Raw genomic sequence first — 72,089 nt, 5'->3', positions numbered from 1 at the left:
TTTTCTGAATAAATTTTGGTTGTATGTTATTGTATACCATTTCATTTGCAGTTAGGGTAACATCAGAAAAGGAGTCCTATATTGGTGACCCCAATGTGCTCTCAGCTGCAAATTTCTCTGGAGGTAGTGACATGATGACATGCTGTTTGGTGAGATTTTGATATGATGCTGCAAGGTGTGGCAGCATTATTATTTGGCTTTGAGTGCGACTATCAGTGCAAGGAATTCATTCAACAACTGTGCACAAAGAGCATCACTGGAAATGTCTTACAGCTCACCTGTCACAGATACTGCAACAGAAGAAATGGGTAGCTTCTTGCATGCCACAAATGGGTGTGGTCCTCATTTGTCAAAGTACGAGTATTGTGGATCTGAAATCCGCACCACAGAAGTCTTCGTGCAGACCCTGAAGGGCCTCACATGCTCATCATGAACCGGTAAGGGTGTCATGACAGGTAAAAAGTTATCAACCTTAGTACTGACCATACAGCTTCACTATGTCTGGCATCACTTTGAAAAATTTCAGAAAATTGGCTCCTAAGATAGGGCCACTGATATCAGTGATGATGAGCCTCCAAGGAGGCAGAGAATTAGGACAGAAGTGTAACAAGACCTCCTGTTTGCTGCACAAACTGATGTGTGTATTATTTGCCACCATCAAGGTATGATAAATAGCCAGCGTCGGCTCTGCACACAGATACCATGGAAAAACTCCAATCTCAGAAGCCGAATCAAACAAAAATTGCACATTTTCTACCTTTGTATTCAAACTTTTTCAATGCCTTGAAGACTTTGTTTGGAAAATCTGATTTCTTTTCTGGGCTACAAGGTCTCTCCTCCAGTGGACTGGCACCACTACATGACAAGGTTTTAGCCATTCAAAATGTGCTGCACCCTATGATATAGAATGGCCTCAGGTATTCTATTGGCATGGTGAATTTTTACTGCCAACATTTAATGCACATTCCAGTTATGCAGCATCCCCTTCATCTACTTCTCTCTGGTAGACACACTTCTGGTGACAGAAAAGTTGTGTGATCTGCAGACTCATCTCAAGCATTTGAAGACATGACGAAAGCAATGGAAAATGTAACACTTCTCACACATCCAAAACCCAGCACCCCTATTGGACTTTTTGTTGACACCAGCCTAGTAGCAGACTTACAGCAAAAAATACATGGATTTTGAACACACACTGCAGGATGGTTCGGCTTCACTAGGTGCTAATTTGACTTGTGGATTAGTGTTCCTTATCGTAAGGCAATAATATACTGAGTATAAGAATGCTTAAGATGATATCTTAATCACTTGTATAGACTGAAAGTCATATTTTTACATCAATGTCTACTGAAAAAAGCAGTAAGAGTTAGGCTGCAACTGCTGTCCCTCATTATTGCAACAATATTACTATCTGCTCATTAGTACAATAAAATACACTACTGGCCATTAAAATTGCTACACCATGAAGGTGACATGCTACAGATGTGAAATTTAACCAACAGGAAGAAGATTCTGTGATATGCAAATGATCAGCTTTTCAGAGCATTCACACAAGGTTGGTACCGGTGGCGACACCTACAACGTGCTGACATGAGGAAAGTTTCCAACCGATTTCTCATACACAAACAGCAGTTGACCGGTGTTGCCTCGTGAAACGTTGTTGTGATGCCATGTGTAAGGAGGAGAAATGCGTACCATCACTTTTCCAACTTTGATAAAGGTCGGATTGTAGCCTATCGCAATTGCAGTTTGATTGTATCGTGACATTGCTGTTCATGTTGGTCGAGATCCAGTGACTTAGCAGAATATGGAATCGGTGGGTTGAGGAGGGTAATACGGAACGCTGTGCTGGATCCCAGCGGCCTCGTATCACTGACAGTCGAGATGACAGGAATCTTATCCACATGGCTGTAACAGATCGTGCAACCACGTCTCTATCTCTGACTCAACAGATGGGGACGTTTGCAAGACAACAACCATTGGCACGAACAGTTCGACGATGTTTGCAGCAGCATGGACTATCAGCTCAGAGACCATAGCTGCGGTTACCCTTGACGCTGCATCACAGACAGGAGCCCCTCTGATGGTGTACTCAATGATGAACCTGGGTGCATGACTGGCAAAACGTAATTTTTTCGGACAAATCCAGATTCTGTTTACAGCATCATGATGGTCGCATCCGTGTTTGGCGACATCACGGTGAACACACATTTGAAGCGCGTATTTGTCATCGCCATACTGGCATATCACCCGGCGTGATGGTATGGGGTGCCATTGGTTACATGTCTCAGTCAAGAGCATTGATGGCACTTTCAACAGTGGATGTTACATTTCAGATGTGTTACGACCCGTGGCTTTACCCGTCATTCGATCCCTACGAAACCCTACATTTCAGCAGGATAATGCACGACCACATGTTGCAGGTCCTGTATGGGCCTTTCTGAATACAGAAAATGTCCGACTGCTGCCCTGGCCAGCACATTCTCCAGATCTCTCACCAACTGAAAACATCTGGTCAATGGTGGCCGAGCAACTGGCTCGTCACAAGACGCCAGTCACTACTCTTGATGAACTGTGGCATCGTGTTGAAACTGCATGGGCAGCTGTACCTGTACACACCATCCAAGCTCTGTTTGACTCAATGCCCAGGCATATCATGGCCAGAGGTGGTTCTTATGGGTACTGATTTCTCAGGGATCTATGCACCCAAACTGCATGAAAATGTAATCACATGTCAGTTCTAGTATAATATATCTGTCCAATGAATACCCGTTTATCATCTGCATTTCTTATTGGTGTAGCAATTTTAATAGCCAGTAGTGTAATAATTAGCAACAGTTGGAGGTAAGGAATATGCTTTGCTCATTATTTCATAAATATGCTGTCATTCACATAACGTGTTCATTATACCAATGTGAACATTATGCTTAGTTAGTATTTCTGAGACTGACTTGGATGTCAGCAACTAGACATAAAAAGATAGAGCTTATACATTAGGGAAATGAAACACTACTGACTTCACTAATAACTAGCAGAAAGCTTTCAACAAGTGCATATGTAATAAAAGTTTGCCAAGTGTGAAAAATGGCAGGACCTAGACACTACAAAAGTTTGCTGATGTTATATCGCAACCAAGAATTCTGTAATCTCAAGAAAGAATGGGGGGATAATAAAAGGGAATTGGCCCTGTCCCTTTCAAATAAATCATACCAGTATTCATACCAATCAGTTTAAGGAAACCATGGTAAATGTTAATCTGACAGACAAGACAAGGATCTGAATCCTGTTTTAGAAGATGGCAACATGAAATGAAGAAGACTGATGTGACAAAATATTCCACCTTTATTCCACTGTTGAAATATAAAATATATAAGAAAATATCTGTATATGAAAATGTTCTTGTAAATAAATATATATTTTATATAAATATATTTGGTCCCAGACATAAAAATTTGTCATTTGCTACGAGCTGCATTTTTATGAATATTATAGCTTATGACAGAAGCACATTTTTCACAATGTTCTACATTGTTAGTAATCAATATTTGTCTTTGGTCTTGTCTTGAAATATACATAAAGACAAATCATTAGAAAAGTAGCTGCCAATGTCGGTAAAACAAGTGTAAAAACACGCTTCTTATTCTCAATGAACTCCTTCTTCCTTTCTTTCTTTTGTTTGTTTGTCTCTTTCACTTTCCCTTTCAGCTGACGCATTTTTCTGAAGAACTGGGCCTGCAAGACAGTAATGTCATTTATATTTCATGTAGTAATTTCACAGAAGAGAGGCAATATAAAATGTTTCCAACATACAAAAAAACTAATCATGATGTTAGACAAACATGATGCACATGCAGTCAGTGTCATGAATAAATCAAAATGTATATATTAAAAAAACAGCCTGGAGGACTGACTGCCACTTCAATGAAATTAAAGGATTTTTTTTTTTTTACTTTGGACTAATTGCATATTTTTAAAGCAGGTAAAGAAGCAAGGTGTCAGCAAAGCTGGAATTTATTATCTTAAGAATGTATGGGTGTAATATGGGAAACATAGGTGTCATAAGCATTCATAAATCATAGCTATTCAGACATAATATATACTTTGGTCCTACAGGAACTTACCACCACATAGCAGATACTGATCTGGCACACTCTGCATTTAATTAATTCAGAACGCATCTCCCAATGTTAAACTTCAGTTTGCTTAATGTAACACGGTAAGTTGAGAATGCACAGCATGGACACTTGATCAACATCTGTCAAATGAAAAATCTAAATACAGAGTATAGTGACTGAACACTCATAGGATTTTGTCTGGAACTTTATGTACCTTTCATCTCCAGTAAAACTATGTGAATGGGGAAAATGGTAAGTTGTGCCAGATCCCCAAAAATTGGCTGTGTAAACTGTTTCAGAAAAAGGGCACAGAACTTCCAAAAGGAGCAGTGTCTCAACCCTAAGAATGATGGCTGTATCACTCATTTAAAAATTTACACAATGACAACACGGATGCTAAAACCAGCACGTCTGCTTCACCCCACCTTCCTTAAATAAATACTGCTAATAAGCAGCGATTATTTGAACTTGTGTGCTAAAAAAATCTCCCTCATTTTGGAAATGCCTGCAGGAGCTAATAAGAATCCAACATTAACCAGTTTAATGTCTCAAAAAGTAAACACAAAGGATTTCTGGGCTAAAAAGAAGTAGCAGAACAGCATCAGATCCATTAACCACGGTAATCGGTTTGTATCAGATTCTTATACAGTTTCAGATGTTTGAGTATCAAGTAATATTAGTTCACAATTTTTTCTTTATCTCAGAAAGGATATTAGCAAACATAATTTGTAAGATATGTTTAGAACTTACTTATTTCAATATAAGATTGTAGCTATACTACATTCTCTAAGATTTTATAATAATAGCTCCCCCTCCCCTTCCCCTTTCCCCATCCTCCAACAACATGTATATGAACTAGAATAATGAATTGTTCCTATTCAGAAAGCAGTGATACAACGAAAGGAAGACAGTGACCACAATTACAGCAGTTGTGAATAGACTCACCTGAACTGTCACATGGCTAATCAAAGGCTTATTATATTCTACAACAACTATTTTAAGAAATGTTTCCAAGAAATCAAATTTATTAAAACAACACTTCATGAAGGTGAATATTCTAAAAATTGATTGCATATTTCTTGATTTCCAGAAAGCTTTTAATACCATTCTTCGCAAGCAATGGCTTCTACTACCATTCTTCACAAACAACTTCTAATCAGATTGCATGCCTATGGAGTGATGTCTGTTGTGTGAATGGGTTCATGATCTTCTGTCAGAAAGGTCACAATTCATACTGACACAAAGTCATCAAGTAAAACAGAAGTTATATCTGGCACTCCCCAAGGAAGCGTTATATGTCCTCTGCTATTTCTAATCTGTATAAATGATTTAATAGATAATTTGAGCTGCCTTCTTAGATTGTTTAGGTGATGCTGTCATGTACTATATAGTAAAGTCATCAGTAGATCAAAACCAATTGCAAAATTATTCAGATAAGATATTTATATGGTGGAAAAAGTAGCAACTGATCAACCGATTATGAATAATGGAAAGTGTGAGGTAACCACCACATGAGTTCTGAAAGGATTTAGTTAAATTTCTGTTATATGATAAATCACGCAAACCTAGGCTATCAGTTCAACTAAACACCTAGTCATAACAATTACAGACAGCTTAAATTGGACGATCCCATAGGTAATATTGCGGGAAGGGAAAATCAAAGATTGACTTTTAGAAGATGCAATGAATCCACTAAAGAGACTGCCTACAATATACCTGTCCTCTGCCAGAGTATTGCTGTGTGGTATGGGATACTTACCAGATAGGATTGATGAAGGACATGGAAAAAGTTCAAAGGAGGGCAGTTCGTTTTGTATTATCAAAAAATAGACAAGAATGTGTCATGGATATGATATGTGAGCTGGGGTGACTATCATTAAAACAAATGTGGTTTTCACTGAGGCAGATCTTTTCACAAAATTTCAATCACCAAGTTTCTCCTCTGAATGTGAAAATATTTTACTGTTGCCAACCTACAAAGGGAGAAATGATCTCCATAATAAAATAAGACAAAACAGAGATGATACAGAAAGATCTGAGTGTTCATTTTCCCCATGCACTCTTTAGAGTTGAACAGTAGAGAAATAATCTGAAGGTGGTTCAAAGAACCCTCTGCCAGGCAATTGAGTGTGAATTGTAGAGCAGTCTTGTAAATACAGATGCAGATAAAAAATATATATTTTGTACTGCAAACTGACTGAATCATTTTTTATTTATTTTTTTTCCAAGTTTAAGATTTTTCACTTTATGCATAGTCATTAGACACAACTTTTAAAGACATCTGATACTAGCTGACAAATGTGAACTCTTATTTCTGAAGCATACATAATGAAATTAAATGAAACAACAAGTTCACTGTTACCAGTCACCGTTTTATTTATTTCCACGACGCGTTTCAAAGGTTTAAACCTCCATCATCGGGTGGATTTACATTAGTAAGTTTTACATTTGTGTGTGTGCTGTGTTACGATTTTTTGGAGGAACTTGTGGCACTGCCTTCAGTGATCACAGGTTCCTTTTGCTATCGTAACACATCACATGTATACTGCCACATTTGATGTGGCAGTATACATGTGATGTGTTACGATAGCAAAAGGAACCTGTGATCACTGAAGGCAGTGCCACAAGTTCCTCCAAAAAATCGTAACACAGCACACACACAAATGTAATACTTACTAATGTAAATCCACCCGATGATGGAGGTTTAAACCTTTGAAACGCGTCATGGAAATAAATAAAACGGTGACTGGTAACAGTGAACTTGTTGTTTCATTTAATGTCAGTAACAGTCACGGTAAAGCCTAACCTAAAAATGTTCGCATTTAAAATACATAATGAAAAATAAAAATGATTTGCGACACATTGCAGTACATTCTTTGTGCAATTCTTTACACATATGGCAGTTACTATGTGGCTTGATTGCAGAACTGAAATTTATCTTATACATATGTATTCAGTTCAGGTTCACTGTTAAAATATAGGCTGCTCTTGATTCAGAATGGAGAAGGCTTTCATCAAAAAATTGTATGCTTTCTGAATGATAGCACACTTTAGGGTCAATGACATTTATTATTTTAAAGAGAAAGAGCATTTCTGTATAAGTTGTAGAAGTTTATCTACAGAAAAAGCAAAACAGAAAATGTCAGCAGCAAAACAACAGTGGTCCAGTTGTGTTCCATTGCCACAGTCCTGTTAGCTAATGGGAGACAATCACAATGACATATATATTCATCGGTATACTAAACTAAATTCCGTTCAAACACGCCTGGGAAGGGCAATGATACTGAGTGGCTACCATGTCACCCTCAGCTGATAAGAGTCACAGGATGCGAATATGGAGGGGCACATGGTCAGCACAATGTTTTCCTGGTCGTCATCAACTTCTGTGACCAGAGCCACTACTTCTTGATCAAGTAGCTCCTCAACTAGCCTCACAAGGGCTGAGCACTTGTCGCTTGCCAACACTGCTCAGCAGACCTTGATGGTCATCCATTTAAGTGCTAGTCAAGCGTGACAGAACGTAACTTTGGTGATCTATCGGGAGCTGGTGTTACCAATGTGACAAGGCTGTTGCCCCATCAGTATACTACAAGGGTTGACTGAAAAGTAATGCCTCCACCTTCATAACTCTTCAACAGTTGGCAGCATTGGTATGCGGCAGGTACTGGCTTATTCCGTAGCCTCTTCTCTACAGCTCCAGTTGGCGAGAAGCCTTAGCATTGAACGGTTGTGTTGTTACAGTGTAAAGTATGGAACCCTGCGCAGTCAGTCAGTCAATGTGATTTAAACAACATGCAGTCATTGAATTCTTGACAGCAGAAGGTGTTGTCCCAAAGGAAATTCATCAGAGAATGAAAGCAATTTATGGTGTTTGTGTTGATGTGAGTACCATGCGTCGTTGGGAGAGTAAGTTTAAGGATGTTACGGCAGGAACATATGACCAGCATGACAAACAAAGAGTTGGACGGCCTGTGACAGCAACCACTGAGTTTCACAAGCAAAACATTGACAGACTGATTCAGGACAATCGCCGTATCACTCAGAGAGAGATTGCAAGCACAATCGGCATTTCACGAGAATGTGTGGGTCACATTATTACTTTGCTTGGCTAACGGAAGATCTGTGCACTATGGGTACCCCGGATGCTGACTCCTGAAATGAAAGTACACAGACTTGAAATTTGCCACGAACTCCTCTCACGTTACAGGAATGAAGGTGACGCCTTTCTCCGTTCAATTGTGACAGGAGACGAAATGTGGGAACGCCATTACGACCCAGAGATGAAACGTCAGTCTATGGAATATCAACACAAAGACTTGCCGCAGAAAAAGAAATTCAAGATGCAGTCCTCAGCTGGAAAAATCATGGCCACAGTGTTCTGGGACGCAGATGGTGTTATCAACGTTGATTTCCTTGATCGTGGAACAACAATAAACTCAGAGCATTACATCACAACGCTGCAAACTCTGAGACGACAGCTAACAAGGGTCCGAAAGGTAAAGGGAAATGTTTTACTGCAGCATGACAATTCCAAACCAAACACTTCACGTGCCACCACAGCAGAACTTCAGAGACCGAATCTCACCACTGTACAGCATCCTCCATACAGTTGAGATTTAGCACCGACTGTCTTCCATCTGTTCCGAATAATTAAAGATGATCTGCAGGGACATCATTACACTTCTGATGAAGAGGTTGAGAGAACTATGAAATTGTGGTTGCGGAAACAGAGTGTCGACTTCTTCCGTGACGGCCTCAGAAAACTTGTTAATTGTTGGCAGAAATGTATCCAATTGGCTGGTGATTATGTGGAAAAGTGAATATTAGTAACTAAAGATCACATTCTAAGGATTATTTGGTTCCCATCCAAACCCAATGGGTGGAGGCATTACTTTTCATTCAACCTTCGTAAAATAGACTGAATCAGTGTCATGTTTTCTGAAGAGCTGATACTACAGAATTTGTTGAAAATGAGTGAGAATCATTATGAAAATCTGTGGTACTCTACACTCACTGCTCCATTCCTTAACTTTGTTCATGACTTGGAAATGACCACTGAGCTACACTTCTAAAGCTATATGGTTGTTTTGTTTGATTAAAATCCAGTGCTTTGTCTATGTGGTGGGAACTTGATAAATCTCAGTTTTCATCTCCTGTCTCAGTCTTTTTTCATGAAGCAGAGAACTACAGGAAGAAAGGGAGGATGCAAGTAAAGAAGGACATAAGAAAGATTAGGGCTTGATTTTCCGTCAATGATACGATAATGAGAGATGAAACACAAGCTACGATTGTGGCAAAGCAGGAAAGGAAAACCTAAAGCTGGGTGTTCAGACAAAGTTTTGAATCCTGCTTCCCCTCAATATAAGTCCTGTGTCTTACCACTGACCATCCTTCTGGCTTTACAGCATTTTTGCCCAAATGTTCTTATTTTTATTAGTACTGTAACTATATTTTTCAAGCTATACACACATTTAATGAAATCTATTAATGTTTGTATGATTTTCTCTCTGTTGTTAGTTATTATGCCCCCTGCCATTTTAACTCAAGAATTATGATCTCTCCCCAACCAAAATGTCCATTTGGGTTTTCCCTGTACTCTTATTGTTCTCAATTATTTCTCTTGCACAATTTTCATTGTACCTTCACACTTTCTCTCAGAGATATTTCCAAATAGTTTTGTTTAGTTTGGAATATACTCTCATGTCCCTATTATTATTTACTCGTAACTCTTGTCTTACCTTAAGTAACTGCTTCATTGCATTTGAGATTTTCTTTCACTTTGCTCTCTTCATACCTGCAACATCTTTTGCTGTCTGCATGAGTACCTTTGTTAAATAACTGCTTCTTTTAACTATGTCTGCATAACCTTCATTTGCCAAGGTTCTGTTATTTTTTTCTTATTTTATTCTTTTGTATTTCCTAATTTTTGACTATATAATGTACATCTACATCTACATTTATACTCCGCAAACCACCCAACGGTGTGTGGGGCAGGGCACTTTATGTGCCACTGTCATTACCTCCCTTTCATGTTCCACTCGCGTATGGTTCGCGGGAAGAACGACTGCTGGAAAGCCTCCGTGCATGCTCGAATCTCTCTAATTTTACATTCGTGTCCCCCTTGGGAGGTATAAGTAGGGGGAAGCAATATATTCGATACCTCATCCAGAAACGCTCCCTCTCGAAACCTGGACAGCCAGCTACACCGTGATGCAGAGCGCCTCTCTTGAAGAGTCTGCCACTTGAGTTTGCTAAACATCTCCGTAACGCTATCACGCTTACCAAATAACCCTGTGACGAAACGCGCCGCTCTTCTTTGGATTTTCTCTATCTCCTCTGTCAACCGGACCTGGAACGGATCCCACACTGATGAGCAATACTCAAGTATAGGCCGAACAAGTGTTTTGTAAGCCACTTTCTTTGTTGATGGACTACATTTTCTAAGGACTCTCCCAATGAATCTCAACCTGGCATCTGCCTTACCAACAATTAATTTTATATGATCATGTAACAGGATAGCTAAAAAAATCTATTTACCAAGTGGCACCAGGAGATCACACATATAAAAGGTGTTACAGTATGCTAACTTCCAGAGCCAGTGGCTCCTTCTTCTGTTACAAGGGTTGAAAAGGAAGGGAGAGGGGTGACTTAAAAGGAATGGTGTGGTTTAGGAAAGGGGGCAGAGTTCGGAAAAGTCACCCAGAACTCTGGGTCAAGGGAGACTTATCGGATGGTATCAGAAGGAAAGAGTGATCATTAGGGACTGCACTGGATGAGATTTGAAAACCTGACAGCTTAAAGGTGTAGTCATAAAGTGTAGGCTGAAAAAATATTATCAATATATCGGCATAACAATCCACATTTAATGTGAAGTTGTGGCCACATTCACCCTCAACAAGTTGATTATTCCATGTGGTGATAATGCATAACACAACTTGCTATTCCTGAGTGGAGAGATTTGATATACAGATTGTGAGGATTACAGTCACACATTCTCATTCTTTCTTCTGTGGCGCTACAGTCCAGGATGAATCTTGGCCTTCCCAATGAGCTTCCACCATCCATCATGGTCACATGCTACCCTCCTCCAGTTTCTGCATCCAAGCTTCCATAGGTCTTCTTCCACTCCATCCAGCCCTCTTGCTCAAGGTCGACCTTGCCCTCTTTGTCTTCCTGGATTATCAAAGAGTTTTTTTTTACCAACTCAGACTCCTCCATTCTTGCCACATGACCTGCCCATCTTATCCTTCCTGATCATATGATTTTGTTACAGGAGCATCGGCATGTATAGTGTACAATTCTGCATTGCACCTTTTCCTCCATTGTTCTCTCTCATACACAGGGCCAATTATTCTCCTCAAAACTTTCCTCTCAAATCCATCGAGTAGCCTTGCATTGGTTTCCGTCAAGGGCCATGTTTCCGAAGCATAAGTGAGAACTGGTCTAACAAGGGTTTTATAAATAGTGAATTTTGTTGGGCGACTGAGGAGCCTTGACCAGAATAAATTACTCGAGGCAAAATATGCCTTATTTGCTGATATCAGCCTAATCTTAATTTCAGTTGAGATGTCATTAAAACAAGTGACTGTGGAACCAAGATACTGAAAGCTATCAACTCTTTCAAATGTGTATCCATTCACACTGAAAGTTGACGGCATGTTGGGTTGATATACTTTCCCACAGGCCATGTATTTAGTTTTATCTTCATTTATCATAAGACCCATCTTCTTAGTTGCTGGATTTAAGGCTGTAAAAGTTTCTTTCAGTGCTGGTACTGTCTGTGCTATGATGTCTACGTCATCTGTATATGATAAAATCTGCACCGACTTGTAAAAGATGGTGCCCCTAGACTAGTGGAGGTTGAGCCAAAAAGATGACAAGATTGAAGGATGTGTTGCAAGGATGACTTCCCTCTATATGGAGAAGCTGGTGTTGAGGTGTAAGGATCCAGATTATATGCATTGTGGGGCAGCCACTGGAACTCAACATGTTGTGATCAGCAAACTCTTCTGAAACTCAATGGTTTGCTCTGCTCTCTGCTACAGTTTGGTGATGGTGATTCAGTCTGGTGGACAGCTGGTTGGTGGTCATCCCCACATAAAATGCTGTATAGAAATTGCAGCAGAACTTGTATATGAGATGACAACTTTCACAGGTGGCCTTGCCTCTGATAGGATAGAATAAGACGGTGATGGGACTGGAGTAAGATGTGGTGAGTGGGAGTATTGGACAGGTCTTGCCCCTGGTCTTTGACAGGGGTATGATCCATGTGGTAAGTGGTTACCGAGGGGAGGGGCACACTCATGTCCTACTAAATGAGGACTGCTACTACTACTACTACTACTACTAATAATAATAATAATAATAATAATAATAATAATAATAAATGCCATGTGGCTAGAGCCTCCCGTTGGGTAGACCGTTCGCCTGGTGCAAGTCTTTCAAGTTGACACCACTTCGGCAACTTGCATGTCGATGAGGATGAAATGATGATGATAAGGACAACACAACACCCAGTCCCTGAGCGGAGAAAATCTTCAACCCAGCCGGGAATCGAACCTGGGCCGTTTGGTATGACATGCCGTCGCGCTGACCACTCAGCTACCAGGGGGCAGACATAATAATAATAATAATAATAATAATAATAAAAAGGAAGCTGCTGGAGATGTTGCTAAACACAGGGATGTTACAAATAATTTTGTGTAAAAGAAAAGAATTTTTTATATTGTTTTTGACTATTAATAGTCACCAGTCAGTCATACAGACGGCAGCAATGGACAACTGAAACTGATGATGGTGTGAGACTACCTTGGGATTGTTGTCATTTAATAAACGTTATAATTAATACTACTATTACAATCAAGGATCCTCCATTTTGACAATTCTGTCATACTTTTCATAGTAAAGGCATTAATAAGCAAAATATATATGGAAGACCACTGAGATCCAGAGATAGGGAAAAAAAATTCATGTCTGTATTAGATGGGACAATTCAACAGAATGGTAGGAGTACAATCTGAATGTTATACAGTACGTACTCATAAATCTGTGAAACAGAAGACATATAAATGGATTTCTGAGAAAGAATGATCCTTATCCAATAAAGCAAGAACAAGCAGTTAAATATAAGAACTTATCACACATCGGATCTGACTCCCACTTTCCAGTCGAAGCTGTGACGATGGGTAATGACTCATGTCTCAGTAGCACAGTAGGTAAGAGCATTACTGGCTATAGGCATGGCTTTAGATTCAAGTCCCTACGCAGCAAACAGTTTTAATCTGTCAGACTATTTCACATCATCACTCATTTCACAGCAGAATGAAAGATGCATGCTGGAAACAACCCCTAGACCATGGCTGAGCCATGTTTTTGTTATATCTTTTCTTCCACAAGTCCCTACTATGGTGAGTACATAGATGGTGGCTGCATTATGCTTCTTCCACAGAGTGAGAGAGAGAGAGAGAGAGAGAGAGAATACACTGCAATGTTGCCAGTGTGCTCTCTGTGTGTCCCATGCCTCACGCTCCAGCTGCAGACTATATGGGTAACTGGAAACACTGGGGTAATCAGCATATCAAGCCACTGTTTTTCCCTTGTACAATTTACATGCTTGGGAAACTCTCTCTGTCACTACTTAATATAGTGCATGTCATGTTTACTGTATGTCATCTGTAATGAACACTATGGAGTCTAAGTAACCTCACTGTACCTAAACTAACATGAAAGACAACACTAAATACTCTAGGTCCATCCTGAGCTGCATACTACATGCAGACATGGCGGAGTGATGCTATTGGCTGAATCGTCACATGGCACACTGTTCCTTGCCACTGCACAATGCCCCACCACCTGTCTTATTATATGCACACTATTATAGCCCAGCAAAGTACGCAGGAACTTCTTTGGAGTTACAAAAGTAGAATATGCACTGAGAGAATTGTAGGTGGGAGGGTGGGTCAAAAGTCATGCCTGCATAGCTCACTTGGTAAGATTGTTGCCCACAAAAGGCCAGATTATGAGTCTGAGTCTCATTTCAACACACTGCGTTAATCTGTCATGAAGTGTCAAACATTCTGTATATCTGTTGTTTTCCTATTTGTTGACTATAATAATGCACACAGGGAAAGAAGATACTACAGAATAACAAGTTTTGTTTCCAAATTGGCTAATAGTATAATGAATCAGTTCTTTGGTTATACATTGTGATGAGAGGCATATTTTCTTTTCTTTTAAGTGTAGGAGGCTTTCAAGCCATTTTTTGGACCAAGATAATGGCTTCAATAATTTAAAGTTCATAGTATAGGGAGAAAAGGGAAGTAGTATAGATATAGATGCATAATTACTCATTTTTTAAACAAACAAGGAGGAAATACCTTTGCTCAAGGGAGAAAAAGAAGGTTAGTTTATGGAACTACTTCTATTTATTTATTTATTTTGAAGGGAGAGAATGAAGGAAATTTAAGCTAAATTCTAAACAAGGGTAGTGGTATAAAGATGAAAATAACTGTCCTGAATATCCAATAAATGGGATGGGGAGTTTATTATGTATATGATTTTGCTCGCGAATAATTCAGACCAGAGACGAAATAAATGAACAATATATGGGAGGGCATGTGGACAGGGACTAACAGACTCTCAGCCAGGATTGTGGGACCAAAGAATGTGCTATTAACAACAATTCCCATCTATGCAATCCAGAGACTTAGGTATTGGGGCGTGTGGAGGATCCATGTGGCAGAGGTTGTGAAAAAGTCAATGATGGCGAGCAATGGAAAGTCCAGGATGGAATAACGATAATATGGAAAGCGTAGATTGCTACTCATCACACAGAAGAGGCACTGAGTCACAGACAGGCCCAATGAAAAAGAATACCAAAAATTTTTCAGCTTTCAGACTAGGCTTTCTTCAGAAGAAGAGAACTTGCACACATTCACGCAACAACTCGCAGAGATATGGCCACTGCCTCTGCATAAGACACGACTGTGACTGTCTCTGAAGAGAGCAGCAATCCAGATGGACTGTGTAATGAGGGTAGAGAAGAAGTGTGGGGGCAGGGAGGGCTAGGGATGGAGGAAGGTGCTAGTGCTGCATGTTGAAGCAGTGGGGACGTGATAAGGCTACTAGGTGTAGCACTGGAAGACTGTGCAGCGAGGAGGGGAGGGGAGAAATACAGAAGAGGAGTATCTGCAGGATGAAGGCATGTGTAGTACTGGAGTGGCAGCAGGGAAGGGGATAGGCAGGTAGACAACAGGGGTTAGCAAGCATTGAGGCTGGGGGGGGTTATCGGAACAAATTATATGTGGTGGGAAGAGTTCCCAAGTGCATAACTCAGAAAAGCTGGTGTTGGTGGAAGGAATCCAGATGGCTGTGAAACACTCATGAATGTGAAGCACATCACAGTAGGTGGCATATTCAGTAATGGGGTAGTCTAGCTGTCTCTTGATAGCGGCAACTTATGCAGACAGACACCTTGTCAGTTGTCATGCCTATGTAGCATGCAGCACAAGATCACTTGGCTGCTTTTATAGGTGACCCTAGGCTTTGATGGGGTAGAGGATGTCAGTGACAGGACTGGAGTAGGAGCAGAGACAGATAAAGATGTTGTATATGTTGGGTGGGCAGTGGTGAAATATAACTGAGGGAATGGTGAGGAGGATAGTGGGGGATATTTCTTATTAGGGGCAGGTTGAGAGATATTTACACTTGACAGAGAACGTAATTCAGTTGCTCCTATCTTGGGTGGTATTGAGTCGTGAGAGGAGTGCTCCTTTGTGGCCAGAGAGTGGGTAAGGAATGGTAGGTGCTTAGTGAAACAAAGCAAAGGAGATTTGTTTCTGGACAAAAACTGGAGGGTAATTTTTGTCTGTGAAGGCCTCAATGAAACCCTTGGCATATTTGGAAAGGGCTGCTTGTCAATACAGATGTGTCTACCACATGGCTAGGATATAAAGATGGGACTTCCCAGTATGGAACGGGTAGCAGTTGTTGAAGTGGATGTATTCTTGGTGGTTGGTAGGTTTGACATGGACTGTAGCACAGGTGTAACCATCCTGTAGGTGGTGGTCAACAATGAGAAAGGAGGGTTATTGGGCTGAGGAGGAAGAGGTGAAGCAAATGGGGGAGAAGGTGTTGAGGTTCTTAAAGAATGTGGATATTGTATCTGCAATCTTGGTCCAAATCTTGAAGATGTAATCAATAAATCTGAATCAGGGGAGGATTTGGGGTGGTTAGGAATGATTCCTCTAAATGAATATGTTAGCATAAGATGGTTCCATGCAAGTGCCCATTGCTGTACCACGGATTTATTTTTACACAATGTCTTCAAAGGAGAAATAAATATGGGAGAGGATATAGTTGGTCATGGTGACAAGGAAGGACATTGTAGGTCTGGAGTCAGTGAGGCATTGGGAAAGGTAGAGCATTGAGGCTGGGGGGGGGGGGGGGGGCGGCGGGTTATCGGAACAAATTATATGTGGTGGTAAGAGTTCCCAAGTGCATAACTCAGAGCATGAGCAACGGGGATGTGACAGTAGAGGGACATGGCACTGACAGTGATGAGCATGGGACCAGGAGGTAAATGAAGAGGTACTGTGGAGAGTCAATGGAAGAAATGGTTGGTGTCTTTTATATAGAATGGCAGTAATAGGTTGAAGATGTAAGAGCACAAGGGCATAGATTCTCTCGGGGAGGGGGGATGGGAGGGGGGGGGGGCACAGTAACCAGTCACAGTGGGGGTCCTGGGTGGTTGGATTTATGAACTTTAGGAAGCAGGTAGAAGGTAAGATCACAGGGAATACCGTATTTACTCGAATCTAAGCCGCACTTTTTTTCCGGTTTTTGTAATCCAAAAAACCGCCTGCGGCTTAGAATTGAGTGCAAAGTAAGCGGAAGTTCTGAAAAATGTTGGTAGGTGCCGCCACAACTAACTTCTGCCATCGAATATATGTAGCGCTACAACAGACATGTTTTGCAGGCACAAAGATAAATACTGGTGCCAAAACCTCTTCGTCAGTAAATAAATTAAAAAAAAAGGTGGAAAACGAGCTTTTTTCTCCGCCCCGAGTTTCGACCACTGCACTTTCATACATTATCCAACGAAGTAAATAGAAATTTCGTACTGTTCATTTTCTAGCAGCATTTCAATGTACTACGAAAATCCGAGTGGCAAGACTGGGATGTTTGTCAATATGGGAAACTTTACGTCCTGAATTTTTTCCTACCTGTGAGAAGAGATGGTTGCTACTAGGAACTTTTATGAATTGTGAATCACATGCAGTATTCTCTTCACCATAGGAATAATACGAATATAAACATTTTGCCATGTATTCTTTCGTGTTTGCTGCTGTCTCATTTAAATCCTGTCTTCCTAATAAACTACGAAACTAGGGCGAGAGCACAGCAAACACGGAAGAATACACAAATCATGTCATGTTTATATTCGTATTATTCTTATGCCTAATAGTGATACAGTCAGAAATGAAGCATGGCAATTGACTAGATTTTTAAATCTAAGATGACTAATTTCTGTGCAGAATATAATGTGCTAAAGAGGCGTCTGCAAACATTTTCAAACGGAGAAAAATGTTCGCTAAACTCTCGTTCAGAACATCTTCCATCATATGCAGTCTATTATTTGGTTCTTGTTGATCATTATCAAAGAAAGCAGCAGTGTAAGTAACCGCGCACAAGAGCAAGCCAAGCCGCGAGCGGCTACAGGCCGTAAACACTCATTATCAGAATGCGACAAACAATGCATGACACAGTACAGTAATGCATTTTCAGCTTAGAGTGACGTAAACACATAACGGCACTTATCAGATCAAAGAAAAATAAGCAATCAATTCAAACCAGACGAAGCACGTGAAGAAGGAAGGGTACCCGTATAAATACGGACGGAGCGCCTGACGCATAGCAATGGCTACCTGGTAAAGCTTAACTGCTAAGCTTACGACTCGAACCAAACTACTGTAGCTGTATCGTCATTCATTCGACCTCAATTGTGTCTCGTATCATAATGGACCAACTTAGTTTAGATTTGGAGGTGCGTCCTAAAACTTTTATCTCCCCTTGAATTTAGAGTCTCATTTTTCAGGTGCGGCTTAGATTCGAGTAAATACGGTAGTTGAGATGGACACACACACACACACACACACACACACACACACACACACACACACACACAGAGAGAGAGAGAGAGAGAGAGAGAGAGAGAGAGAGAGAGAGAGAGAGAGATATTCTGGGACTGACCAAAGGATCTGAGGAGGGACTGGAGACCCAGACAGATTTGTGGAACGGGGTCACTGTCAGTGGAGGAAATCAATCTTAATTCAAATATCCTGCTCCTGATTAGTTAGTTATATATTTACACATTCCATAGATCGTAATCGTGGCCTCTCGCTACGATATGGAATGAATCAGTTGTACAGTTACAGCACATTTTATTAATAATATAAAGTAATTGGATAGATAAAATATCTACTCACCAAGTGGTGGCAGTACATGCACATAAGAGAAGGTTATACTTATGCAAGCTTTCAGAGCCAGTAGCTCATTCTGGCAGAAGAACTGAAAGGGAATGAAGACAGATCAAGGAAAAGGATTCTAGAGGTTTAGGAAAAGGGGCAGATTTTGGAAAAGTCACCCAGAATGGCAGGTCAGAGGTGACTTACCTGATGGGATGAGAAGAAAAGACTGATTGTTGGGAACTGTAGTGGACAAGATTTGAAAACCTGAGAGCTCAAAGGTAGAAGACAGGTTAATATGCAAGACAGAGATTACTGCTAAAACATTGTGCAAGAGGTAATAAGACAGAAAAGCTAAGCGCAATGTATGTAACAAAGGTGGGAGGGGAACAGTGGGAAACAGACAAATCAGAAAATGAAAGATGAAGAAAACTAAAATGGAGTGAAAGAAGGAGTTGTTACTGTGAAGAAATGGTGAGCTAGAAGAAATTAACGTAAATTGAAGCCAGGTGGGTTGCGAGAACCAAGGACATGTAGTACTGATTCCCATCCGCAGAGTTCTGAGAAACTCTTGTCTGGGAAAAGAATTCAGATGGCACATGTGGTGAAACCTACACTGAGGTTATGACCATCATGTTGTAGATTGTGGTCTGCAATAGGATGTTGTGTGTTGCCAGTATACACCCTTTGCCTATGCCCATTTGTCCAAACTAATAATCTGGTGATGCCGATGTAAAAGGCGAAACAGTGTTTACATAACAGCTGATATACGAAATGTGTCGTTTCACAGGTGTCTCTCCTTTTGATAGTATATTTTTAGCCAGTTACACTGCTGGTATAGGTGGTGATAGGAAGGTGCATAGGGCAAGTCTTGCAGCGGGTACACAAGGGTAGGAGCCATAGGGTAGGGAGATGGGTGCAGAAGGAGCTTAGGGTCTGACAAAGTTACTGTGGAAATTGGGAGGATAACAAAAAGCTATTCTAGGTATGGTGGGCAAAATATCAGACAGAATGTCTGTCAGACATACAAACAGATCAGAGCTGCAGCCATGGGAACCAGGACAGCTCCTTCCTATGCCAACCTTTTCATGGGTCGCTTAGAGGGGGCTTTCCTGGGATACATACACCTTCAGCCCCTGGTTTGGTTTACAGACATTGATGACATCTTTGCCATACAGACTCGTGGTGAGGCTGACCTGTGAAAATTCCTGGAATCTCTAAATACCATCTCCAAATTAAATTTCACATGGTCCTGTTCTGAATCCCAATCCACTTTCTTTCATGTTGATCTCGTCCTCACTGATGGGCAGCTACACACTTCTGCCCACATTAAACCTACTAACAAACAATAGTACTTACATTTCGACAGCTGCCAGCCTTTCCATATCAAACATTCCCTCCCATACAGTCTTGGCATTCGAAGCAAACACGTTAGTTTGGATGTAGACTCTTTACAGCAATACACCACCTTTCTCACCTCACCCTTCAATGAATGTAACAATGGAAAATTGTACTGAAATTCAGGAAGATCTGCAAACGAATTGACGCATGGTGCAGGGAATGGCAATTGAATCTCAGTGTAGAAAAGTGTAATGTGCTGTGAATACATAGAAAGATAGATCCTTTATCGTTTAGCTACAATATAGCAGGTCAGCAACTGGAAGCACTTAATTCCATAAATTATCTGGGAGTAGGCATTAGGAGTGATTTAAAATGGAATGATCATATAAAGTTGATCATCGGTAAATCAGATGCCAGACTGAGATTCATTGGAAGAATCCTAAGGAAAAGCAATCCACAAATAAAGGAAGTAGGTTACAGTACACTTGTTCACCCATTGCTTCAATATTGCTCACCAGTGTGGGATCTGTACCAGATAGGGTTGATAGAAGAGATAGAGAAGATCCAAAGGAGAGCAGCGCGCTTCGTTACAGGATCGTTTAGTAATCGCGAAAGTGTTACGGAGGTGATAGATAAATTCCGGTGGAAGACTGCAGGAAAGACGCTCAGTAGCTCGGTTCGGGCTTTTGTTGAAGTTTCAAGAACATACCTTCACCGAGGAGTCAAGCAATATATTGCTCCCTCCTACATATATCTCGCAAAGAGACCATGAGGATAAAATCAGAGCGCTTCGTTACAGGATCGCTTAGTAATCGCGAAAGTGTTACGGAGGTGATAGATAAATTCCAGTGGAAGACTGCAGGAAAGACGCTCAGTAGCTCGGTTCGGGCTTTTGTTGAAGTTTCAAGAACATACCTTCACCAAGGAGTCAAGCAATATATTGCTCCCTCCTACATATATCTCGCAAAGAGACCATGAGGATAAAATCAGAGAGATTAGAGCCCACACAGAGGCATACCGACAATCTTTCTTTACACGAACAATATGAGACTGGAATAGAAGGGAGAACTGATACAGGTACTCAAAAGTGCCCTCCGCCACACACCGTCGGGTGGCTTACGGAGTATGGATGTAGATGTAGAATGTATTTACTCCTCCAGCCTAGTTCAAAACTGATTCCCTGGCCATCACTTCCAATCCTGGTACTGCTGATCTCTCAAAAAAACACAACTTCACAGCACACCACATGTCACTCATTATTATCGTGGTCTGGAATGTATTAATCAGCTACTTCAACAAGGCCACGACTTCCTAAAATTATGCCCTGAAATGAGATACATTCTGTCGGAGATTTTTCCCACCACACCTAGAATAGCTTTTTGTCACCCTCCCAGTCTCCATAGTATCCTTGTCAGAGCCTATGCTCCCTCTGCACCCATCTCCCTACCCTATGGCTCCTACGCCTGTGGCCGTTCCCACTGCAAGACTTGCCCTATACACCCTCCTACCACCACTTATACCAGCCATGTAACTGACAAAAAATATACTATCAAAGAGAGAGCCACCTGTGAAACGACATGTCACATACCAGCAGTTATGTAAACACTGTTCGGCTTTTTACATTGTCATGGTTAACACCAAATTATCACTTAGGACAAATGGGCATAGAGGGAGTGTACTGGCGACATACAATATCCTGTTGCAGAAAATGCTCTACAGCATGAGGGTCACGACTTCGGTGCCTGTTTTATCACACGTGCCCTCCAGAGTCTTCCCCCAGTCACGAGTTTTTCAGAACTCTGCAGGTGGGAACTACTGCTACAACATGTCCTTGGTTTCTGGCCTTAACTTACATTAATTTCTTCCATCTCAGTATTTCTTCATAGTAATACTCATTTCTTCACTCCATTTTTAGATTTCTACATCATTCATTTTCAGACCTGTCTATTTTTCACTGTCCCCCTCCCACCTCTGTTACGAACAATGCACTTAGTTTTTCATTCTTATTGACTCATGCATGATGTTTTAGCAGTAATCTCTGCCTTGCATATTATCTTGTCTTCCATCTTCAAGGCTCAGTTTTTCAAATCTCACCAGTGCAGTTCCCAACACTCAGTCTTTCCTTCTCATCCCGCTGAAGGTAAGTCTCCCTTGACCCATCATTCTGGGTGACTTTTCCGAAATCTACCCATTTCTTAAACCTCTCCAGTCCTTTTCCTTCATCCCCTTTTCCTCCCCCTTCCGCCCTTCTGCCAGAAGAAGGAGCTACTGGATCCGAAAGCTTGCATAAGTATAACCTTCTTTTATATGAATCTTCTCCCGCCATTTGGTAAGCAGGTTTTTTATCTATCCAACTACAGTATATTTTCTTAGTGAGAATATGTTAATATACAACATGCTTTTTGGACACTTGAGGCAACACTGCATTAGATTAAAAGATGACATGAAACTTTGCTTTTTCTGGTTATTATACACATGAATGCAGTGGAAAGGGATGCTTTATTCATCCTTTTTTGATAGGCAGTGTAAGCTGCGTCCTCCAGTTTAATGTTGTCAAAAGAAACAAACTCTAATATATGGGACAGAATTACAAAAGAAAATGTTGGGAAGAATGTTTTTTCACAAAAATACCTTTGTTTTTAACCATTTGTATTTTACTGTCTGAAGTAAATTATTTTAAATGCATTCTAACAGCAAGAAAACTCTTGTCTTGCGAATATATGAATCTTATTTTCCAATGTTTTACATTCTTCTGGTAAGACACTGATACGGGCAATGAACTACTACCAACCAGCTCTCTCCATAACAGCTATTCCATTCTCTGTCAATTTACATGAGGCACTTTTGGTAACATGATTTTTGCATTTATGTATATAAAATCTAAGCTTTGTTTTTTTCTAAGGAACTCGCACAATCAATGTGTCAAATATATTTACTGTACCAACATCAACAAAAGTAGTGCCTTCTACGTTAATGTGTATGACTGCAATTTCTTAACATTTTCACGATATGAGGGTAGATGGCAAGCAGGAAAATTAGGGTTTTGCACCCCTCTGATGACAAATCGTAAGAGACTGAGCAGAAGCTCAGAATGAGAAAGGTTGATGAGTAATTTGTGTATCCTTTACAAGGTAACTGTCCCCAATGTTAGATTTAAGCAGTTTCAGGAAAGTATGCAAACTCTCAATCTGGAAGTCTGAACAGATATTTTAACTCCAGTCCTCCCAATGCAAGTGCAGTAAACACCGAGTGCTCTTGTGTGTAATGGCAAGAACTGTTAGCAGCTATAGCAGCTAGAAGCAGACTATTCTTGATGATAGGACATTCCTGAAAATTGAATATATCTCCTTGAACGTAATATATAATTAATTTTACAGCCAGAAAAATATGATGATTGACATAAATGATGTCAACATAACAAATGGTTGACAGGAGAGGTTTTTCATTATGCAACAATGTATCTCCATTAGCTGAGTAATCTACACTTTGTTACAATAAAACAGGAGACAGTAATGAATGAAGAACACCAGAAAGACAGGCTTGTGTTAAGGGTGGTGTAAGCCAAGGTGGCCTAGTACCACCCCTGTTACCTTCTACAATGCAGAACATAAAAGAAACCCTTAAAACTTTAGAATTTTGTAATTTTAAAGTTGAATTTGAGGCAGGTTGCAGTAGTCATTATTCACTTGTTTCTTTTGAGAAGGTAGAAACTGGTCGCTTCAGGCCTTTGTTTTGGGCTGCCAGGTTCCAGACGTTGCCAGCAGCAAGTTTTGTATTTAGCTGTTTCTGTGTTTTCTCAGTAGTTTACTTTTTGAATCCTGTGTGTGTTTTTCTATTTAAGAGGTGCAATCTCATGTTTTGTAACTTTATGTGTAAATTCAGGCAGAGTGTAATGCAGTGGTTGTTCATCTATTTGTTTTGAAGAGCAAGTAACAGTTTGTTTCTGTCAGTCAGGTTCCAGTTGCCACCCATTATGCTCCAGCAGAACAGCTAGTTAACATATTTAGCTTTTTCTATGTTTTCTTAGTAGTTCTGGGATGGACGAAAAGATGTGTGCATGCTGTGTAGAGATGCAGGAAGAGCTGGCCACAGATCACGAACAGCTGAAGGCATTATACTCCAGCAGAACAGCTAGTTAACACATTTAGCTTTTTCAATGTTTTCTTAGTACGAGGTGCATTCAAGTTCTAAGGCCTCCGATTTTTTTTCTCCAGACTGGAAAGAGATAGAAACATGCGCATTGTTTTAAAATGAGGCCGCGTTCATTGTCAATACGTCCCAGAGATGGCAGCACTGTATGGCAGATGGAATTTTACCGCCAGCGGCGAGAATGAGAACTGTTTTAAATACTTAAAATGGCGACGTTTTCCTTACTTGAACAGCGTGCAATCATTCGTTTTCTGAATTTGCGTGGTGTGAAACAAATTGAAATTCATCGACAGTTGAAGGAGACATGTGGTGATGGAGTTACGGATGTGTCGAAAGTGCGTTTGTGGGTTTAACAGTTTAATAAAGGCAGAACATCGTGTGACAACAAACTGAAACAACCTCGAGCTCGCACAAGCCAGTCTGACGACATGATCAAGAAAGTGGAAAGAATTGTTTTGGGGGATCGCCGAATTACTGTTGAACTGATCGCCTCCAGAGTTGGCATTTCTGTGGGTTCTGTGCACACAATCCTGCATGACGACCTGAAAATGCGAAAAGTGTCATCCAGGTGGGTGCCACGAATGCTGACGGACAACCACATGGCTGCCCGTGTGGCATGTTGTCAAGCAATGTTGACGCGCAACGACAGCATGAATGGGACTTTCTTTTCGTCGGTTGTGACAATGGATGAGACGTGGATGCCAGTTTTCAATCCAGAAACAAAGCGCCAGTCAGCTCAATGGAAGCACACAGATTCACCGCCACCAAAAAAATTTCGGATAACCACCAGTGCTGAAAAAATGATGGTGTTTATGTTCTGGGACAGTGAGGGCATAATCCTTACCCATTGCGTTCCAAAGGGCACTACGGTAACAGGTGCATCCTACGAAAATGTTTTGAAGAACAAATTCCTTCCTGCACTGCAACAAAAATGCCCAGGAAGGGCTGCGCATGTGCTGTTTCACCAAAACAATGCACCCGCACATCGAGCTAACGTTACGCAACAGTTTCTTCATGATAACAACTTTGAAGTGATTCCTCATGCTCTCTACTCACCTGACCTGGCTCCTAGTGACTTTTGGCTTTTTCCAACAATGAAAGACACTCTCCGTGGCCGCACATTCACCAGCCGTGCTGCTATTGCCTCAGCGATTTTCCAGTGGTCAAAACAGACTCCTAAAGAAGCCTTCGCCACTGCCATGGAATCATGGCGTCAGCGTTGTGAAAAATGTGTACGTCTGCAGGGCGATTACGTCGAGAAGTAACGCCAGTTTCATCGATTTCAGGTGAGTAGTTAATTAGAAAAAAAATCGGAGGCCTTAGAACTTGAATGCACCTTGTAGTTCTGGGATGGATAAGATGTGTGCATGCTGTGTAGAGATGCAGGAAGAGCTGGCCACAGATCACTAACAGCTGAAGGTTACTGCCTACTGCCTAAGTGTTTAGTGGTGGCACAGCATCTGGTGCATATAATGAGGCACCTCAGATGTCGCACATTTTGCATGTGGCCTCTGCTGCCCTCACTTCAGACTGAGTGGTGAGTGGTAACGCCTTCCCATTGCTCGAGGCGGAGGGCCAATGTGGAGCCCAGTCATCTGACATTGCCCATTAAACCTGTGAGTGGACATGTGGCCACTCTTCCAGCAGGGTCCAAGCAGGCACATGGGAGGTGGGGTTTGCTATTTATCAGGAGCTCCAACATCAGGAGTGTCATGGTACCTCTTAGAAAAATATCATTCAGTACCAAAAAGAAAGCCGATGTGCACTTTGTATGTCTGCTGGAGGGCCACATCCGAGATACTGAGGCCTTGCCAGCAGCTATCAAGTATACAGTCACCTGGAAGTTGTGACTCACATAGGCTGCAATGATGCCTGTCACTTGGGTTCTGAGACCATCCTAAGGTCGCACAGGTGGCTGTCAGAGGTAGTGAAGGCTGCTGGCCTCATGCACAGAGTTCAAGCAGAGATCACAATTTTTAGCACTGTTCCCATGTTTGACAGTCCAGGCTGCAGATTTCTATACAGCCGGGTTATGGATGGACAGCTGCAGGACTCCCCTTGATTGGTCAGGAGTGTACTACACAAAGGAAGCAGCTACTCTAGCAGCAGAAAACTAGTGGAGTGCACACTGTTTGTTTTAGGCTACGCATGGTAGTCTGATGAGCTTTTGTCAGTCAACATGCAGGTAGCGAAATCAGACTGCATTGAGAAAGAATATACTTCAAACTGCCAACAAATTTCAGTAAATTGTTGAAATATTTATAACGAAGTTCCCTCCAGGAAATTTGCCGCACTCAAATTATTCTCTGGATCAAGAGCAGGCTGAAACCCGAAGCAGAAAGCTCTGAAATATTTAGCGAGCTATAGAACTGTATAAGGAAGACACATTAGATGCCATAAGAGGGGCAGTGCTCACTGCGCTCAACAAAAATATTGTCTTCAATGTGGTTGATTTAGAGTGTGACTGAAGTTATCTGGGTGCATATAACAGGTCTAATTAATTGTTGAATGTTTTCACTGGCCACCTGATTCCGCCAAGGCATTTTCAGAACCATTCAAAGAAAGTCTATGCTCAGGGTAGAAATTCCCAGATCATGCAATATTAGTGATTTTAACCAACTGACTAGAGATTGAGATGTCTATGGCTCCATTGCACGGGGAATGGACAGAACATATTTTCCAAAAACATGTCTTCAGCAGTGAGTTAGACAGCCCATACACATGTAAATATTTTAGACCTTGTAGCTATGAACAGGCTTGACCTTATTAACAATGAATGGACATCATTTAGTCTCAGTATGAGGGAAGTAGAAGAATTATGGGTACGGTTTAAACAGATTGTTAATTGTGCTCTGAAAAAGTACATGCCAAGTGGATTAAGGACAGAAAAGATGCACCATGGTTTAATAATAAAATTCAGAAAATGCTAAGGAAGTGAAGACCGTTAAACTCTCAGTTCTAAAGAGAACAACCACATGACAGCACGCGAAAGTTAGTAGAGATTTGTGCATCTGTAAAAAGATCAATGTACAAAGCATGTAGCAACTACCCCAATCACACCTTAGCAAAGGATCTAGCTGAGAACCGAAGAAAATTCCAGTACCATGTAAAGTCGCTTGTTGATCAATCTGGTGTGGCAATAGAAAGTATCAAAAGTAAAGCTGAAGTTTTAAGCCTCACAATTAAGAACTTGTTCACGCAGGAGGATAGTACAAACATACAATCATTTGACCAACACAGAGACTCCTGTAGGGAAGACATAGTAATAGACATCCTTGCCATTGCAACTGAAAGGGTTTGAAACAAATAAGTCATCAGGTCTGGATAGAATTCCAATTAAGTTTTACTACACAGCAATGTCCTCTTACTTAGCTGAATCTCTCAGCTGGTGCAAAGGCGCAAGCGAATGGCAAAAAGCGCAGGTGATTCCAGTATATAAGAATGGTGAAAGCACTGACCTACAAAGTTACAGACCAATATCCTTACCATCAGTTTGCTGCAGCATTCTTGAACATATTCTAAGTTCAAATATAATAAAGTTTCTCAAGAACGAAAAGCTTCTGCCCATGAAACGTGAAGTTAGTGTTGTTTGTGCAAAACTCAACTTGCCCTTTTCTCACATGATATACTGTGAAGAATGGATGAAGGGCAACAGGCAGATTCCATACTCCTAGATCTCCGAAAAGCATTTGACATGGTGCCCTGCTGCAGACTGTTAACGAAGGTACGAGCAAACAAATTAGGTTCACAGATACGAGAGTGGCTTGAAGACTTCTTACATAATAGGACCCAGTATGTTGTCCTCAACAGCTGGCATTCACCAGAGAAAAGGGTATCATCAGGAGTGCCACAGAAGTGTGTTAGTGCTGCTATTAGTCCCCATATTACATAAATGATCTGGTAGACAGGGTGAGCAGCAATTTGCTGATGATGCTGTGGTGTACAGGAAGGCATCACCATAAAGTGACAGCAGGAGGAGACAATGTGACTTTAAATATCCAGGCGTAATGTTGCAAAGTGATAGAAAATGGAACAAGCATATAAGGATTGTAGTAAGGAAGGTGAATGGTCAACTTCAGTTTACTGGGAGAGTTTTAGGAACGTGTGGTTCATCTGTAAAGGTGATTGCATATAGAATGCAAGTGTGACCCATTCTTCAGTCCTGCTTAAGTGTTTGGCACCCTACCTGGTCATATTAAAGGAAGACATCAAGCAGTTCTGAGGCAGACTGCTAGATTTGTTATGGTAAGTTAGACAAAGCTGCAAGTATTATGGACATGCTTTGGGAACTTGAATGGGAATCCCTGGAGGTAAAGCGATGTTCCTTTTGAGGAATGCTGCTGAAAAAATTTAGAGAACTGGCATTTGATGCTGACTGTAAAATGATCCATTCCAACCAATGTACACCACCAATATACATTTCACATAAGGACTATGAATATAAGACAAGAAAAATTAGGGCTCATACAGAGGCATATAGACAGTTGTTTTTGCCCTCATTCTATTTGCAAGTGTAAGAAGAAAGGGAAACCATTAGTAGCCTGCAACTTACCCTCTGCCACACACCATATGGTGTCTTGCAGAAGTACGTGTGTGGATGTAGCTTTAGAAAGGACTGCTGATGACTTGGGACTTTTGGCTGAAAGTAAGGAAAAGAATTGGACACACTAATACCGTCAAGTGTGGTTTAAGAATATGAAATCTGGGGAATAAGCAGTAAGAATGCAGTAATCATTCAGATTATTGAAAAGTTAGATCATGCAATATGACTAAATCAAGGAAAACAATGACAAAATGTTCCTGAAGGTGAAAAAATTGACGGATTTACTGCTACAAAATAATTATAGGCCTACTGCAATGAGCAAAAAGTTCCCAAAATTGTGCAATTATGTCACGGTAATGATGACAGAACAACATGAACAAGGCAGAAAAAAACTGGATACATTAAATATTGTTCTACAGGATGTTAAAAATTTAACAAATGGATAAATTTTGAATAAGGTTACTTTTACAGGAAAGAGGCACATATTAATGAAGTCTCATGTTTTGTGACATACACAAGTCATGAACCTGTTACTGGGAGGACAAACCTCTAGAGAAAACATTGTAGCAGCAGCAAAACATTATATCTTAAATCACGCTACTGAATGAATGAGATCCATTTGCATATACACCACATATGACTGCATGTTTAGCTGTAACAGGTATAAGGCTTGTTTGTTGGTGCTGCACATTTTAACAATTCTGATCGAGATAAACTCACTCTGCGGCGTTCTTCTTCAGCACACCATTGTAAAAGTGTGGTACAGAATCAGCTAATTGAAAAATCTGTGCAATATGCACGTTTATTTATATATAAAAGTAGACTTAGGAATTTTCCTTTGTTTACGACATCATGTACAAGATCATGTGCCAATTTTTAGTTCTAGATTTGCATATTTTACTGTTCGTGTCACTCTGCCTAATCTTCCATTGACTGTATCAATACCTGTTTGTATTGTGATATATTCTGAAACTTCGAACATTTGGGAGTGCCACGATAAACTCATACAATTATTGTTCATTGTAGGCTTAAACTTAATTGTGCTCTTTTAAAATTTTTGAGAACAGCAGGCCTATCCTCGTTCAAAACAATCATTCTCTAATTTCATTGTACAGTTATGTGAGAATTGGTTACTTTTGAGAATTTTCAGATGCTTACAAAACTATATTTTCGATGTTTAAATAATAATCAGCAGGATTAATTTAAAGTTATTTGTTCACTGCCTTGTAATCCATCGCACAACCCAAAATGCAGCCACACTATGAATGCTGTTCTCTATATGGATGAGTTGGTTGACGTTTGTAAGCAGCTGTCAAATGATTGGCAGCTGCTATGAATTGGTGTGTTGGAAGAGCTCCCAAGAGACATGTGCCTATGATATCTATACCAGAAGTACATCATGTACTATCCTCTCTTATGGATTCTGTCTCCTCAGCAGAAAGTGCAGGATCTGTCATTACTCATCCACTTGACTGCACGCTGTATGACAATGGTAGATCTAAGGGTACTGTACAGCACAGATGGGGACCAGGGAGGACTCAAGGTGTTGTACCGAGCCCCCTAATTAGCAAGTTTGAGGTGATGTCTTTCACTGAAACTGGGCCAGTGGGGTTCACTTCAACTGTTCTAGGGAAACCTGTTTTGTCTGGTCTCATAAGGAGGCAAACTCATAGTGGTAAGGGTCTATTAATCATCAGCAGTTCAAATGTATTGCGAATGATGGTACCTCTAATGGAAATGGCAGCAAGGGACAGGAAGAATGCCAGGTGCACTCAGTGCGTGTGCCTCCTGAAGAGGCTATTCAGCAACCATTCACAGAACAGGCTGCAACCAATTGCAGATTGTAGTGCACGTTGGAATAAATTATGTCTGCCATCTGGGCTCCAAGGTCATTCTTGCGTCATTCCAACGAGTAGCAAAGAAGGTTTGGAAGACCAGCCTTGTGCAGAGTTTCAACGAAGCTCATAATTTGCAGCATTGACCTCAGAACTGATCATGGCCCTTTGGTTCTTAATCAAGTGGAAGGACTGAACCAGAGTTTGAAGATCCTGTGACAAGCTAGGATGCGACCTCCTGGATTTGTACCACAGGGTTGAGAACAGCAGTGGGCCATAAATGGGTCAGATGTGCACTTCACATCAGAGGTGGTTACTCAGGTAGCTGACAGTGTGTGGGGTGCACACAAGGTTTTTTTTTTAGATTAAGACAACTTTCCATCTAATCCACATAATGAATGCTGTAGGAAACCGAGAAGTATCAGTGTAAGATTGAAAGAAATGCCTCCCACATGTGAGACTATTAAAATCCTAATGGTAAACTATCAAAACATTTGCAACAAAGTCTCAGAGTTTGAAGTGCTCATGAAAAGCAGTGAACCTCACGTGATACCAAGTCCAGAAAGCAGGTTGAAAACTGAAATTAATTGAAGGGAGATTTTTTGGGGGAAAATTTAAGTGTATATTTAAAGAATATACAAATGGGAAATGGAAGTGGTGTATTTGTCACAGTGGACAAGAAACTGAAGCTGCATGCAACATTGTTTGGGCGCAACTCAGTATCAGATTTCGTTGGGTCGTTGGTTGGTTTAAAAGAGGGCAAAGGGACCAAACTATGAGGCCATTGGTCCCTTGTTCCAAATGAAACAATGCCATACGTCTGAGAATAAAACAGACGAGACATATAACACAAAATGGAAAGAAAGGAAAGACCACAAGAACGAAGGAAAGCCAATGAACACTAAAAGGACATAAAGAGGAAAAGAAAACAACAGAGAGATGCTAGAAACAGTTAGAAGAGAGTCAAACAAGGAAGCAGATTACAGTGGCTGGCTGACCACAAAAATAAAAAGGCAAAGCCACCCACTCTGTAACACATTAAAACCTCCACCCTAAAAGCATTGGGGTGGAGGTCACAGAGGGACAAAGGACGTGTGCTAAAACTCAGATCCAATGATAAAACCCACCCTCACGGATGAAATGTAAAACCAAATCAGCCGATGAGGCATTGTCAGCTATAATCAATGATAATGAGTCCGGCAACCGAAGATGAAGTCACAGGGCAGCCAAAGGACAGAGCAGAAGAATAAGGTCCACTGTCAACCGGGTGCTGCCCCAACACTGATGTGGGTCTTCACGGTGCAGGAGGTAGCTGTGGGTCCCAGGCAAGGCTAATGTGGAACTGGCAGAGAACCACGGAGTCCCTGCGAGAGGCACTCACCGAGGATTTCCACACATTCGTGGTCCCCTTAATGGCTCACAGTTTGTTGTGCATACTGAGATTTTGCCATTCCGTCTCCCAAAGATGAAAAACCTTGTGGGGTAATAACAAATGCAGGTCAGTTGAGGGGATGCTGATCTCCAGAAGTGGTTTCCGTGTAGCCTGTTTGGCCAGCCTGTCAGCAAGTTCATTTCCTGGGATTCCAACGTGACCAAGGGGCCAGATGAACACCACACCGAACAACTGGACTGTTCCAGTGCATAGATGGACTCCTGGATGGACGCTACCAAAGGATGACGAGTGTAGCACTGGACAATAGTTTTCAGGCTGCTCAGGGAGTCAATACATAAAAGAAAACACTCCCCAGGGCATGAATGGACATACTGAAGTGCACGAGAAATGGCAACCAGCTCTGCAGTGAATACACTGCAGCCATCAGGTAAGGAATGCTGGGTGCTGCCAAACCATAAACTACACTCTCATAGTCAATTCGGGATTGGACAAGGGCTCTGTAGAGCCGCAGCAGCATAGAACGATCTGCACCCCAATTGGTGTTGCTCAAGCAAAGGAGGGCATTGATATGCTGCCAGCACTTCTGCTTAAGCTGACGAAGATAAGGAAGCCAAGTCAATCAAGCATCAAAAACCAGTCCTAAGAATAGACATGACTCCACTGCATTGAGTGGATCATAATGAAGGTAAAGTTCTGGGTCCAGATGAACGGGTAGGAAGCCGTGGGCTAGAGCCCGTGACTGCGCCTTGTGGATGGCTCCCTGTAGGCAATGCTCAGCAACACCAGTACTGGAGCAGCAGTACGAAATGTAGAAATTGTCTGCAGAGAGAGAAGGTGAGACAGAGGGCCCAACAGCTGCTGCTAGACCGTTAATGGCCACTAAAAATAGAGATACTCAATACAGAGCCCTGCGGGACTCCACTCTCCTGGATATGGACGGAACTATGGGAGACACCAACTTGGACACGGAGCGACAGGAAGTTTTGGATAAAAATCGGGAGCGGACCCCGGAGACCCCACTCATATGATGTCGGTATCAGGGGTGGGCATAAAATGATAACTAGATCTTTCTATCGCCCATCAGACTAATCTACTGATGTAACCGAAAACTTTAGAGAAAACCTCATTTCACATGTAGTTAAGTTTCCAAATCATGCTGTAATCATTGGTGGAGCCTAGAATCATCCAAAAAATAATTGGAAAAATTACAGTTTTGTTAGTAGTGGGTGTAATAAGACATCCCGTGAAACATTACAAAATGCTAATTAGGAACAAATATACCTGACCTCTATGAAGATGTCTACATCGAAGCTAGAATCAGTGACCATGACAGGTTATGGCAACAATGACAACTAAAACGTGCAGAAAGACATATATTTTCAGCAAACTGGATAAAAAATCAGTAGTGCCATATCTCAATGAGGAACTTGAAACTTTTAGCACACGGCTTTAGCATGTAGATGAACTCTGGCTCAAGTTTAAAAGAATAGTTGACCACGCACTGGATAGATATGTACCCAATAAAACAGTTCACAATGAGAGGGACCCTCCCTGTCATATTGCATATTAAGTATAAAACGAAACGTAGGGCTATAGATAGAGAGATGCTGAATGAAATGTGTTTGGCTATCAAGAGAGCAATGTGTGACGCAGTTAAATTAAATGTACATCTTTGACGTCTTTCCAACTCCTAGAGATCCGTGGGATCCATGGAATATAGGGTAACAAATGTAATGTAAAACTGCTTGAATGCTAAACACTTACATGAAAATTTCTGAAGTACTGATATCATGGTAAAAAGTTACAATGAAAGTTGTTTGACTCACACTCGATAATATATTGAATACACATCATTGGCAAGCAGAAAAGTGTAGTAAAATATGACATCTTCAGTAAGTTGTGCTAGTCATGACAGCAATTAAATCTTAAATTACTATATGGTAGGCCTATAACTGTCATTAAATACTTCTTACAGCTGTTCAGTGTACTGAAGTAACTCAGTCCCCGTAAGCACATATAGACATACTGTGGAACGACAATACAAATCAGTTTTTGCTTAAGGGTTTCATGTTGTAAGTTAACAGCATTTAAAATACATTAACAAGAGTTCAAAGTATTGCCCTGAAGTAACAGAAGGGCAAGATTTTATTTATTGTGCTCCGATGACTATCAGTACCAATCGCATTACAACATTAAGATTACTGACACAATTTCATAAAATGATCTATGTATGATGCCTTTGTCAGACGACCGTTAAGTACTAGGCGTTGAGAAGGAACTCGTTTACCATGTAAAAATTGTTTTTTTAACGTACGTTGTCGCCACGTTGACATATGGTAGAAATGAATAGTCAACTACACAGTAACCTAAATGTCGACAAAAATGATCGTAATTGCAACTAACAGTACTCTACGTTACGGATATTGATAATGAACATACTCTGCGTTACAGTTTTACACACGACGACGGCACCGCCAGTCTCTAAAAGTCATGCATAGAATCAGACTACCAACCACACAAATACGTAGTCCGCGCTAGTGTGTTGTTTCGAACAGGTGTACCACAAAAGGTAAACATTTGGCTCCACCAGGAAACCTGACTGATTTCGCAGGGCAAGTGTAAATCGGAACTTGTTGCAGATAAGAAGTAGTAAATATTGTGCTGGTGTATATGTTTTTTGTTCACAAAGTTGCTGAGCAATTTATAATGCAACAGTGCGAATGTTTGCGATTTCAGATGACCCTGTAACGTCAGGAGAAACATTTATCATGTAATAAGAAGCTATGCAAATAACCGCATGACCATCCGTGTTATTATTCAATACAGCGGCGAAGTGTATTGTTGAATGTTTGGCTTCAGAATTAGGATATGAAAAAGTGATTTTCAATTATGACATGTTCTTCGAACACTGAAAATACAATGCAACAAAATGAATCACCTACAAGAAGTAACCAGCTTGGTATTACGGACAGCAGTTTACACGGATCTCCGCTTCATCGTTTACAGAATATTCGTCAGAAGATTCCAGTATTCAGAGATGTTAAGGAATATGTGTGTGGATGGGGGGCCGCTTTTATTAACATTACAGTGACATATCCTATTTATAAAATAATATTTAGGCAGGTTAGTATAAATTGTGGCATACAACACATTACCTGAATCTAAGTATTTGTCATGTTTCATTCGTAATATTTCTCATTGCCTTGAAGGGGACTGCAGGAAGCCTTGATCAGTTGAATTGCAAGTTTTGCTGACCCCAGACATTGCTTTTTTTCGTGTTCTTCGAAAGAGAGGGCTTCTTGCTTGAAATCTAGAACTCGTTTTCTGGATAGGGACAGATATATGTTCCTAGAAATTGATTCATTATTGTTTTGTCATCCTGTAATTAATCTGCATTAACTTGTGTAATGAAAAGTATCTCTCTCAAAGGCAATGGAGTAAAACTGTGAAAATTACCAACGTAATTGTTATATGTTTTAGCAGTAAATTCCGTGATAAGAATATTAACTTATGCATATTTTTGTTTGGTTATTTATTGCAGATGCTTCATGGAGTTGGAATAAAAAGTGCATTCCAACAACTTTCAAATGAAGGAATATATTTCTTGTATCGCGGAATTCTGCCTCCATTGTGTCAGAAAACACTATCACTGTCGCTTATGTTTGGTTTGTATGAAGAATGCCGAAGGCCATTAGAAGATGCAAGGTTTTCCGCAATCACATCAAAAAGTATTGCTGCTATGATTGCTGGGTCAGTTGAAGCTATCTTTATGCCATTTGAAAGAATACAAACATTGCTCCAGGATCGTCATTATCACAACAAATTCAAGAACACAAGTGATGCTCTGAGGCACATACTGATACATCATGGATTTAGTGAATGTTACAGGGGTCTAATACCAATTCTGCTACGGAATGGCCCATCCAATGTGATGTTTTTTTTATTGCGGGATGAAGCAAAAGAAGCCTTTCCAAAATCAGTTTCTTGGTACAGGCAGATGTGTCAGGATTTTGTGAGTGGTGCTGTCATAGGTGCATTCACAAGTACTGTGTTTTATCCTTTGAATGTTATAAAAGTTCAAATGCAGTGTCGAATAGGTGGAGAATATCAGAGTGTTTGGGTTGTTTTGTCACAGATTCATAGCGATCGTGGTTTAAAATCAATTTATAGTGGCGTACATCTGAACTACACAAGAGCATTTATGAGTTGGGGTGTCATTAACGTAGCCTACAGTTTCCTGAAGAAGATAATGGATGAATGGGATGTAGTTACGTACTGAATCTCATATTTTACCATTAAGTATTCATATTTATTCGCTTAGACGTTTAGCGAAGTACATATCCCGCCAAAGAAACAGTATTTTATTCACATTGTGACAGCAAGCTTTGGTTTTTACAAGGTTGGTAATACGAAGTGACAGAAGACGGACGGAGTGAACGGCAGGCTCCAATCAAAATTAGTCACGTCTTTTAAAAATCAAAATGGAGCTGTGCAGAGAGGCAGGAATGAGTGCCGGAGTAGTATTACTGGTGTTTTGTTTCTTTTTACACGTTAATATTATATCGGGTAAGCAGACTGCTATATATTTGTAAAACAAATCATAAACGAAGAAGCCAGAGATTATAATTGCTTTTATTTTGCGTTAATACATGTCAACATAGGTCGTGCTAGTCAGTATGTGACTTGTGGCTCCGTAATAAAGCTGATGAACGTGGATTTTAAAGTTCGTTTACATTCCCATGACGTGAAATATGGCACAGGAAGTGGACAGCAATCCGTAACAGGCACAGAAGTGCAAGAGGACGTGAACTCTCATTGGACAATAAAAGGAACGACGGGAAAACATTGTATCAGAGGGTATGTAGAAGAAATCGTTATTTTCACCTATTACGTTGCATTTAGTCTACTGCTTGTGTGCTTGAATCATTAACCAGGTCTGCAGATTTCAAGACAAGTAACAGTCTTTCCTTTACTCTTTATTAGCAAATAGTGATGGTGTTTGCAAACCAAATGGTGAAAACAATCTCAAGATTGGTTGATACATCTCCCTCTCTGCACTAGTCTTACCCTGTCCAGGCCTCTTCATATCTGTTACTTAAACCCATATTGCTATCAACCAGCTTACTATATTCATGCCTAGGTCTCCATGTACAGTTTTTACCATTTTCACTTCCCTCCAATTACCATATTGACTGTTCCTTAACGTCTCAGGATATGTCCTATCAACATATCCCATCTTTTAGTCAAGTTGTGCCATAAATTAATTTTTTACCCAGTTTGATCCAACAGGTTACCTCATTAGTTATTTAATCTACCAGTTTAATCATTAACATTCTTTTTGTGTCACCAAATTTCAGAAGCTTCTGTTCTCTTCTTGTGTGAACTACTTGCCATCCTCACTTCCTGTGTGCAAAGGTTATCTATTTATTTATTTACATTTAGGGTCTGTAGGGCTGTGGATCAGTTGATAGAAACATCTCACATGTTAAATTATGTTGTTTCTTTATTTACATTAAAAGACACTCTCATGAATGTATTGTATGTATAAAACATTAGCAGGGTCTCTGTGATGACTAGATTTATTTCTGTTTTGAATATCTGTCTTATTCAAACAGTTTGAACTTTTCTTTTTTTTTATTAAAAAAAAATCCTAATATGGCTGCTTGATATCTCAAGCACAGCCTTAAAGAAAATTTATGCAAATTGTATCACATAGATGCCCACATTATAAAGTTGTGAATACCCAACAGCATCAACAGCGGAGAACAGATTTTGAACCAAAGTAAACTTTATTGGCATCAAGAGCTTTCTGTTTTAGTTCTGTAGTGAAAAGTTCATTAAATACGGTCCAAATGTGGACATTCAAACTGCGTTACAGGTCAGTTTGTTACCACAATCTTTATTGCACACTTAACACCTGTCGGGTACCTCAACACACAATCAAATTATCTTCCAACCAAACCTTATAGTAAAGTCAACCAGTATGACATAAGAAGCTATATCTTCGAAGAAAGTATCTGGTGATCAATTCATCTCTTGTGTAGCTCAAAGCTTAAGTTAGGGTCAGAGATTGTGGTTTGGTTTTGAGTTGGGAAATCCTAAAAACGACAAGCTTGATTACATTTACTGAACAGTTCAAGCAATTATTTGTAAGACAGGTTATGTATGTCATTCCTCCCCATGAACCATGGACCTTGCCGTTGGTGGGGAGGCTTGCATGCCTCAGCGATACAGATAGCCGTACTGTAGGTGCAACAACAATGGAGGGTATCTGTTGAGAGGCCAGGCAAACGTGTGGTTCCTGATAAGGGGCAACAGCCTTTTCAGTAGTTGCAGTGGCAACAGTCTGGATGATTGACTGATCTGGCCTTGTAACACTAAGGCCGGTATTACACTATCAAATTTCTTTGTCAAAGATTTGATCAAAGATGTGATCCAATATTCCGTCCAATATATTTGACAAAGATCTTTGACGTAGCGCTAGAGGGGGTATTACACTGTCATCAAATTTTTCGTCAAAGTTCAAGATGGCTGACAACAACTTGTTACAACCGCAGCAGTTCTACGTACTCCAATTGCATTGTGTGCACATGCGGAAAAGAAGAGGGGGAAAAAATGGAACCATACATACGAGGTTGACAGTCTTAAATTTCTGGGATTACAACTTGATAATAAATTCAGTTGGGAGAAGCACACCACAGAACTGCAGAAAGGCCTTAACAAATCTGTATTTGCAATTCGAGTGTTAGCAGACATAGGAAACATAAAAATGAAAAAGCTTGCATACTTTCATTCCATAATGTCATAGGGGATAATATTTTGGGGTAAATCTTGAAGTCAAACAAGTTTTCAAGGTCCAAAAGCGTGTAATACGTATTATTTGTGGAGTAAATTCACGGACGTCCTGCAGAAACCTCTTCAAAGAACTGGGTATGCTAACTACTGCCTCTCAGTATATTTACTTCTTAATGAAATTTGTCGTAAATAATATATCTCTTTTTCCAACAAACAACTCAGTTCATACATACAATACCAGGAACAAAAATGATCTGCACAAGGACTTAAAAGCGTCTGTGATCTATTCTGTTACTCGTTTTTATTCTCTGTGGGTGTTTTTAGTATTCGGAAAAAGGGACCGATGACCATCGCAGTCTGGTCCCTTTAATCCCACAAACCAACCAACTTACTTTAGTTCAAAAAGGGGTCCACTACTCACGAACACTCATCTTCAATAATTTGCCAGGAAACATAAAAAATTTAGTTAGAAATAAAGATCAGTTTAAAAGGAGCCTGAAAGACTTACTACTGGCCAACTCCTTCTACTCCATTGGCGAAATTTTTAATAGAAACAAATGATGTATTGTATTTATTCATACTATTAGTATTGTTATTTCAGCTTAAAAAAAATCGACATGTTCCACATCCACGAGGCTCTCCTCAGCACGTATCTATGGAACGAAAAACTAATCTAATCTGAGTGAAGCCGTGGGTTTTACGACGACACAGTAAAAGCATTCAACAAAACTTGTTACGTGAGCTTACAGTGGAAGACGTCAAGTCGTACATCAATTACTTAAGAATGGATGAGCATACATTTCTGTATGTGCTCAATGAAGTGTATCCTCAATTTCACAAAGCACAATATTCACTTAAGAACTGCTACATCTTCTGAAGACAGGCTCACTATAACACTCCCATTCCTTGCTACAGGAGAGGGTTATGTTACGTTACGTTAGGTTAGGTTAGATCAGATCAGGTTAGGTCTCCAATCTTCTTAATCTATTTTTGTATTCAGGGTGCCTAACGTTGTAAAGCGCCTCATCAGCTTCAGACATCTTTATTAATTTTGTAGTTGTCGGCACACACCAATTGTATTTACCGGCAATGGTTATAAAAACACTACAGACGACAGTACGCTGCAGCGATGCTAGCGCTCCATGTGGTAACATGTCACATTGCAGTGAACAGAAGACAAGCATTTTCTTTGATCAAATATACAGCGAGGCCCTAGATTTGATCAAATATTGGACGACATTTGACAAAGTCCCTATTACACTATCAAATATCTTTGACAAAGATATTGGACAAAGAAATTTGATAGTGTAATACCGGCCTAACCAAAACAGCCTTTGCTGTGCTCCTACTGTGAACAGCTGAAAGCAAGGGGAAACTACAACCGTAATTTTTCCTGAGGGCACGCAGCTTTACTGTATGGTTAAATGATGACGGCGTCCTCTTGGGTAAAATATTCCGGAGGTAAAATAGGCCCCCTATTTGGATCTCAACGTGGGGACTACTCGGGAGGACGTCATTATCGGGAGAAAGGAAACTGACGTTCTACAGGTAGGTTAGAAAATTTAAAAAGGGAAATGGATAGGTTAAAGTTAGATATACTAGGAATTAGTGTAGTTTGGTGGCAGGAGGAACAAGACTTCTGGTCAGGTGAATATAGGGTTATAAATACAAAATCAAATAGGTGTAATGCAGGAGTAGGTTTAATAATGAATAAAAATATAGGAATGCAGGTAATTCACTACAAACAGCATGGTGAATGCATTATTGTGGCCAAGATAGATACGAAGCTGTCACCTACCACAGTAGTACAGGTTTATATGCCAACTAGCTCTGCAGATGACGAAATTATTGATGAAATGTATGATGCGATAAAAGAAATTATTATGATAGTTAAGGGAGACAAAAATTTAATAGTCATGGGTGATTGGAATTCGATAGTAAGAAAAGGAATAGAAGGAAACGTAGTAGGTGAATATGGTAAAGGAGTAAGGAATGAAAGAGGAAGCCGCCTGGTAGAACTTTGCACAGAGCATAACTTAATCGTAGCTAACACTTGGTTCAAGAATCATGAAAGGTTATATGCATGGAAGAGGCCTGTAGATACTGGAAGGTTTCAGATAGATTATATAATGGTAAGACAGAGATTTAAGAACCAGGTTTTAAATTGTAAGACATTTCCAGGGGCAGATGTGGACCACAATCTGTTGGTAGCTTCGAGAGATGATATGGTGAAGGCAGCAAAGGATCAAGTAGGTAAAAAGACGAGGGCTAGTAGAAATTCTTGGGTAACAGAAGAGAGATTGAATTTAATTGATGAAATGAGGAAATATAAAAATGCCGTAAATGAAGCAGGCAAAAAGGAATACAAACATCTCGAAATGAGATCGACAGGAAGTGCAAAATGGCTAAGCAGGGATGGCTAGAGGACAAATGTAAGGATGTAGAGTCATTTATAAGTAGAGGTAAGATAGATACTACCTATAGAAAAATTAGAGACTTTTGGAGAAAAGAGAACCACTTGTATGGATATCAAGAGCTCAGATGTAAAACCAGTCCTAAGCAAAGAAGGGAAAGCAGAAAGGTGGAAGGAGTATATAGAATGTCTGTACAAGGGTGATGTACTTGAGGACAATATTACGGAATTGGAAGAAGACATAGATGAAGATGAAATGGGAAATATGATACTGCGTGAAGAATTTTACAGAACACTGAAAGACCTAAGTCGAAACAAGGCCCCGGGAGTAGACAACATTCCATTAGAACTACTGATAGCCTCTTACAAAACTCTATCATCTGGTGAGTAACATGTAAGAGACAGTCGAAATACCCTCAGACTTCAATAAGAATATAATAATTCCAAGCCCAAAGAAAGCAGCTGTTGACAGATGTGAAAATTACCGAACTATCAGTTTAATAAGTCACACCTGCAAAATACTAACACCAATTCTTTACAGACGAATGGAAAAACTGGTAGAAGCCAACCTCGGGGAAGATGAGTTTGGATTCCATATAAATGTTGGAACACGTGAGGCAATACTGACTTATCTTACAAGATAGATTAATGAAAGACAAACCTATATTTCTGGCATTTGTAGACTTGTAGACTTAGAGAAAGCTTTTGACAATATTGACTGGAATACTTGTTTTCAAATTCTGAAGGTGGGCAGGGGGAAAATACAGGGAGCGAAAGGCTATTTACAACTTGTACAGAAACCAGAAGGCAGTTACAAGAGTCGAGGGGGATGAAAGGGGAGCAGTCGTTGGGAAGAGAGTGAGACAAGGTTGTAGCCTCTCCCCGATGTTATTCAATCTGTATATTGAGCAAGCAGTAAAGGAAACAAGAGAAAAATTCAGAGTAAGAATTAAAATCCATGGAGATGAAATAAAAACTTTAAGGTTCACCGATGACATTGTAATTCTGCCAAAGACAGCAAAGGACCTGGAAGAGCAGTTGAACGGAATGGACAGTATATTGAAAGGAGGATATAATATCAACATCAACAAAGGCAAAATGAGGATAATGGAATGTAGTTGAATTAAATTGGGTGATGCTAAGGGTATTAGATTAGGAAATGAGACACTTAAAGTAGTAAATGAGTTTTGCTATTTGGGTAGCAAAATAACTGATGATGGTTGAAGTAGAGAGGATATAAAATGTAGACTGGCAACAGCAAGTAAAGCGTTTGTGAAGAAGAGAAATTTGTTAACATCGATTAGAAGAAGGGATCGGTTGGTAGGACCTGTTCTGAGGCATCAAGGGATCACCAATTTAGTATTGGAGGGCAGCATGGAGGGTAAAAATCGTAGAGGGAGACCAAGAGATGAATACACTAAGTAGATTCAGAAGGATGTAGTTTGCAGTAGGTACTGGGAGATGAAGCAGCTTGCACAGGATAGAGTAGCATGGAGGGCTGCCTCAAGCTAGTCTCTAGACTGAAGAACACAACAACAACATGAATGTCACTAGGCCGGTATTACACTAACAAATTTCTTTGTCAAAGATTTTATCAAAGATGTGGTCAAATATTCTGTCAAATATATTTGACAAAGATCTTTGACATAGCGCTAGAAGGGGTATTACACTGTCATCAAATTTTTCGTCAAAGTTCAAGATGGCTGACGACAACTTGTTATTAACCGCAGCAGTTGCACATACCACAATTGCATTGTGTGTACATGCGGAAAAGAAGTGGGGGAAAAAAAGGAACCATAAATACGAGGTTGACAGTCTTAAATTTCTGGGATTACAACTTGATAATAAATTCAGTTGGGAGGAGCACACCACAGAACTGCAGAAACGCCTTAACAAATCTGTATTTGCAATTCGAGTGTTAGCAGACATAGGCAACATAAAAATGAAAAAGCTTGCATACTTTGCCTACTTTCATTCCATAATGTCATATGGTATAATATTTTGGGGTAAGTCTTCACATCAAACAAAAGTTTTCAACGTCCAAAAGCGTGTAATACATATTATTTGCGGAGTAAATACACGTCCTATAGAAACCTCTTCAAAGAACTGGGCATACTAACTACTGTCTCTCAGTATATTTACTCCTTAATGACATTTGTCCTAAATAATATATCTCTTTTTCCAATAAACAACTCAGTTCATACATACAATACGAGGAACAAAAATGATCTGCACAAGGACTTAAAAAGCACTTCATTTCAAAATGGGTCCACTACTCAGGAACACTCATCTTCAATAGTTTGCCAGCAAACATAAAAAATTTAGTTACAAATAAAGATCAGTTTAAAAGGAGCCTGAAAGACTTACTAGTGGCCAACTCAAACTCTTACTCCATTGACGAAATTTTTAATAGAAACAAATGATGTATTGTATTTATTCATACTATTAGTATTGTTATTTCAGCTTAAAAAAAAAATTGACATGTTCCACATCCACGAGGATCTCCTCAGCACAGATCTATGGAACGAAAAACTAATCTAATCTGGGTGAAGCCGTTGATTTTATGACGACACGATAAAAGCTTTCAACAAAACTTGTTACGTGAGCTTACAGTGGAAGACGTCAAGTCATATATCAATTACTTTTCAGTGTGTGCTCAGTGAAGTGTATCCTCATATCACAAAGCACAATATTCACTTAAGAACTGCTACATCTTCAGAAGACAGGCTCACTGTAACACTCAGATTCCTTGCTACAGGAGAGGGTTATGTTAGGTTAGGTCAGGTCAGGTCTGGTCTCCAATCTTCTTAATCTGTTTTTGTATTCAGGGTGCCTAACTTTGTAAAGCTTCTTACATCTCTATTAATTTTGTAGTTGTCGGTACACACCAATTGTATTTACCGGCAATGTTTATAAAAACACAACAGACGGCAGAACGCTGCAGCGATGCTAGCGCCCCATGTGGTAGCATGTCACATTGCAGTGAACAGAAGACAAGCATTTTCTTTGATCAAATCTACAGCGAAGCCCTAGATTTGATCAAATATTGGACGACATTTGACAAAGTTCCTATTACACCATCAAATATCTTTGACAAAGATATTTGACAAAGAAATTTGGTAGTGTTATACCGACCTTACTTGGTTCAACAGAAGCGTCCAATTCTACCCGTCTGCTTTGACCCATGATGTAATGGTGTTGTGATGTCCGACATCACTACAGTGCAGAGTTCTTGAATTGGTTGTTTTTGTAGATGTCACGTTATTGAAATTGATAGTGCCCTGTGGTGGTAGATGTGGACGTGCCGAGTGTAACGCGTGGTACAGGATTCGTTGGAGTTTCAGTTGTCATTGTACTAACGTAGTTCTTAGTTTTGTAGTTGGTGCAGTAATGTGGGTTGTGGAAGTGTTTTCAGTGAGGTATTAAGGATTTTTTGTTGGTGTGTTTGGCATTTTTGTTAGGTCCGAGTAGTTTGGTTTTGTGCAGAAAGAAGTGTAACTTTTTAAATTGCTTTTAGGTATGCATATGACAGTGAAGTGCACGATTGTTTCATTACATTCTGAGATGGGTGATGATATGATGGCCGTCATAGAGTTTCTACAGATGTTCAGGCTTATTGCTGAATGCGTTAGGTGTTGTGTTCGTGGCAACAACATGAGGTTGACGAGAGTCCGGCGGCTAGGTCCTGAGGTGTGTGTGTGTGGGGGGGGGGGGGGGGGGCGCAACTTAGATGATATTGCCAGAGGTTTTCATTCGGAAGTAACTTTTATTTTGGTTTTGTTCTGTAGTAATTGTGATGTTTTGTGTGTTGTTTATTTATGGTAGGTCGGTTGTCTTTTAATTGATGTAGTGAGTATGGGCTATTTGGGTTTTTGAGTAATTGGGGTTTTGGTTCCACTTTTTGGAGTTGTAGGTGTTGGTTTTAAGGTATTGATAGCTGCAGCTGAGCTATATGGGTCAAGGGAAATGTACAATTCCACTTTTTGGCGTTGTAGGTATTGGTTTTTTTGGAATCGGTAGCTGCAGTTGAGATCTATAGGTCAAGGGAAATGTCCAGTTCCTGTGATTTTTTTTGGTTGTAATTTGTTGTAATATAAATGTTTTTTCCATATTATTTGTTTTGGGATGGTATGTTATTCTTTTTGTTGTTGTGTATTTTGCTTGTTCTCAACCTAAATCTCCAATTTTCCGCAGTTTTCCCATTAGTTTCATTTTATTTTTGGTGTGAGATGTTAACGTATGACATATTTTTTTTGCGTTTGTTGGCATCTGTAGGTAGTGACAGTGTCATCATTTTGTATTCTCTGGAAGTAGCCGTTTCTGCTATATTGATGATGTCATGGGGTAGAACAGACATGTAGGATTGGATGCTTCTATAAGGCCCATTACTTTGGATTGTCATTTTGGTTACAGTATAGAATCTTGCTAATCCATTCCTACGGGATCAGGAGCTTAGTAGGAACACAACAACTGTCTGATTCTCAGAGGAAAACTTTTATTGACCCTTAACATGTTCTCGTTGGTTGTTCGAGTTACAGTGTCAATGATTTTATCATCAGTTAATTCTTCTTCCATTGTGCAGTCAACGTCAGTTGTACTGATGCGCTCACTTTTGTCACTGGGCTCAATGTCCAGTTTCCAGTGTCGTCATGACTCTCATCCCTGATTTATTTTGATACTTCATCTTTATTTTCCTTAACCCCGTTGGTGGGTGCGGCTTTCATACTTCCATGAGTGGGCACGTTGTGGCTTTTGCACCACAATTAGTTTTACTTTTTAACCTAAGGAAAAATAATCATCCTATCAGTAATAAATAGGTAAAATGCATCAATTTCTTTTTCCGTAATTTCAGAATTTGCTTTTGGACCTGGCAAAACTTTAAGGATGTTCTTGACCTTGGTTTTAGAAGAAGGAAGGGCTTTACTTATCCAAATAGTTTCTTTATCTTTTCCTACGTAAAATCGGTAATCCTCTGTTTGTTGTCTCCCCTCTTCAACCAGGTGGTCATCTGTTTCCTCTGTTGATTATTCGGAGTCACTGCCGTGGTTGTCTTTTTCAGTGACTTCCTCTTCCATCTCAGATTCACATGAATTTGACAATTCTCGTAATTCTTCTTCTGACATTCTCGCAGTGCTTTCTCATAGTCTTCAGGACGTACAATTAGACGGTGCCTGTCAAATGCTTTCTTTTTCTCCATTTCCACGCTTTTATGAGACCTAACGAAAAACGTGTTTTTGTAAAAGTAATATATTGTAGCAAATCAATATCCAGGACTAAAAAGTAATGAAAATTGCATATGGGAACTTTGATTCAATTCAAATATTCTTTATATACTAATATAAAAGAAAGATTGCCTTGAGGCAAAAGAAAAACACAAGTATAGAAAATACTTACATCACAAGGCGCGTAGTGTCAAACACACCGCAAACGCATTACTCACGTTTCAAACAATAGCGACAAAACTGCTGAAATCATGAATAGGTCAAATGTAGTAAGTTGTGACATCTCTTGAGAACAACAGATACATATCTAGACATGGACACAACTGTAAAGCTATCGGTGATACTAACAGAAAACTAAATCTTGCAGCTATCTGCTGCAGGTGCGCCCAACGAAAGGTTAATGTTTGGACTCAGTTTGCACCAAATTTTTCAATGCTGGCATTGTTTCTGAAGCTTCATCAATCATATAGATAATGCCTTTAATACTTATTAATTTCATTGATTGAAACAAGCTGCTGCCATCTTGAGTCATCTCTAAAATTGATCCATTGTTATTTTTGATGACATCACCTTTGCAGCCACTCATTAATAACCTGGTCTGTGGGTTGAATTAGACATGTTATGTTGGCAGAAAGAAATAAAGCTTTTACTTCACCTTTTTCAAGTTCATCATCAGATGGATGAGATGTAGTACTGCCCAGTATCAATGACACATAGAGGTAGGATTTTTTTAGGTGTTTTGTAACAGCAGGAACAAACTTGTTATAAAACCATTCCTTAAGAATGAGCAGGCACTGTGGCAAATATTATGAAATACACTAAATTTATTTACAGTCGTGCGTATGGTCATCCATCAGCTGTATAATGGAGTGACGACAATGAAAATCCATGCTAGACTGGGACTCGAACCTGGATTTCGCACTTATCTTGAGTGGTTGCCTTACCAATTGGCTATTCAAGCATGACCAACGCTAGACCCAAACTTCCATATGTCGTCAACCATGTGTCTACAACCTGTACTCATACATCCATTATGTATATTCCTGTAGAGGGGAGACATTTAATTGAAAGTCACTTGCTTGGTGTTGGCAGAGAAATACAATATTGCAGTGCATGTGTTATTCTAAATACGATGCAAAGTTCCTTCGAACATGATGCATAAATGGATGTATGAGTACAGGTTGTAGAGAGAAAGTTGACGGCATCGGGAAGTTTAGATCTGATCTGGCCATAGGTCAAGCTCGCATAACCAAATGGTAAGGTGACCGCTCGTGATAAGGGGGAAATCCGGGTTCGAGTCCCGGTCCGGCACAGGTTTTCATTGTCACATTCCATTATTCATCTGATGGTTGTCCATATTCACAATTCTAAATACATTTCATGTCTTCCTTAAAGAGGCTGGATTCCATCCATCTTGACTTTTGGTTACAGTAATGTACAGGTAGTGGTGTAATATTAAAGTTTTTGATAGCCCTTGGTTTCTACCTATTTCAGGTGAGAAGGTCTCGGTACAACCTCAAGGTATTCTCATCTGAAATGGTTTGTGTTAATGTATGTTTACACATGGGGTGTCAAGATAATTTGTAAGTGGATTGAGGATTTCTTGGCAGTGAGAATGAACAGTGTAGACAGATGTTGAGGTAGCTTCTGGTGTGCCATTGGGAAGGGGCTGGAACCATTGCTGTTCATGATTTATATTAATGACCTTTGCAGACAATGTTAATGCTAACCTTAGGCTTTTTGTAGATGATACAGTTATCTACATCCTAGTACTGTCTGAAAAAGCTGCACAAATATTCATTTGGATCTTGATAAAATGTCAAAGTGATGCAGGAATTAGCATTTTCCTTGAAATGTTCAAAAATTTAAAATTGTGCAGTTCACCAAAAAAGTAATGTCTTATGACATACATCAAAAAGTCACAATTGAAATTGATCAGCTCGTACAAATACCTGGGTTTAACAATTTGTTGGTATAAGAAATGGAATGACCTTCCAGGCTCATTCAAAAGTTAAGCATGTGACAGACCTTCGTTTATTGTTAGAATATTAGGGAAAATGCAGTCAGTTCACATAAGAGATTGCTTATAAAAAACCTTCTGTGACCCTTTGTAGAATATCAATCAAGTGAGTGGGTCTTGTACCAAGTATGGCTAACAGAATATTGAATGTATACAGAGAAAGGCAGGCTGAATGGTAACAAGTATGTTCGACCTGTGGGAGACAGAGATGCAGAAGAAACTGAACTGCCAGATCCTTGAAGATAGGTGTGTGGAACCAAATTTGAGCACATGGAAGGTATGTGGATTACTGTCATGGAACCAGATGGTAGTGTCTTTGAGGCAGTGAACTTGCATTTGGGAAGAATTTGTGTCAAATTCCTATCTGATAAGTCAGATTGCTTGAACTCACATTTGAAAATAGATTGAATGAAATCCCAACCGGGTCCTTCAGATTGCTTTTCAATGGTTTACCAAAACTGCTTAAAGCAATGACAGTTTCCAGTAAATCAGAAGGCTCTATGCAAACGGTGGTGTTTCACGATATGATGATCTTTTTACAGTTTTCTACATTGAAAACCTTTTCTTTGATTTGTTGTTATAAACTGTAGGGATCCCACACCACTCCTCCAAACTGGACGACAACTGTAGCTTCCTGAAGCTGTTGGCAAGACTTTTTAATTGTATGTTGGGTTAACCAACCTTTGCAAAGAAAAATTGTTTATGCATTAGGAGTCATCGGAAAATAACTAGTAATATTGTAGAAGTCAGTTTTTCAATGCACCTGTTTATATCTCATTTATGTGGTGAGTAGCAGTCTGTCCACTTCATAGTGAGGAATGTATAATGTTTACTGACTGGAGTCTTTCTTCTCCCTGCATAGGGCTATCAGCGGATATTGAAAATATACAGAGAATGGCAGCATGTATGTCCACAGGTTTGTTTGACTCATGGAAGAGCATCAGAGAGATGCTGAAATATCTGAACTGGGAGATACTTGAAGATAGACACAAAGTAAATCATAAAAGCCTATTTACATGTTTGCAAGAACCAGCATTAGGTGAGGATTGTAGGAAAATACAACAACCAACTACATACCCCTCCTGGGGCCACAACTACTAGATTGGGCTAATGAGAGTGCACATACAGGCATTTAAGCAATCATTGTTCCTACATTCCATACACAAACGTAATCGAAACCTAATAAACGTTAAACTTTAAGTATTCAAGTAATTCCTAGTGGTTTGCTGAACGTGGATGTAGGAAGTTCCTTTAACTTCCATATTTTACCGAAGAAAACTACTCTGACCTTGAAATTGTTACATGCATGAGTACTACGTTTTTGTCAAGCTACACAATCACATTAATCAAATACAAATCCTTTATAACTTTCCCTTATTTAATTAAAATGAAATTAAATGGTCATACAAAAGCAATAGTGGTCTTACCAGAGATGTTGCCATGTTGTTTGTTAATTGATCCTATGCTGAAATATGATGAATACACTTCTCTCTTTACACCATCATTTTTTTGAATGAAGAAATACTTACTGTATGTATCTGAAGGTTAAAAAGTCTGATTTTTTGGTCAGTCACTGTAGATTGACTGTCAGTTTGGAGACCAGGTATTTGCTTCAGCTATCTCATTTGCTTTGAATGAGTGACTCAATGGTTCCCTTTACAGTGTCATTTGTACGTTAACATTCACAAGACGGTTGTCCTGTGCTCATTTGCAGTAAACAGCAGATGTTTGCTGTGGTGTGTGTGTGTGTGTGTGTGTGTGTGTGTGTGTGTGTGAAGATGAAGGCTGCCAGTGGGGAAGATAGTATGTTAACATTTACACTTTTCATGTTGAAAAACGTTACTAATGATTTCATCTGTAAAATGAATATTGGTTGTGGTGACGAATTATACTAATTACTCGTGTTGTTTCAATGGCCATCTCTTCATTTTCTGCTTACATGTGTTTCTATTATTTATTTACAAAGCACTTCTCCAATACCCATATTGAAATACAGAGTAGGTCATAAGGGAGTTGTAAAAAATGTATTTGATGCAGTAATACTAAACAAATAAAAATATAAGGACATTCTGAAAAGTAATGCCTCAAAGTTTTTTTATGTGAAAACACTTAAAGCTGTTTCAGTAACGCATATGTTACTAACATTCTAAACCTTCATTCTTCAAGTCTGCATATTTATTTCTCAACAGAGCCATTCTGACGATAAATGCCAGTAAACACATTTCTCCCAACAAGAAACCATTTTGTTGATACCATAACTGTAGAATGTTTGACTTCATTGATGGGGCCCCAAACTCACCTCTTCTTGCACCACTTCATCACTATCGAATTGAACTCCTCGGAGGTATTTTTTAAGCTCTGGAAACATATGAAGATTGGTTGGGGCCATTTTGGTACTATATGGAGGTGTTGGATTGTTGCAGATAATGCAGCCCTTCTACATAGTCTGGCATTATCATGATGGAGAGGATGATCCATGTGGGGATGAGCTCTTCAAATTCGAAACTAGATTACAGCATGCTGGTTCTCATACAGTGACATATTTACGTTACAGACCAGGATGTTAAACACTACAATTCAGAGCCCTCTAGTGCCAAAGGGTTGCAAATATGTAGACAAGAAGGATAAAAAAGTGTAACATTAATAATGTTCATTTTATTTAAAACACAATATTTCAGTGCCCTGACTAGACATCTTCAATATGTAATCCGTCAGTCTCAGGGAGCAGCATCAAAATGTGTGTTGGGAAGATGCAGAACACCTAATCTCGACAAGGTGACAATAAATTGCTGAGAGAGTCTAAGAGATTACATCACATAAAGTAAACCAAACATGTCTCAAATCTTTAACTTTTTCAACAACTTGCAATGCATATTGTCAGCTTAACTGCTCAAGATGTAATTGTTACACAAGTGACTAGCATAGGAAAGAAATCAGGGCAGTATATGATTTTGCATTACAGATTAATCCAGCAGTCGGAACTGTAATACGTTGACATGAAATATTTTATAACCATTTCTATAGGACAGTTCTTATGGTAATTTGTGAATAATGACTATTTTACTGACAGTGAATCAGTTCCTTGATTATTTCCAGTAGTCATCCCAAAAATGTGAAACATCTGTTGTGTGATGAAAACAAATATTTTCTTTAGTTCAGACACACCTGATATAAGAAAAAAATATTGCATTTAGGCATGTTACAGTAACTAGGGAACTGAGGTGGAATAAGAAATGGTCATGGCAGTTGTTCTGCATATTGTGCAGGGTACCATGAAACCTGGGGATGCAAACTGACATTGCGCAGATGATTGAAATTTATCAATAGTATTCCATTGATAAACCTGAAAAAAAGACAAACAGCTATCGGAAATTATATTGTCCAACAGTTTTCTGAAAAATGCTTTACCAAGTCAAGAAATTTTGTTATCAAGCGGCTAAATCTTCTTGTCCTCCTAAAGACAGACGTGATGTTAAGTCCAGGCCAAGAGTCCAACAAAAGCTGTGAATTATTTGACGGAAGTGGTAAGAAGGCATTTTAGATGTAGTATTGAAAATTACTCTCTTCCATTTTTATAGATTTTGTTATGTCTGTTCCAAAGTTTTTGCAGTTAAAGAGACCTTTTTTAAAATTGTTGGTCCTAATTTGCCTTGAGTTTCCTAAAGACAGGCATGAAGCTGTGGAAATGGTAATGCAGTGATATTTATTACGGGCATTGTTGTATTGTCGTATGTGTCAAGTCCATGGCAAATGGGACAGGAGCTGAAATTGAGGGTAACAAATCAAAAGCCAAAATTCTTAACTCAGTTTTTCAAATATTCCTTTACAAAGGAAAACCCAGGAGAATTGCCTCAATTTAATCCTCATACTACTGAAAATATGAAGGAAATAAATATTAGTGTCATGGGTGTTGAGAAACAACTGAAATCATTAAAATTGAACAAAGCTCCAGGGCTTGACAGAATCCCTGTCAGGTTCTGTACTGAAATTATGGCTGAGTTAGCCCCGCTTCTCAGTATAATCTATTGTAGATCCCTTGAACGAAAAACTGTGCCCAATTCTTGGAAAACAGCATTGGTCCCACTTCTCTACAAGAAGGGCAGTAGAAGTGAAATACAAAAGTACCATCCAGTATCCTTGATATGAATTTGTTGTGGAATCTTAGAACATACACTATGTGATAAAAAGTATCCGGACACCTACAAAAGCATACGTTTCTCATATTAGGTGCATTGTGCTGCCACATGCTGCCAGGTGCTCCACATCAGTGATCAGTGACCTCAATAGTCATTAGACATTGTGAGAGGGCAGAATGGGGCGCTCCGCGGAACTCACGAACTCTGTACATGGTCATGTGATTGGGTGTCACTTGTCATATGTCTGTACGCAAGATTTCCACACTCCTAAACATCCCTAGGTCCACTGTTTCCAATGTGATAGTGAAGTGGAAACGTGAAGGGACACGTACAGCGCAAAAAGCGTACAGGCCGACCTCGTCTGCTTGAGAGTTAGGGGAAATCAATTGGACTGTAAACATAACTTTTTACTTCCTTAATAGGTCAGTAACATCCTTCTGAATCTGCTCATTGTATTCATATCTTGGTATCCCTATGCGATTTTTGCCCTCCACATGCTCTCCAATACTAAATTGTGATCCCTTGATGCCTCAGAATATGTCCTACCAACTGATCCCTTCTTCTAGTCAAGTTGTGCCACAAATTTCTGTTCTCCCCGATTCAGTTCAGTACCTCCTCATTAGTTACATGATCCTCATTAGTTACATAATCTTCAGCATTCGTCTGTAGCTCCACATTTCAAAGGCTTCTGTTCTCTTCTTGTCTAAACTATTTACCGTCCATGTTTCACTTCCATACATAGCTACACTCCATACAAATACTTTTAGAAAAGCTTAAAAGTAAGTTTTGAAATAAAGTATAGTTTATATTAAGTAGCTAGCCTATAGGTAGTATTTTTACTTATAGTATACTACTGCAAAATAATTACAGATTTGCTCTCAATCACTGTATGTAACTCGGGCACTTTGTTCAAATTCTGAGGACACTTGAAACACTTTTTGATGTACTTTTCAGTTTTGTCAGAATGTGACTATTCCTGAAAACAATAATTTAAACTGAAAAAGGTCCAAATAAGTCCTTTTTTCTTACCGTATTTACTCGAATCTAAGCCGCACTTTTTTACTGGTTTTTGTAATCCAAATAACCACCTGCGGCTTAGATCAATTGCAAAGTAAGCGGAAGTTCTGAAAAATGATGGTAGGTGCCGCCACAACTAACTTCTGCCGTCGAATATATGTACCGCTATACAGGCATGCTTTGCAGGCACAAAGATAAATACTGGTGCCAAAACCTCTGCAACAGTAAATAAATTAAAAGAAAAGGTAGAAGAATGTAAACATTATGCCATGTATTCTTTCGTGTTTGCTGCTATCTCATTTAAATCCTGTCTGCCTAATAAACTATGAAACTAGAGTGAGACAACAGCAAATGCGGAAGAATATACTTATCATGCCGTGTTTATATTCATATTATTCTTATGCTGAATAGTGATAGTCAGAAATGAAGCACAGCAACTGACTAGATTTTTAAATCTAAGATGACTAATTTCTGTGCAGAATGTAATGTACTAAAGAGGTGTCTGCAAAGATTTTCAAACAGAGAAAATTTTTCGCAATACTCTCGTTCAGAACATCATCTATCATACAGTGTCGATTATTTGGTTCTTGTTGATCATTATCAAAGAAAGCAGCAGTGTAAGTAACAACAAATAAGTCTCTTGCCATTGATTCGCTTAGGAGACAATTTCTCTCTCTCTCTCTCTCTCTCTCTCTCTCTCTCTCTCTCTCCCCCCCTCCCCCTCCCCCTCCCCCACCCCCTTTTTTTTTTTAATTGTAAGCAGCAGAAGCATGCACAAAAAGCAAGCCTTGCCGCGAGTGGCGACAGGTCATGGACAATCTTATCAGAATGCGACAAACAATGCATGACACAGTACAATAATGCATTTTCAGCTTAGAGTGACGCAACACCTATAACAAAAAGAACAGCACTTATTAGTTCAAAGCAAAATAAGCAATAGATTCAAACCAGGTGAAGCACCTGAAAAAGGAAGGGTACCCGAATAAATACGGACGGAGCACCTGACACATAGCAATGGCTACTTGGTAAAGCTTAACAGTTAAGATTATGACTCGAACCAAACTACTGTAGCTGTATCTTCATCCATTCAACCTAATGGACCAACTTTGTTTCGATTTGGAGGTGCGGTCTAAAATTTTCTCTCCCCTTGAATTTTGAGTCTCAAATTTCAGGTGCGGCTTAGATTCGGGAAATTTTTTTCCCTTGATTTAGAGTCTCATTTTTCAGGTGCGGATTAGATTCGAGTGCGGCTTAGATTCAAGTAAATACGGTAATCATCTTGCAACTGTTCAATTGCCTATTGTCTGTAACACTGTAAATAACTCAAAGACAAGGTTGTGATGCTTCTCACTCAACCCTGTAGACTTGGATGACTGTCAGATGGTCAGACCAGTGTTGCCAATTCCAATTAAATAAATAACCTATAGAATTGCATGAACTACTTGAAATTACCAGCCGTTCACTCAATTTCATCTACTACCTATTTGCAGTAATAGCAATAACATTAATATTTACTTAGAATAACTGGAATTAGAGTCAATAAAGTTTATTCGTAATGATTTTAGTTTGGGATGTGTCACACACTAATTCCAATTCCTCAGTTCTAATAATCGTGGATTCTCTAGGAATCGACTAATATCAGAATCAAACAATTCTAGCACCTTGGGCATCAATTCTTTGGTATGAAATCTTTTTTTATATTTAGTTTTCTCATTTTATCTTGCAGTCATAAGAAGGCAGATAAAGAAAGGAGGAGAAAAGAAAACTATAATCTGCCTCAAATGTTGCCACATCTGACAATAAAAATTCCTCCCTCCCCTCCCCTCCCACTGAGTATAGTGTAACATTTAAGAATGCATTTATCATCAAGAAACACATCCAGATGTTTAATACAGTCTGTAATAATTTTGTTATTAAGTCATTCTACAATAATATTCAGAGATCTGACAGAGCTCTGACATAAGGACAATGTTTTTCATACCAGCTTATCACTACAGAGCTGTTCAACGCTGTGTGTGGGGGGGGGGGGGGGGAAGAGAGAGAGAGAGAGAGAGAGAGAGAGAGAGAGGGGGGAACTGGTAAAGGGCATAGTAAAAGATACACGGCTGTCAGCAACATACACCTTCCATTGGTTCAGCAAGTTTGAATTCAAGTAAAATAAATCAACCATGCTTCTCTCTTCTTTCCTTTAATTCCTTGTAATAAAAATAAGTGTAAACATTTACTAATTCTTATGTCTGGAGTATCACCCCATTTCCTTATTTTAATTGGTAAATCTCTCCCGATGAACCATGGGCCTAGCCTTTGGTGGAGAGGCTTACGTGCCTCAGCGATAGAGATAGCCATACAATAGGTGCAGCCACAATGGAGGGGCATCTGTTGAGAGGCCGGACAAACATGTGATTCCTGAAGAGGGGCAGCAGCGTTTTCAGTAGTTGCGAGGACAACAGTCTGGATGATTGACTGATCGGGCCTTGTAACATTAACCAAAACGGCCTTGCTGTGCTGGTACTACGAATGGCTGAAAGCAAGGGGAAAATACAGCCGTTATTTTTACCGAGGGCATGCAGCTTTACTGTATGTTTAAATGATGATGGCGTCCTCTTGGGTAAAATATTCCGGAGGTGAAATTCCCCCATTTGTATCTCCAGGTGGGGACAACTCGGGAGGCTGTTGTTATCGGGATAAAGGAAACTGCCGTTATAGGGATCGGAGTGTGGGATGCACGATTCCTTAATTGGGCAGATATGTTAGAAAATTTAAAAGGGGAAGTGGATAGGTTAAAGTCAGATATAGTGGGAATTTGTGAAGTTCAGTGGCAGTAGGAACAAGACTTCTGGTCAGGTGAATAAAGGACTATAAATACAAAATCAAATAGGGGTAACACAGGAGTAGATTTAATAATGAATAAACAAAATATGAGCAGGGATAAGCTACTATGAACAGCATAGTGAACACATTATTGTAGACAAGATAGACACGAAGCCCACACCTACCACAGTAGTACGGGTTTATATGTCAGCTAGTTCCGCAGATGATGAAGAGATTGAAGAAATGTATGATGCGATAAAAGAAATTATTCAGATAGTCAAGGGAGACAAAGATTTAATAGTCATGGGGGACTGGAGTTTGATAGTAGGGAAAGGAAGACAAGGAAAAGTAGTTGATGAATATGGACTGGGATAGGGAATGAAAGAGGAAGCCGCATGGTAGAATTTTGCGCAGAGCATAACTTAATCATAGCTAACATTTGGTTTAAGGATCGTGAAAGAAAGTTGTATATGTGGAATATGCCTGGAGGCACTGGAAAATTTCAGATAGATCATATAATGGTAAGACACACATTTAGGAACCATTGTTTTAAATTGTAAGACATTTTCAGGGTCAGATGTGGACAGTTTATTGTTTATGAACTATAGATTAAAACTGAAGAAACTGCAAAAAGGTAGGAATTTAAGGAGATGGGACCTGGATAAACTGAAACAACCAGATGTAGAGAGTTTGAGAGAGAACATTAGGGACTAATTAACAAATACAGGGGAAAGAAATACAGAAGAAGAAGAATGGGTAACTTTGAGAGATGAAATAGTCAAGGCAGCAGAGGATCAAGTTGGTAAAAAGACGAGGGTTGGTAGAAATCCTTGGGTAACAGAAGAGATATTGAGTTTAATTGATGGAAGGAGAAAATATAAAAATCCAGTAAATGAAATGGGCGAAAAGGAATACGAACGTCTCAAAAATGATATCGACAAGAAGTGCAAAATGGCTTAGCAAGGATGGCTAGAGGATAAATTTAAGGATGTAGAGGCATATATCACTAGGGGTAAGGTAGATACTGCCTAAAGGAAAATTAAAGAGACATTTGGAGAAAAGAGAACCACCTGTATGAATATAAAGAGCTCAGATGGAAAACCAGTCCTAAGCAAAGAAGGGAAAGCAGAAAGGTGGAAGGAGTATATAGAATGTTTGTACAAGGGTGATGTACTTGAGGGCAATATTATGGAAATGGAAGAGGATGTAGATGAAGATGAAATGGGAGATATGATACTGTGTGAAGACTTTGACAGAACACTGAAAGACTAAGTGAAAAAAAGGCAATGGGAATAGACAAAATTCCATTAGAACTGCCATAGCCTTGAGAGAGCCAGCCATCTGGTGAACAAGATGTATGAGACAGAACACCCTCACATTTCAAGAAGAATATAATAATTCCAGTTCCAAAGAAAACAGGTGTCAACAAGTATGAAAATTACCGAAATATCCATTTAATAAGTCATGACTGCAAAATACTAACACGAATTTTTTACAGACAAATGGAAAAAACTGGTAGATGCTGACCTTGGGGAAGATCAGTTTGAAATCCATAGAAATGTTGGAACGCACGAGGCAATACTGACCTTACAGCTTATCTTAGTTGATAGACAAAGGAAAGGAAAACCTGCATTTATAGCTTTTGACAATGTTGACTTGAATACTCTCTTTCAAAATTGGAGGTGGCAGGTGTAAAATACAGGGAGTGAAAGGCTATTCATAATTTGCACAGAAACCAGAAGGCAGTTACAAGAGTCTATGAAAGCATTGGGGAGGCAGTGATTGAGAAGGGAATAAGACAGGGTTGTAGCTTATCCCCAATGTTATTCAATCTGTATATTGAGCAAGCAGTAAAAAGGAAACAAAAGAAAAATTTGGAGTAGGAATTAAAATCTGTGAAGAAGAAATAAAAACTTTGAGGTTTGCCAATGACATTGTAATTCTGTTAGACAGCAAAGGACCTGGAAGAGCAGTTGAATGGAATGGACAGTGTCTTGAAAGGAGGATATGAGATGAACATCAACAAAAGCAAAACGAGGGTAATGGAATGTAGTCGAATTAAGGGGAATTAGAACGGGATATTTTTTTCACATTTTCAGACTTTTGTCTCATTATAAAATTTGCAATTTTCCAAGTAAAATGATATATAGATCACTTATAAACTCACATGAGATGTATTTTATTTTTTTAAATATAATCTACACCAATTGAAAATGTTAAAATTTTTTCGTGCATTACTTGAAGATCTAATAAAATTGGTAATTTTTTATATAGAAGGCTGTGGATTGCTGTTTTACAAAAGGTCATGCCCAGAAGAGGATGGGCCCCAGGTTGAGGGACAAGAAACTTTCTGATGGTAAGACCATAAGAGGGAGGTTGACAGACAAAATGATTGATGAACTACAGCAGTATTATGTGATGGCCATTATAAATAATAATGAGGATTTGTTGAAAATGAAGCAGGCAGTGTGGGCTGCCTTCTTCCACACTGTCAACTGATGAAAAACCAGTATACCACCTTTGCCCTCCTGGACCTGATTCATGGTGCAATTACTGCAATGCCCAGTACTTAACTGAAACAGTTCATACAGCCATAAACATTCCATTCCAGCAGCAGTCATGGATATCGTAAAACCTGTTTACAGAAACGTGGCAAATCCTGAATTACTGAAGAAGTGTCTGCATGGTCAGACTCAAAACCCCAATGAGTCGTTCAATAATCTGATATGGACTCGCTTACCAAAAAATGTTTTTGTTGGGATGAAGACAATAAAGTGAGGGGGGGGGTCAGTGATGCTTTTAGTGATGGGAAATCCTGGAGCAAAGAACTTGAATGGGTGGACAAGGTTCGCTTTGATAAAGTATGGTATGCAGCACATTTGGCTACTAAGGAGTCTGAAAAGAAAAAAACTTCGAAAAAGATCAAGAGGATGATACACAGTATGGTGCAGGGCGCATTTGAGTGGACAAAAAAATTAAGCGTATGTTAAGTGAGTTACAGTCTCTTTAGAATCCGTTCCTGAAAATTTACATTTTCTGTTGCATTTTTCCCTAAATCTCAGAAATCACTTAGCGTAGAGAATCCACATTTTCAGGAAGTAACAGCATACATATCCTGAGTCTACTGAACTAAAGGGAGGACATAATGTTATGTACTAATTAAAATTATTTAGGATAACATACAAAAAAGTATACAGAATTTGAATCGTGTAATTAAAAAGTTGTATTCCCAAAAGCAGTGGCTGAAATGCAATTATTGTAGTTCAGTAGACTCAGAACATACAGTTTAATGTCTTGCAAAAGTTTCCTGTCAGTGGTTGCAGTGGTTCCTGAAATACAGGGAGGCCAAGTCACTAAATTTAACATTATCAGAATAGGGCGTTCCAACTCCCCTTAAATCAGGTAATGCTGAGGGAATTAGATTAGGAAATGAGACACTTAAAGTAGTAGATGAGTTTTGCTCTTTGGGGAGCAAAATAACCGATAATGGTCAAAGTAGAGAGGATATAAAACGTAGACTGGCTATGGCAAGGAAAACGTTTCTGAAGAAGAGACATTTGTTAACATTGAGTATAGATTTAAGTGTCAGGAAGTCTTTTCAGAAAGTATTTGTATGGGGTGTAGCCATGTATGGAAGTGAAACATGGACGATAAATAGTTCAGACAAGAGGAGAATAGAAACTTTCGAAATTTGGTGCTACCAAAGAATGCTGTAGATTAGATGGATAGATCACATAACTAATGAGGAGATACTGAATATAATTGGGGAGAAGAGGAATTTGTGGCACATCCTGATTAAAAGGAGGATTGGTTGATAGGACATGTTCTGGGTCACCAAGGGATCACCAATTTAGTATTGGAGGGAAGCGTGGAGGTTAAAAATCATAGAGGGAGACCAAGAGATGAATACACTAAGCAGATTCAGAAGGATGTAGGTTGCAGTAGGTACTCGGAGATGAGATTTTCAAATGATGTAGTTGCATGGAGAGCTTCATCAAACCAGTTTGTTGACTGAAGACAACAACAACAACAACAATTGGTAAATTTTACATTCTAGCAGTAAAAACTTTTGAAAGTAATTTTTTGTAAATGCCCAGATTTTCTGCATTTAAAACTGCTTTTAGAAAATTCCTGGACAAATGCCCATTTATAAACATTCTACCCACTGGGCATTTTCCCAGTCGACATCACTACACCTGTTCCATTTAGGGGGACCGTACTGTTCTGAATCCTGTGGTGCAAGGCCTGGAAGTTGCAGCCTAGCTTGTTACAGGGCCCTCAAGTCTCTGGAACATTATTGGGGTTTTAAATCCTATCATGCCTTCCTTTATAATTTTGTAATCATCTCAGAAGGCAGCCTGTCTCCTGGTAAGATGTTACCAGAGAGAACACACAAATATTTTAGAAATAATTCCTTAGTAGTTACATTTTTCGCACTAACTTCACAGTATCTGGGAGAAAATGTGGTGGATTTTGGATAATGGCACTTCAACACAATCTAAGGCTATGTTGGAGAACGGTGTCTAGAGACATTATTCAGGTGGTGGGGCCCCTTTTTTTTTTTTACTTCAACACTTATCGGTGAAGTTATCAATCAGGAAAGGTAAAACAATCCGTTATCTTTGTGGAAACCAGGATCTATCCTGTTTTATGAAATGATGTACGTACAAGATAAATTGATTATTCCATTTTATGTCACATTTGCCCTGGAGCTAATCAACTACTCTTTGATTGTTTTAGTGTTTTTCTGTCCCCAAATGCAGTGTGTTAAGTGTGACTGTCATACAGTAATCATACAAAATATTTGTTCCTTTGATAAAGGTTTTGGCAGGTTAGAACTGTTGGCCAGACAAGGACTCGGCATAAAATCAAACAGCAGCTGTTGCTGTTCCACCTACTACTGTAGGCCTAAAGAGTAAAATGTCTGCTGGGCTGTGGGAGTTACAGTGGTGGTGTGGTTTGAAGGAAACACATGGCACTGTCGATGCACATGTTACAAATGAAAAATGAAACATTAAGTACTTTGTTTTATGTCTCATATAGTCCTTTCTCCAATGGAGGAACACAGGAGAATAAGGAACATAGTCACTGCCAGGTTATTGCACCTCAGTTCTAAACTGTGTCATTGTTACAAGTTTTATAGTTTGGTACTGTCTTTTATGATGGTCTTATTATGGTCACAAAACATGGTATTAACCAGCAAAATTTGTTAAACTATTACTGCAAAAAAGAAGAAAAAAATATGCTCTATTGTTCTTTCAGGCATGCACTCCCTTGGACTGCTGGGTGTGCTGCTGCTGCTGCTGCTATCATAACTGTACAAAAGTTTTAAGTATACTGTCTTACCTTTCAGTGAACCAGTGAAGTGTGGTGATATAATAAGATTAACACATTTGGCAACTCTGAAAAATCTGCATTCACATCATTTCGCCTCGCCTCTGTCAGGTGACCAGGAAATCTCAGCATATGGAGATGATAATGGTAAGCTATCAGCACACCTAATCAATCAGTTGTGTGGTTTTTCATTGAATTAGTTGTACATCTTTTATTCAGATAAAAACTAAGAATTTACAATTGAAAGACTGCCTGCAGATAATGATGTTTAGTTACATGAGAAATAATGTTATAACCAAGAAAATTTAAGGAAAATTTTTCTTGCTGCAGCAACCAGAATCTGATTCCAAATACAAGCACATAAATTTAGACAAAATTCCCCATGTCATTGAGTATAACATCATTACCAAATCACTGATAGTGTTCACATACTTTCTTTTACCATTTCAGTTGTAGTGTGGCAACTGACAGACCACAGTTTTTGAGAGATGTTGCTTATAGGCATATTATATTACGTACACTATAACTGTGTGACACATCCTCTAATATTATTTTTCTAGTTGAAAATGATGTAAGAAATGGATATTTGTTGCAGAGTTGTACAGTGCGTAGTAGATTTATTTGGTCAAGATGAGTCCACAGACTCCAGCAGAAGACTATGCAACTAAGTTGACTTTCTTAATGTGTGGAACTACTTTCAGAATTCAAAGATGATATCCCAACAGAGAATCATATGTTCCTCCCAATACACATTCAGATTAAAGTGTAGTTGATGCAGTAAAATGAGATAAAAACTAGAGCTGTGCATTGTATCAGATTTAGGCTGTCGGTACACCCATGACAGGCTGGCCAATGTATAAATCATTGTTTCCCTTTCAATATTGAAAACTACTGGTTCGTAATAAAGTGTTTTCAACTAGAGCAAAGCAAATATGAAAAATGCTGGAAAAATTATGGGCACTATGAAAATTATTCCTTCAAAGTGTACTCCTGTGTCAGCCATGTGACATTTTTATAGCAAAGGGGGGGGGGGGGGGGGGGGAGAGGAGAGGGAAGGAAGAAAAGAAAAAGAAACAGAGTACATCTGAATTACTTATTGCTAAACATGAAGATGCAATCAAAATTCACTCAAGTGTTCATTGAATTCTGATGCACCAGCATTTCATAACATCTAACTAACAAGGGGAAGTCTTCAGCTGTGGGATCAACTTTCTGAAACTGTTTATCTGGTGTTGTAGATAAAGGTCCCAGTCTTTCGTCCTTGTGAGCCATTATTTTCATGTATTTGCCAGGGGTGGGAGTGGGGGAAGGGGACAAACCCCGGTATTTCGTGTTACACTCAGTAGTTTCAAAAAGTACTGTTTTACAGATTTATTGTGTAGTGTAATGAATATGGTAAGGGCCTTCCATACCGAAGGCTGTGGGTTGGAATCTCATTGGGTAATTCCAAATTTTTTATGTTTTAATTTTTATCAGAAAGGCTTTGAGCATCATTTTTGTTCAATTAATTGGTTTAAATGTAATTTTTTATTTCTATTCCTTTGCCACATCATTTTAATCAAGGTATGCACTTTTTTCTGCTCTAATTTTTTTTCTTTCTGTTATTATTTTTCCATTTGGAATATTTGAGAGTTTGAATTTAATTATATTTATTTATTTGTTGTAATACTTAAACATTTGAATATGCTACTTCCTGGTATATTAAAACTGTGTGTCGGACTGCTGACTCGAACTCGGGACCTTTGCTTTTCGTGGGAAAGTGCTCTACAAACAGAGCTACCCAAGCAGGGGTGAATGGCTGCAGTGTGTGATAATGTAGGATCTTAGCGTACATAGCCTTACAGACAGTTTCAGGAAGTCGATCCTACTGCTGGGGACCTTTTCTTGCAAGATTCGCCTAGTACAGATCCAAGGTAGGGTATGAGAAGACAATATTTTGTAATTTAATGAAGTGTGCTTCCCTTTGAATTTAATGAACAAAGAATGTGAATGTGGGAATGTAGTATTTATATTTTGTCCATGGTGTGAGAACAGTTTATGCTTTAACCATTTATATGATGATGATTACCCCCCACCACCTTCCCTCCCGCAAAAAAAGTATATCTTGCAACAGAAAATAAATTTTTGTGATGATGGCACAACCAATGTAAATACTGGTGTATTATTTTGCATTTTGTTGTATAATTGATGGATTGGTATTTTTAAATGATTATGCATTACAATACATAAAGAAATATAATTAAACCAGATGGACAAAATTATATGACAAAGGATTTGAAATTAAAGAAAATTATGTTTGAACCAGTTAGTTGAATAAAAAGACAGATGGAAGTCATTTCGACAAAAATTTAAAAACAAAAATCTAAAAACCATCTGACAGGACTTGAATCCATCACCTTTAGCTTATCAGTCTTGTATGCCATCCACTATGCTACGCTGGCACTCGAGATAAACATCTAGATTATAATGCTCCAGACTACCAAGCGGAAAAAACTTCATTTGTTGAGGGCCCACAGCATGAGTGGCTTCAGGGTGGGTTAACATACAATCCTAATGTACGCCATCATAGAGATAGTTTTGAAAAGTTGATCCAACCACTGGGGACCTCACCTTGTAAAGTGGCAACAAATTACTGACTCATTGTACTCAAGAGTGACAACCTCTTGATTACAATTCAGAACTGAGAATGGACTACCACTCACCTCTGCATGACCAGTGGTGACACAAACAACACAAAAAGAAACATTCATACATAATTTTTCCTACAAACATTTTTCTTCAAACATAAGACATATCAACACGTCCACATTTCGAGTCACAAACTGGCTAACATGAACTGTTTGCTGATATGCGGGATGAACACAGTGCTTTTGATTTTTAACCTGGGCTATTAGTGGTTAACTTGTTGTTGTTGTTGTTGTTGTTGTTGTTTCAGTCAGTGCTGTAATGCTGAGCACTTGCAGTTCTCACGTTTTTCAAGTCACTCAATGTTCTTCATGTCATGTTTGAAAAGCATGAATGTGGTGTGATGTTGCCTTTGTAAAAAAATATTTTTCCACTGTGAAAATGGTATTCTGAATGATATTGGATGTGAATAAATTGATTTACAAGATAGCATTGTGTTCATCATGCATTTCAACAAATAATTGGTGCTTTTCACAGTGGCCCGAAGAAATTACTTTAACAAGAGCTAGGTTTTAATTGTTGATGGTAGTCACCAACAATTACGATCTTAATGATCAGCTGCAACCATTAGTTAACAAGGAGTGCATGTTAGACAGTATGTAAACCCATCCTTTCCTAATTATTTCCATCCTGGCTGTGCAATGATGTTAAAATTTCATGGACATAATTAGTTAGAGATAAAATAAGAATACCAGTATTAGTAAATATAACTATAACATCTAAAAATAACTAAAATCTATCAAATGTAACACACAATAGTTCACCCATGTTGAACAGTTGTAGTTGTGCTTGATTTTTTACCTTGTATGGAAGAATGAAAGATGTGCAAAACAACCAAAATATTTTCTAGTACAAGAAAACATGCCATGTCTAATATGTAGCAGTACAACAATAAAGTTTGTACAAATTTGGTGCAGGAATTCTAAATTATATGTTTACACATTAATTTAGTGGAATAGAATATTCACAAACAACTGAAGCAGCTCAGCAGAATTGATAACAAACACTTTCTCTGCCATACTAGTAAAGTGCGGACACAATAATGTGACAGTCGGTCACGAGTGTTAACAAATGAGGACTGGTCTGGGGGATATATGTGTGTGGGGCGAGGGGGAGGGGGGACAGAGCAGAACAAGAAGCCCTGCCCCCATCTTGCAGGCCTGGTAGCCTATGTTCAAGTTCTTGCTCCTGTGAAGACAAAACTAGAAAGATGCTCTTGGTAGAGAACTCTTTTCAAAATAAGAAAAGAAAACAATAAGCAGTGCACAACTCAAAGCAGAGTACACAAAGCATTAGGTAACCGCTACAGCGAAATTGTTTGGTTCAAATGGCTCTGAGCACTATGCAACTTAACTTCTGAGGTCATCAATTGCCTAGGACTTAGAACTAATGAAACCTAACTAACCTAAGGACATCACACACATCCATGCCCGAGGCAGGATTCAAACCTGCGACCGTAGCGGTCGCTCGGTTCCTGACTGTAGCACCTAGAATCGCACGGCCAATCCGGCCGGCGAAATTGTTTGCTGAGGTTAGCAATGTTGTAAATGTGGTAGTTCAGGCCCAAGCTCAATTGTTATCTTGTGCAACCATAGTTTAAAACACCTTTACCTAAAGCTGCCACATTAAAGTGATTGTATTATAAAGGACATTCAATGTTCTTCATTTGGCAATAAATTATTAATCACAAAATGATAGAAAAATCGTCCCAGTTGACTTTTCTCCAGCTTTGACCTAGTGTAGTTCGAAAGCAGTGAATGGTAAGCCATGAAATTTTAACAGTACATAGAGCACGAAAAGTTGTACATTAATCCATATATCCCCCATACATTACAACCAGTTTTAAATTTAAGTTATCTTAAATGTGGCCAAAACTGGCATAACGCTTGCATGTAATTTTGTTTTCCTTTGAAGCTTTCTTAGTCTTGAACTTTTTTGTCTTGAGCTCAAATTCTGTGCTGTTCTGTTTCATTCTGTAGGGAACATTGTGCAACATTTAATTCAAGAAGGAGATATTCCTAAAATGTTTCTACTTTATGAGGAGTAACCCTATATTAAGTTAGCTTTTGCAGTTAAACTGAAGTAGACTGATAAATCCACAGCACATGTGAAACTTACCACAGAAACAAAAAGAAAGAACAACTATTTAGTGACAAGAGCAAGTATCAGGACTCTTATGTGGTATATGAAGTGTAGATCTGAATTTTCCCTTTCCAAATATAGCTGTGGATGGATGTGAATACATCAGGTTCCAGAAACAGTGATTGGTTGCTGTAAATCTTTTCTCAGTAATATGCAGTGCATTTTACAACATTAACTTTCACTTTGTGCATTCCATCTCCTGCAGAATAAGAGTTACAGGATTTTACTTTGTGATTGACTGACAGATACTGGATGACAAGTAAAAGGGAAAAAATGGTTTTGATAAAGTGTCATCATGTAAGACCTCTACCAGTGTCTCCCTCTTTTCAGGTGTTGGAGATTCAGGTGACCACTGGATGGTGTTGTGCGAGGGTGAATTTTGGGAACGTGATGAAGCTATAATGTTGAAACATGTTGATACGGAAGTGTAAGTAGTGAATTTTGACTACATTAAACTGATATTTGTGATCTGTGAGTTATGGTTTGCAGGTTGGAGTGTCACATTAACCATGTGCTAAAGTGCTACTGTGGCCTAACATACTTCCATGTTGTTGAATCTCCAGCTTTTTATGTAGGATTAAAGTTTTTTTTCCAACACATGGTTTTGGTTCCTCAGTTTCCGTCACCAATTTTCAATACACACATACCAGCAGTATGTGTGCCAGTATTCTGTTCCCAGTTCCTATCATGACTCCATCTTCACTTGATGTACAACAGAATCGTAACATTAGTTTACCATATGTCTGTTGGGAAAGGAAACCCATGATGGTATGTTGGTTCTGCATTCAGTTTTTATGACAAAGCTACAAGGTGTGTTCAAAAAGTAAGGTGACTTTGTATTTTTATGAAAAAATATTTATTTATTCATCAATATTCATGTTGTCCCCTTCAAAGTAATCCCCATCAGATGCAATACACTTGTTCCAATGCCTCTTCCAGTCCTTGAAGCTCTTCTCATAAGCTCTTTTTCGTACAACCTTGAGTACTTCCAGTGATGCAGCAACAGGGTAGTCCACCTGTTCCTTGGCCACAGTTTGTCGGTGGCCATTGATGCAGACAGACAGCTTGTTGGTTGTCACGCCACCACAGTGGTTGCAGCTTAACTTGTAGACCACATAACTGGTTTCACAGGTGTATTACGCTACTAAACATGATATCCTTCATTTCAATGACTGCTTCACAGCTTGTGCCATATGGATCCTTCCCACGGAGGATGACGGTTCAATCCTGCATCCGACCATCCTGATTTAGGTTTTCCGTGATTTCCCTAAATCGCTCCAGGCAAATGCCAGGATGGTTCCTTTGAAAGGGCATGGCCAAGTTCCTTCCCCGTCCTTCCCTAATCCGATGAGACCAATGACCTCGCTGTCTGGTCTCTTCCCCCAAACAATCCAATCCAATCCAATCCAATCCTTCCCACCAACACCAGCTTTTCTGAGTTGCGCAGTTGGGAACTTCCCTGCAATATGTCCTACGTTCCTGTAACCCTCCTGGCCTCAAGCTTCCTTAGTCGCTGTACACACCCATCCAGCCCTTTCCCTGCTCCTATTCCTGGACTACACAGCCGTCTTTACACCACCCCACCTAGTCTTTTCTTATTTATTTATTTATTTATTTATATATAAAAACAAAGATGAGGTGACTTACCGAACAAAAGCGCTGGCAGGTCGATAGACACACAAACAAACACAAACACACACACAAAATTCAGCTTTCGCAACAAACTGTTGCCTCATCAGGAAAGAGGTAAGGAGAGGGGAAGACGAAAGGAAGTGGGTTTTAAAGGAGAGGGTAAGGAGTCATTCCAATCCCGGGAGCGGAAAGACTTACCTTAGGGGGAAAAAAGGACAGGTATACACTCGCACACACGCACATATCCATCCACACATACAGACACAAGCCCACGTGGAATGTTTCCTTCCATTATATTTATTTATTTATTTATTTATATCTCTTTCTTTCCTTTTCCGTTACTTCTTCCTCTCCCTCCCCACTCTCCCCTGCACGTCGCCCAACCTGCAGCACTTCACTGTCTGCCATCCCCACTGTACTATTCCTCCCCCTCCCTGCCCCAGCCTCCTCCTTTCACCCACCAAGTTGTCACTCCCATCATGCAGTGGTGCTGCTGCTCGCAGTGGGGTTTCAGTTGCCCGAAACTGCAGTCGTGTGTGTGTGCTTCTGTTTGTCTATTATTGACAAAGGCCTTTGGCCGAAACCTTTAAATTTTAAAATTTTTTTGTTGTGCCTACCTGTGACACAGCATTTCCGCTATATGGTGAGTAGCAACTTTCCTTCTCATAATATAGAGACTATTGATGTATTTGATGAGGGTTTTTAGAAGTCCAGTATCAATTTTCTGCAAATTATGTATCCCTATTAATGCAACCATGTATCACCTGTGCATTTCAGGCCAACCTATTGTACACAGATGCAACAGTCAACTTGTACTGACATGGAGTAATAGTATTTGAATTGCTCAATTAGTGCACTTCTGTTATTTTGCAAAGTTTCAGTTTGAGTTTGTGCACAGCTCTGTGAGCAGATGCTACTAACAGCAACCTGAAGTGCTAAATGGCGTAATTGTGTTCTCGGATGGTTTTCCTAGACCACTCCTAACTTTCCTACTTTCCGCTAAAACTGATACTCCATCTGCTACAGTCCGAGAAATGGGCTGCTGGCATTAGTTCCCACAGCAATGCAGTATACAGCACTTGCATTGTATATGAAATACACTGATTAATTGTGTATGGTTGTGTAACATGTTTGGCTCATCTGTTTACAGATGGAGAAAGTTAATCATCAGTAAAGGTGTTTCACTTAATCCATTTTGTATAAACTATGGAGAAAGTCAGGGACAGAAACTATTAAAAATTATAGTTCTAACCTTGTACTATTTTGTGTATGGGGAACCAGACAAACTCATTTCATTTTTATTCAGTTGTAAATATAACTTTTAAGATTTTAGGCTCAAGTAAATATTTATAAAATATAAATGTAATAGATTTTTACAATTTTCAGCTATTTATCTGCAACTGGTCGGACATATGGACGCCCAATTAATGGCCAAGCAGAGATTGTTGGGGTTCCGACACCTGCTGTGGGGCATGTACACTGGAAAGCTATGGAAGGATTATTTATTCACCCATCTGATTTCAATCCAAAATCTCAGCATACACACACTCATCATACAGAACTGTGAAAGTTGATGCACTGTTACTGCCAAACAGTTGATCAGCATAATCATGCATTCATTTTGTAGTAACAAATTCTTTTATTTAATTATTTTATTGGATTCTGTTCGTGAGAATGCAGTAAATGTACCTGAGGAAAAATCATTTTCTCACATATATTGTAATTATGTGTAAGTTATATTTTTATGCTTGCCTGTCAGTGAGTTTGTTTTGTGTTTTTGAAATCAAAGCCTATATTAATTTTATATCAAAAGATAAAACATATCTCTAGGTTGCTCTTCTGAGCATATAAGTTTGTGATATATTTTAAAGCCTCTTGAATTATATTGTTACAATAGAATACATGAAGACTTCAAATTTTGTACTGGAGCAAGGTATCGTAAACTTTAGTTTCATTCACTTTACAGGAAAGAAAAAGCAAGCACAAAACAAATTGATGTACTAAGGATGAAAACAGTGTCCCCATCATGTGTTATGGAAACACACATTCTGTCATCTTATCACAAGATGTGTATGTAACATAGAAACATTTTAAGGAAAGGATGCCTGTAAATAAATAGATGAAACTTATTAAATGTATTACATGTGTCAGAGTGAGTTTGAAAGAGAAACTGTTTCATCCTGTGAGGTAATGCAAGTATATATTGCTGTGACTGTTATACTCTGCCATTGTAACACATTGAGAAAATCATGAACATTTGAGACAGGAGATTGATTAAATGTCCAGATGAATACAGTGACAAAATATTCATCAAATAGTCATCTGATTCTGCTATGTTCTGGGATAGATACAGTTGGTGTATGACAATGCTACTGATACTGGTGCCATGAGCGCTTGTATTTCCGTTTTATTTTTCTTTGTTATTTATATTTTTCCACAGATTGCTTTATATATCCTGTCATAACAATAATTTTGGTTGATATTGATGCAAATTGCAGCTCTCGCTTATTTGTGAAATGCAAGTAAAAACCCTAGCAAAAGCAGGGAAGGAAATTACTGGAAGAAAGACAGTAAGGCAGCATATTAAGAGTAGGTGGAGAGGTTGGTTAGTGTGACATATTGAGAAGACGGGTGCAATCAAGATAGAAAGCAGAAAGGACAGTGCTTGTGATATACGATTTCCAAGTGTGAGTTGTGTGATGTAACTGTGACATGGTCATGGGCTCAATATCTTATCTTGTGAGGCTGTATTATATGCAATAACTGAACATAAATACAAAATATGTATCACTGTTTCAAAGCCTGCAGTATATGATATGAACCTTTGCATTCCATTCACAAGCATGGAAAAATGAATGGGGCAGTTTTGTGATCAAAGTTTACATGTACATTGCTGTTTTTGATGCATGTAGTTGTATCTGTTATGATCTCATGTTAATGAAATTATCAGCTGCCATGGAAATGGCAGTACTTTCTAATAACAAGGTATTTAAGTCATTTATGTGTGTGATTTTCATTGTGTGCAGTGAATGTAAAGCAGTTTGTAGCTGCAGTGATAATGTTCCATATCAACATTTTTTGTATTATGTATTCCGTTTCATGTTCCTCAGTGTGAATTAATGTTGTTGTGCCAGTAATTTCAGCAAATTATATGTTGAACAATATGGTAAAAAGTTTGTAGATTAGTGGACACAATTAGTCATCACCAGCTCTTCATGAAGGGCAGTCTAAAATCACTTACATACATGAAAAAGTGAATAGAAAGAAATATTCAGACCAGACAAAACGGCATAACAGTACACTTTGCTAATTATGAAGGTATACAGCTTCTTTCCTGTGTAACTATGAACTAAAATTACAGTGCCTCATGAAGGCATACCATCTCTCTCCAGAGAATAATTTCAGTTGCGCTCTTTGTCCTCACCCTGTGCTTAACAATTCATAACGACTTGAATATGCTAATGGTTGTTGCCCGAATGTAGAAAGAGTAGCATTTAAAATCTGCCCAATTCAACTGACAGATGAAAGTTTGGACTGTGATAAGTTCAACTTCACTAGGTGTTGAGTTACGTAACATATTTTTATAAAATTATGATTTCAGTCACTTGACAAACATGTCCCAGTATCCCTTTTTTCATCTCCTTAGTTATTTTCAGTGGTTCACCATTTTAAGGTTCCCAACAAATATTCTTATCATGTGAATTTTCCAGACTGCATCTTTCATCCTACAAGAGAGTGTGTGTTATGGAACTTCCTGACACATTAAATCTGTCTGATGGATGGGCCTCAAACTCAGAACATTGCCTTTCATGGACAATGTCCCTATCGACCGAGTTATCTGTGCGCGACCCACAGTATCTTTTCCTCCAGGAGAGCTGGGGTTCCGCAGGGTGTGCAGGAGAAGGTCTTTGAAGTTCGGAAAGGGTGACAAACTGTGTGTTGTACCTGGAATGCTTATTCAGTAAGAGCATTTCCCACGAAAGACAAAGTTCTGGGTTGGAGTCCCAGTCGTAGCGAACAGTTTTAATCTGACAGGAGGTT

At 39.3% G+C, this 72,089-nt stretch overlaps 2 protein-coding genes across 2 annotated transcripts; both read left to right on the top strand.

Annotated features, from left to right (window-relative positions):
• The first annotated feature begins 34,375 nt into the window (after positions 1 to 34,375).
• On the top strand, positions 34,376 to 36,120 carry LOC126457574 (mitochondrial nicotinamide adenine dinucleotide transporter SLC25A51). Its single transcript, XM_050093998.1, has 3 exons — positions 34,376 to 34,490; positions 34,578 to 34,964; positions 35,383 to 36,120. Exons 2-3 carry the CDS (start codon positions 34,731 to 34,733, stop codon positions 36,118 to 36,120), a joined length of 972 nt encoding a protein of 323 aa, XP_049949955.1. The 5' UTR covers positions 34,376 to 34,490; positions 34,578 to 34,730.
• A 69-nt stretch (positions 36,121 to 36,189) lies between these two features.
• LOC126457575 (stromal cell-derived factor 2) lies at positions 36,190 to 70,848 on the top strand. The gene is made up of 5 exons (XM_050094000.1): positions 36,190 to 36,407; positions 36,503 to 36,698; positions 61,609 to 61,736; positions 66,747 to 66,843; positions 69,435 to 70,848. Exons 1-5 carry the CDS (start codon positions 36,323 to 36,325, stop codon positions 69,613 to 69,615), a joined length of 687 nt encoding a protein of 228 aa, XP_049949957.1. The 5' UTR covers positions 36,190 to 36,322; the 3' UTR covers positions 69,616 to 70,848.
• Positions 70,849 to 72,089: the final 1,241 nt, after the last annotated feature.

Source organism: Schistocerca serialis, chromosome 2 (assembly GCF_023864345.2).
Source record: "Schistocerca serialis cubense isolate TAMUIC-IGC-003099 chromosome 2, iqSchSeri2.2, whole genome shotgun sequence".
Classification (NCBI taxonomy): Eukaryota; Metazoa; Arthropoda; class Insecta; order Orthoptera; family Acrididae; genus Schistocerca; species Schistocerca serialis.
Note: the sequence above shows the minus strand (reverse complement) of the source record. Positions and strands in the feature narration are given on the sequence as shown.

What these genes read in the sequence shown, in the direction of transcription:
- LOC126457574 (XM_050093998.1), top strand. Translation starts at nt 34,731, where the DNA reads ATGACATGTTCTTCGAACACTGAAAATACAATGCAACAAAATGAATCA. An exon ending in ATAAAATAATATTTAGGCAG is followed by an intron (nt 34,965 to 35,382) that starts GTTAGTATAAAT and finishes TATTTATTGCAG; the next exon opens with ATGCTTCATGGAGTTGGAAT.
- LOC126457575 (XM_050094000.1), top strand. Translation starts at nt 36,323, where the DNA reads ATGGAGCTGTGCAGAGAGGCAGGAATGAGTGCCGGAGTAGTATTACTG. An exon ending in ACACGTTAATATTATATCGG is followed by an intron (nt 36,408 to 36,502) that starts GTAAGCAGACTG and finishes ATGTCAACATAG; the next exon opens with GTCGTGCTAGTCAGTATGTG. An exon ending in AAACATGTTGATACGGAAGT is followed by an intron (nt 66,844 to 69,434) that starts GTAAGTAGTGAA and finishes TACAATTTTCAG; the next exon opens with CTATTTATCTGCAACTGGTC.